Here is a 51,671-nt window from a genome sequence, read left to right as displayed (position 1 = left end):
GCTAGTTATTTTGAGGTGGGGCGCGAGACTTGACAATTCTGAAAAGGGTTTGCGGCTCCTTAAGTTTGTGAACCATCATGTTAGCGTAGTATGATCTCTTATCCAATTCACTCATTGTTGTGGCTTCGCCAACAAAAGCTCCTTATGTCGTAGTATAGTTAATATATTGACTTCCTGGCGATAATTTCAGAGCCTATAAGAACTTTACGATTTTTATACATCGGGTGGCGATTAGGGATGTAAATTTGAGAATTTCGGATCGAAGCGATGATAATTCATCTTAACTTAATCTTTAAAGCAGCGTTTCCCAACCTTTTTTGGTCGCGGACTATTTTCTCACCAGCAAAAACCTTTGAGGACTCAACGTGAGTTTATTGCAACCGTACTCTGTGTGAAGAAGTAATAAAACCAAACACTACAGAATTTTACCGAATTTCAAAATAGAAAATGCTACGCAATTACGCCTTTATCAGAAGGGCCACTTCCTTAGTGTATAAATGGCCTTTTCTGTCGCACAATATTCAATTATTGACAACGACAAGAATTTAAAATGTGTTCTTATTTTAATTTAATTGTGTTCATGGTCACTCGTTGTTGCGTTGACTTATGACAAGATGAAAACATTACTTCTTTTAAATGTCACAGCCATCTGCAAACATAATAATGTGAGAATATATTGTCCGGTTATATTTAGTTTTGATATAAATTATTTGCGATCCTGCGAATTTGTTATCGCCGTTGTACAAATTGATTTAGTACTTTTTAAAAATATATTTAGTATATTAGTGAAGAAAAATAAAAAATATTCATCGCCTTGATTTAATATTAATTTAATTGTGATCATTTTAATCTGCGGTTGTGTTGACGAAATAAAAGCAATACTATTCAGAAAATATCATGACAATCCGTGGACCCAAAAATGCGTGCAAAAGTGTTCGATTATATTTTGTTTTGATTCGTATTTTTGTGAATTCGACAAATATGAGCTGTTCGTACAACAGTAAAACCAGAAGTCGGCAACATTTTGTCACTCGCAGGCCAAAATTAAAGGTTGCAAGTCATTGGTGGGTCGCGCATATTTTTAGTAAGTTAAAAGCCGGGCATGGCCAATGAATCACATTTTTTCACACAGATCAGAAGTTAAATTTCTGCTATAAATTTCTAGAAAGTGCAACTTAATTTAGTACTTATTAAAAATATATTTAGTATATTAGTAAATCAAAAAAAATATTGATTGCCTTGCTTTAATATTAATTTAATTGTGAACATTTCAATCAGCAGTTGTGTTGACGAAATAAAAGCAATACTATTCAGAAAATATCATGACAATCCGTGGAAACAAAAATGCGTGGTGAAGTGTCCGATTATATTTTGTTTCGATTCGTATTTTTGCGAATTCGACAAATATGAGCTGTTCGTACAACAGCAAAGCCAGAAGTCGGCAACATTTTGTCGCTCGCAGGCCAAAATAAAGGTCGCAAGTCATTGGTTGGCCGCGCATATTTTTGGAAAGTTAAAAGCCGGACGTATGGCCAGGAATCAAATGTTTTCACACAGATCAGAAGTTAAATTTTAGGCAGCGCCCGAAGACTGACCCTTTAAATATTGAACCAATTGCACTTAGCGTTCTACTTTTCTGCGTTTTGTTGCCATTGATTGCCTGATTATAATTAATTTATAGGCTCATTCAACGAGTAATTGTGAATTATATACTTGTTCGGTTATGATATAATTTAGTCTAAACGTGCCGCAAAATAAATTCTGTCACTTAAAGAATATAATCGCAAAAACAGCTGTTTTGTCACTATAATTCAGAGAATCGTCTGCTCCGCGGGCCGTAGGTTGCGGACCCTGCAGTAAAGCAAAGAATTCAGAGGGAAATGCCCTGATACGAATACTACGGTGGCACCCGAAATTTTGCATTTGCAACATGTCCAAAAAAGCGTTTTAAGCGTTACTTATGGTGTTTTCAGTTTTATTTTCAGTATTTTGTATTGCCGCTTTTCAATTTAGAAAATTTAGGTTGCCACCATTGACACCTACCAGAAAAATTATTCCTCGAACAACAACGACTAAATTCAATCGTTTGATTAAACAACTCGCAAGTGACCTGTCGCGTCACCTGTTACCAAATTTTCGAATAATAGATTGCTATTCTAATAGTTGAATATTCGAATATATGCCAAGCCCTACTCATTCAGTATCCAGAAATTATTGACTCGATCAATGTTATATGAATAAACTTGCTTTTTATGTTATATTTAAATTCTAACGTAAATCGTGGCTCATGGTTAAGTTTCGCAAAAACGGCCCGCAGTGAATTTCTGGCTCCCTGCGGACTCATTCAAACGGACTCGGGTTAGGAAACACTGCTTTAAAGTCACTGAGATAATAACACAATTGATATTTTAATCATTAGTGAATAACTGCATACATTATCACCCACACACATTATGGCAGGAAAGGAAACCGATTGCTATTTTTACTAAAACTCTAACTTTAGCGTGGTATTCACTTATGAAAGGAGGACGATATATCATGCAATTATATTCAAAAATTCGTCAGTAGCACAACAGCAATATCTAAAAGTGCAAAACTTTGAGAAGTTGAGGATGATATTTTTTGTTGTTTTATTTTTGGTTATTTGTCAAGTAGGTGCAACTTTGAAGATTGACGCATATGGATTTGCCTACAAAGGTAAGACAAAAAATTAAATTAGTTTTGAAGTAAAATATAAAGATAAAGAGAGCATCATATATGCACGTCGCTCTTGAGCTTAAGTGCTTTCAAAAATCTACAAAATGTAAATGATAATTCACAAACCGATGTCACTTAAAGAATGCGTCTTTTTAATGCATTTGCCAACTTTCGAATTAGAGGGTCGCGCTAGAGTCTAAGTCGTGGAAAGTTTCATTTTTCTTTTGTCAACTAACTTATATATTCAATATTGACTTATAAAGAGTTTGTTTATCACAGATGCGGACGGGAATAGAACTGTCGAATTTTTCAGTTCTGAAGCAGAAGCCTTGAAAGCTATTTACAACTAGGCTTGCACGTAATTTACGGATTTACGGAATTACGGAATTATTTCGAGTTACGGAAGCGAAGTTACGAATTACGTAAATTCGTAATTATTGGTGGAGCGCTTTCGCGATTGAAACGAGCTCTCTTTGGAGCAGTCAATTCCGTCGATTGTAAAAAAGTTTAATAAGTAGAAGAAGTTAGAGTTCCGGTATTCGCAGCCGTTTTTCTCTCTCTTGTTACGCAGATGGAGAAGGCACAACGCGTTGCCCTATTATTAACCTATTATCAACTTATCTAGCATGGCAAATGTACATATTAAGCGCAGATATGGGATAGAATTGTGTTGAGACCGATGGACGCCAACACACCTAGTTTCAACTTCTTCGGGTGAAATGACTAAAGAATGTAAGAGATCAAACATACCTTACCAAACATGGTCTATTTGTAAATGCCCTGATAATTAATGTCGCGCTTATCAAACAGCAATATGACGACGGAAGAGAAATTGCGTAATGAACCAACGCAACTTTCGGCATCGGTAAAGCGATTCAGACGGCAGAGAAACAACAAAAAGACGGGATTTCCCATGTTTATTCTGCGCGAGATCCATTTTCTATTACAAAATCTTGAGGTTCTGTTACCGGTTTTATCGTTATATATCTGTCCGGACTGGGCCTTTTTTTCACAATGCCTCGCACTATTTCGACCAAATATGTCTTTACAATATCTTTAAGTCTTTACCAAATGCGGCAACTTATTTTGATTTATCGTCGACTCAAATACCACCGGCACTCGACCAAACTTGTGTCAATCTTAGCCGATAGGATTGTCGACTTGAGTTAGAAAAATTAATTAATATTTTCGTGAGTGCAAAATAAATGTCAACAAATGCATTGTTTTGCGATATAACTTTGTATTTTCGGAGAAGGCATGTCATATAAGTACGGTATTTAAATTATGCGCAAATAATTAATATTTGATATAAATTTATCGCAAATAATGTTATAACATTTAGGCCGCGAAATGATTTAGTGTAAAATGAAGTATGGTAATCGGAATATCGTCAATAAGTCGGCATCAATAATTATTATAAAATGCTAACTAGGTAGTAAAGTCGGATAATGTAAAAAAAACGGTACAATAACAAGTCTTCGTCGCGAGGCAAGCGCAAGTATAATCAAACGAGAGAATACGCTGGTCGTTGATTTATAAATTAGAAACCCGGAATTTTTATTTAATACGAAACTGGTAATACGATTTAAAAAAAGTCAACTATCGTTTCATAAATATATTACCACTTACCAGTGTTGGTAATGATAAAATTGATCGCATAAAATTGGGTGATAAAGTTGATAAAGGAAAATCAAAGCAAACACAAAAGATAAAAATCAGAATAAAATTAATTTGAATTCACTCCTTGATATTTTTCTTTAGCATCTGTCGCCGGCGTGTAGTACTGGCGGAAATATGAAAACCAAACTGTCCCAACTGTCGATGTCCCATTCGGAATAGAAGTGGATTAAATTGGTTGTTATGATAGGTTTAAAAGTGTGGAAAAAATATCGCAATTACGGGGTCATTACGTAATCGATTTGGCCGTAATTACGGAATTGATTTTTGTCAATTACGTGCAAGCCTATTTACAACATGACAAATGAGATGACAAATTATGAAATAAGTGGGTCTGGAGATACTGATGGACTCAATGCAATAGAAGGTAAAGTAATTTTAAAGTTACCTTTAAAATAGCATCTAAATTCAAAGAAAAAATTACCAACTATATTTAATAAGTCACCGTCCCATATATTTTCAAACTTTCGGAATAAATAAAAGTTACAAAAGTCCAATATCTCTCATTGAACGTCCTAGAATGATATTTGATTTGTGTTTAGTCTAACTTCTAACTAACTTTTGCCACCTTCTACGCAGTCAAAAACTCAACGGAAGCTTGCCTTGAAAAAGTGTGCGGGAATGATGCCAATTGTGTGCCATTGAATTCATCCGTTTTCATCTGCCGTTGCGGCACTGGATTTGACTCCGTTGCGAGCAATTCAACCTTTACATGCAAAGGTATGCTTTTGAATCCTCTTGACGTTATGCAATACTTTCGAATATTGATAGATGTATTCCTGTGCTTATTCCGAGTCCAATTTTGATGACACGAGAATTTACTATTTCCTTCTTTTAACTCTGGTTGGCAATTACTTTACTGAGTGGGCCAGTTACACATAAAAGACTTGGTTACTGGGCGGAGGCTCTAAACTCAATATGAAAAAGTGTGAATAAATTACATTTTATTAAAAGAAAATAAAGTTTATTTCAACAGCTAACAATATATAACGAGATAGCGAAATGAGACCGCCCACTTATCGATCTAGCGGCGTGTATCCTTAGCTTTGACTCAATAGCGACACCGCGTGTCCCATCACTAATTAATTAATAACTCGCTAATTATACGACATAATTAATCCAAAATCAATAGGCTTCTGGGGAGCCATACCCCAAACTTCTTTATCGTTTAACATGTTAGTAAAGTACCCACTTTCTCGTAAAAGGCAAAAATGGTATTCTCGAAGTATCGTTAAGGGCCGGATGAAACACTTTGTTGGGCCGTATCCGGCACTCGGGCCGTAATTTGCCTACCTCTGTAACGGGCAGTTTTTTTTTTCTTCTTGCGATTTGCTTGTGAAAAGCCGGAAACTTTACGCAGTGAAGCATCAACAATGAAATGGCAATCTTTATTCTGCGTCGTACAAATCATGCCTTGCTGGCATCGACAGAGACGAAACAGAAGTATATACAAACTTGACCTTATTAGTTTAAATATATATATATTAGGACTGGGAATTTTAGGGATAACACTTTAACCGGGTGAAATTAACCGGTTAATCGCAGCGTGACGTTTGACGTAATAATTTATAATGTCAGCTTGTTATGTCACAATTCTATAAAACAATTTCGCGTGTTCTTATCCCGGTATCGCTCAAAATTATTTACGATTCGAGATAGTTTCATGATTGCTCTGCTGCCAGAGATAGGCAGCGTGGTTCGGGCATATGGAAGTATTTGTGAAACCCCGATTCCGTTGTTAAACGTCATTTATGTGACAAATTTTCAGTGTTTGATTTGCAAGTATATTTCGAGATCTCGTAAAGAAAAACAGCATCAACCGCGCACTTGATGTATGACATTGAATATCCGATTTTGCAATTAAATCGTAAACAATATACAATATGTATTTTGAAATCGACCGAAAACTAATTCTGAATTCATCGTTGTCAAATTTCCATAATCAGCAATCTTGGTACTTCGGTTTATTTAGTCCTTACCCACACAGTTAGTAATATTCTTTTGAATTAAACGCCACAAAAGATAAATATGCGTTGACGTAGTCATATTTGAAGAAATTGTACGGTATAAAGATGATTTGTACCTGAGATGTCAGTTAACGGTTAAAATAAATCGTAACCGTTAACCATCTGAAATCGGTTCACCAGCCATTCCCAACCCTAATATATATATATATATGTGCGTGAGAACGAACTTTATGATAGCAAGTATCCGACTTTATTCATCGTTTCAATTAGTTCAACTGTAGAAACCTTTTTATTTTCTACAACTCCCGTTGTCCCGAAACCTAAAACCGCGCAATCTCATATACTTGATCTATTATTTTGTTCAATTTTATTTGTAATGAAATATGCATCATTGTACCACTGTCATTCAAACAATGTATAAAAGTACACAGTTGATTTTATTTCGAATTTTGCGTGTGTTTTGCATTCCGTCATTTTTAATTGCATCCGAAGTTTTAAATCGGAAACGTTTGTAAGATATATCTTACACAGGGTTCTTAATGTATTCAGTTTAGTAGCATATTTATAAGATAACATAGTTAACATAAACATTACATAAGTATCTTTGATAATATATATAATATTATACTTTGTTCCGTCTAAGATATGTCCATCTTGATGGCACATGTTTCTACTGATCAACGTGTATCATTTTACAAATACTTTTAGCTCGAATTTATTTTTAATTTATTTGTTTGGAAAATGCCTAATCTCTAAGCATGTATTTACAAGTTTCCTTCTATTTTATATTGGGCTCTTAGAGTAATAAAATACAGGCATGCACATGCATTCAATTATTATTATTGATCTTTCCATAGGTGTGCAACACCATGTATGATACGTCGAAATCTTTGAAAACCGATTATTCAAAATAAATTGAAAATTATGTTATCTTGAATACAGATATTAACGAGTGTCCTGATGGGGTCAATACCCATCTGTGTGCTCTAACCGGAACATGCGCAAACAAGCCAGGCGGATACGACTGTACCTGCAACATCGGGTACGAAAATGGAACATATGGTCCTTGCTCTAGTAAGTAATCAAAGTAATAATTGCATTAATACATTTCATTTTATAACATTTCTGTTAGTTAATAGCAATATGGTTTGAGCTTTAATTTAAATCATGACGAAAGTGCTCAAATATATGTACATATAGGTCGCGCATTGATAACGGTAGAACCAAAGCTGAGTGGCGAGTTTGCAGAAAATATCGGCGCACATGCGTGTCGAAGGCAGACAAGCGTGACAGAATAAAGTGAGCGACAGAAGAAATTAAGATTAACGGGAACTTTTAATGGATGAAATGGCAGGTTTTATAAACTCAGAGAAAAATTGAAAATTTGGAAACTTTTTAAAAAAAGGAAAAGTTGAAATCAGTTGGTTTATCGGTTGCGATATTTTTCCTGATAACACAATCTCCCCAAAAGAAACAACAACATAGAAAAACGATCCATATGTATACGCTTCGCGTCCAAAAGCTTCTCACCTGCATTGATTGTTGAAATAACCCATACCTAGTGGTGGAATTCAGCCGGTTCGCACCGGTTCTATAGAACCGTCTCACGGAATTTTATGAGATCAGCGAACCGGTTAGCATTACTGCTTACTGTCAATGTTCTGTTTGTAACAGAACCGGCTGAAAAAAAAAAGACTTTTGTGAAGGTACCGACTGACAAAAAAATTGAATCTCACCACTGCCCATACCAGATAAAAAAAAAAATTTGTGGTCAAAAGCGTTTTAATTAATTTTTAAGATATCAACGAATGCAGCAGAAATACGGATAATTGTGACACGAACGCAGATTGTGCAGATACAGTAGGAAGTTTCACTTGTGCATGCAAAACATTTTATACTGGAAATGGAACCACCTGCGTTGGTACGTTGAATTTGTGTTGTTTATAATATTTGATATAAATATAGCAAGGCTCAGCATTTTAAATTATTCTGGTTAGCTTGTTTAAAATGTTGGTTATTTGTACTATGCTAATTCTTGAAAACCAAAACGTTGGTGCTAAATTCATTTTCAAATTTTATGTTGTTTCAGATATTGACGAGTGTGCTATGGGAACTCACGCTTGTGGTGATACCGGCACTTGCGTCAATAAAGTTGGTGAATACAACTGTTGGTGTAATTCTGGGTACGAGGGTGGTATTGGTGGACCGTGTACAGGTATGCTTATTAATATCAGGTTTCTAACTTGTCTTTGACACATCTAATTTAGCAAAAACCCGAAAGAAATACTGTGACAAAACTTTTCTTTTCTAAAATTTGGCTTTTTTATAATCCGTAAATTGCAATATTATATTTTTTATGGGTTCATGTAAAGATATATTCTAAGTATTGTTACGTCATAGTATTTATTTTTATTTTTTTCTATAATCAGATATCAAAGAATGTAATTCACCAACTACGAATGCTTGTAGCGCTCAAGCTGACTGTACTGATACCATTGGAAGTTACTTATGTGTTTGTAAGACAGGTTACACAGGGGACGGAAGAACTTGTAACGGTAAAGCCATATTTTGGGGTAAAATAATTCATTGAAGTTGATTTTTCTAACTTTTCAACAATTTTTGTTGTCAGATATCAACGAATGTACAAGCAATACACACATCTGTCACGATAAAGCAGATTGTACTAACAACAACGGGAGTTTTACATGCACGTGCAAATCAGGATACATTGGGACTGGAACAACTTGTACAGGTGAAGTGATTTTATGAAATGATTTATTTCCCTCTATTTGCCAATTTTGCACCATTGAAAGAGTGAGTGTCTGTCAATACAAGGGTCAGGTCAAGGGTCAATGTCAGGTTGCAAATTTCACTCATTGCTGTGATTTTATATTGTATGTCATATAATTTTTATTTATTACTTTTGAAGATATCAATGAATGTGCAATTGATACAGACAATTGTCACAACAATGCAAAATGCACAAACAATGATGGAAGTTTCACTTGTGCTTGCGAAACCGGGTTTACGGGAGACGGATTCAACTGCGCAGGTGAAATTAGAAATGTACAGTTACAGTATGCTGCTTTGTATAATTGCAGTGAAACAAAAAACGAGAGAACAATACACAAATACACTTTCGACGTGAATTTCATTTCATCCGGAATGGGACAATTCGTACAAGCAGATTCAGATTTAAATGTTTTATTTCTATCATGCAAGATTCAATACAGAAATTAAAGCACAAAATACTGTCAAAAGTGTATAACGGCAATAAAAAATGTAATTATACACATAGGAGATTCATAGCAATCGATAAGGGGTCGCGGAAGACTGTGACGTCATCGAGTCAGCGACATAGCGTTATAGAAATATCCATTCTGTTAAATTCCAATTTCGCTAGTCCCACTTATGCGACAATCTTTTTTGAATAGTTATATGTATGCTTTTCTGTTTTATTTTGAGACAATGACGAGTGTACACTCAAGACGGACAATTGCCATTCGAATGCAACATGTGGAAACACTTTCGGTAGTTTCACTTGCACATGCAAGACTGGGTATACTGGAAATGGAATCGAGTGTACCGGTATGCTTTACTGTTAACCAGACTTTGATTATGAATTAGTCAAAGTATTAAGAAAATAATATATTGTTGAATTAAATTCAAAGATAAGACATCAAAAGGTGTTCACTTTAATTAATGTTCTAGACATGAAACAATGTTACATGAGCTCAACTGCATATAAAAGGATACTTCCGATTTAGCATATAACTTTGCAAACTTCTTTTTTTTTTTTTGGGCGCGGAGTTTGAATTTTGATCACTACTCTCATACGCCACCATGGAAAAGACGAACTTTCTCTAGCTACAAAATTTTGTAGATATTTATTGAAAACTAGAGAGAAAATATTGATATTAATGAATAAACCAAAACCGACAGATATTACGTAATATCCCATTGAACATTTTCATTTAAATATTTTTTTTTAAAATAGACAAACCATCAAGTATCGTTTTTTCATAATAATTGATAGAACATCCATCTATACATAACAAATGTGTTGATTTAATTTTTTATATGCAGATCAGAACGAGTGCGACACCAGCCCGTGCGACACGAATGCTGCTTGTTCCAACAACGATGGCTCATTCACTTGTGAATGCAATTCTGGCTTCACTGGAAACGGATTTACGTGCACGGGTAAATTTTAGTGTGGTTGATAAAAAAGGGGGGAATTGAGAATTGTGTAAAATGAGTGTGATAAAAAGCTGAAAACGGTATACCAAACATGTTTTGTATGAATTTACCATATTGTATTGACAAAATAGCCGATATTTCTTATATCGATACATCGCTGCATCTTTTTTTTCCATTTCAACACTTTATTCAGACGATGATGAATGCACATTGAAAACGGACAACTGCAATACAAGTGCTACATGCACGAATATTCTCGGAAGCTTCAGATGTGCTTGCAAAACCGGGTTTACCGGAGATGGAGTAACTTGTGAAGGTAAATATCCGTTGGATAATTGCTTTTAAACTTAGGTTCTTAATCAACAACATAATTTATATTTTAATCATCAGTGAATAACTGAATACATTATCACCCACACACATTATGGCAGGAAAGGAAACGGATTGTTATTTTTACTGAAACTCAAACTGTAACGTGGTATTCACTTATGAAAAGAGGACGACATATCATGCAAAATATTTCCGAAAACTCGTCAGTAGTATAACAGCAATATTTAAAAAAGCAAAACTTTGAGAAGTTGAGGATGATATTTCTTGTTGTTTTAATTTTGGTTATTTGTCAAGTAGGTTCAACGTTGAAGATTGACGCATATGGATTTGCCTACAAAGGTAAGACAAAAATTGAATTAGTTTTGAAATAAAATATAAAAGAAAAGAGAGCATTTTATATGCACGTCATTCTTGAGCTTAAGTGCTTTCAAAAATGTACAAAATGTTAATGATAATTCACAAACCGATGTCACTTGAAGAATGCGTCTTTGTATTGCCATTTGCTAACCTCTGAATTAGAGGGCCTCGCTAGAGTCTAAATCGTGGAAAGTTTCATATTCAATATTGACTTATAAATGGTTTGTTTATCACAGATGCAACCGGGAATGGAACTATCAAATATTTCAGTTCTGAAGCAGAAGCTTTGAAAGCTATTTACAACATGACAAATGAGATGACAAATTATGAAATAAGTGGATCCGGAGATACTGATGGACCCAATGCTACAGAGGGTAACTTTGAAATAACAATAAAATTGAAAAATAATCATTTTATCAACTTCAATTAAAAAGTATTCGTTCCTTATATTTTCAAACTCCAAAACTCCTTCAAACGAAATAAAATAAAATTTCCCCAAAGTCAAATTTCCCCTAATGCACCTCTAGATTGATGTTTGATATGTGTTTATTCTAACTTCTGATTTTTTTCATTTTTTGCCACATTTTGTACGCAGTAAAAAACTCAACGGAAGCTTGCCTCGAAAAAGTGTGCGGGAATGATGCCGATTGTGTACCCTTGAATTCATCCGTTTTTATCTGCCGCTGCGCTACTGGATTTGATTCCGTTTTGAGCAATTCAACCTTTGCATGTAAAGGTATGATTTTGAATCTATTGAAGTTTTGCAATACTGTACTTTATAACAGGGGTGTGCAACCTTTATTAGAGGAGGGCCATATACAAATAACTGGATGAAGCCGCGGGCCGCACCTTTATTTAAGACAGCATTTCTAGTAGCAAGCACAAAAAGAAATGTTTATATTTGCTATTGATCTTTTCGCATTATAAGGGGACCTGGAAGAAATTGTGAGGTGAAACGAATAAATTTGCACTTACCAGATAAACTAAACTAAAAACTCTTTTCTCGGGTACACCATCCAAAATTGGCAATTCCCCGCTGACCGCATAATTTTTTTTGCGGGCCACACATGGCCAGCGACCCGCTGTATGCACACCGCTGCTTTAGAATATTGTTAGATAAATTTTGATTACACCAGAATTTACTATTTCCTTCTTTTAACTCAGGTTGGCAATTACTTTACTGAGTGGGCCAGTTACACATAATAGACTTGATTACTGGGCCGGAGGATCTAAACTCAATATGAAAAAGTGTGAATAAAACACATTTTAATACATAAAGTTTATAATAGTTAATTTCAACAGCTGGGCTGAGCAACATAATAGTTTATTTCAACAGCTGGGCTAACGATTGTATAATAATAAGAAGCACAATGTAACAATCGGGATCTCTTGATTTTTATCGATCTTTAAACGTCAATTTATATCCATGCAAACTATAGTCCTAATTTAAGCAGGAATAAGCGGGCCGGATGAAACACTTTGGTGGGCCGGATCCGACCCGCGGGCCGTAATTTGCCCACCTCTGTAATCTAACGGCTAGTTTTTCACCTCTGATTGTGAAAAGCCGGAAACTTTACGCAGTGAGGCATCAACAAAGAAATAGCAATTTTTATTCTGCGTCGTAAACAGCATGCCTTGCTGGCATCGCCAGGGACGAAACTTAGAAGTATATAAAAACTTGACGTGCAATAAATATACAATATTTTTTTTAATCTTATTTCTGTAATAAAATATGCACCATTGTGTCATTTGAACAAAGTACAAAAGTGCACGGTTGACTTTATTTCAAATTACCTTGTAATTTCAAAACGTTTGTAAGATATATCTAACGCAGGGTTATTCAAGTATTCACTTTAGTAACATATTGAGAAGATAAGATAACATAAGTAACATAAACATAACATAATTATCTTTCATAATATTCAAATATACCTTGTTCGGTCTGAAATATGTCCATCTTGTTAGCACATGTTTCTAATGATCAATGTGTATCAGTTTACAAGTGCTTATAACTCGAATTTATTTTTAATATTTCCGAAGTTAATCGTCTGTTTCACATTTTTTGTATCAGAAAACGAATGCTTAAGAAGAACACATAATTGCAGTATCAATTCAGTTTGCAATAACACTGATGATGGATATGAATGTTCATGCAATGACGGTTTCATTGGTGACGGACACAATTGTAGCGATGTAGATGAATGCATGTCTGCTGATAAAAAATGCCACAGCAATGCTCTATGTTTCAACACCCCTGGAAATTACGAATGCAAGTGTAAATCGGGTTACACTGGGAATGGGATCAACTGCAATCTCATTAATGCATGTGAAAAATTAGGAAATTGTGATTTTTGTTGGAAAAATGCGGGCGGAGTAGAATGTATTTGCAATGAAGGATACTCGGGTTCGGTAGAGTATGGCGGGAATGATCAATATTTCACACAACACCACTATGGTTATAACAACATTACTTGTTTTCGGTTTCTTTACAACTGTTCATTTGAAAACGATCGCTGTCAGTGCAGTCAAACTCTCAGAGAAATAAATACTTATTGCTTCAAAGTTGACCAATGTACATCAGGGCAGCATGATTGTGACGAGAACGCAACCTGTATCGATTCTGCAAATGGGACATATACCTGTCAATGTAAAGAAGGATTCACAGGCAATGGCTTCAATTGTACTGATATTAATGAATGTTCAAGTGAGTTTCTTCCTTGCTCAAATTGCTCAAATACAGTTGGAGGATATTCATGTGGCTGTGAAAAAGGTTTTGACGGAGAAAATTGTACTGATATTGATGAATGCCAGACGGGGAGGCATAATTGTCATCCCAGGGCAAAATGCACCAACACTTATGGAAGCTATAACTGCACCTGTGATGCAGACTACTATGAGGAAGGGGATGATGGGACTTGGTGCTCAGGTAGCTATTTATCAAATGAGTATGCTTAACTTTGCTCACGCTGAAGAATTTTCAAAAAGCAATATTACTCGATGTTATATCTTCCGCAATAAAAACTTGTTATGAATGACAAAAATGATTTCATTTTTTAGTAAAAAAAAACTTGTTACTTGTGTGAATAATTTGTATTTCATCAATCAATTCTAAGATACTTTCAATTGAATTTTTGACATATTTTCTGGAATGAATCATTCAAGTTGATTCGTTAGTTGCCGTTGAAAATGACTGCTTCAGCATTGACATACTTTTGTAAGTTTATTCTTTTGTTCATTTATAGGATGCCCAGGAAATTCTTGGACAAAATGGATCGATGCTGATATTGGATATGAATACCGAGACAACAACAAGTTTTACTCCTATGCAATGGGTCGAGGGGATTTTGAGCTCCTTTCTCTTATAAAAAATCAATTGCACAGCACAAATATTTGTGCAAATCCAACTAATGCAATGGCACAAGTAACAAACGGAAAACATTATCTTGAAGGAGAAGACAAAGTACATATGAGTATCAATGGAATTTACTGTTTGAATTACGAGCAAAATGATGGAAACTGCGATAACTATAATGTGAAGTTTTGTTGTCCACCAGGTATGAATTACTGTTTCCTTTATCGCCACAAACCTACGCATTACTCAGTTTCTATTACTCAAATAATTTTAATATATATATGCAATCATCAAAATTCAGTGTATTTGTATTCAACTCTTAATCGATTGTAAATAGAATTAGATTTGACAATCTTCTGTGATAGTATCCATCTTTAAAAACAAATTTAGTTTAGTGAAATGTTTACTAACGCTAAAATTCCAATCCAATAAAATCAACAATTTTTTTTATATACGTCAGTTTTATATACATGGAAGATTTAATGATTGCAATAACCAGAACCTGGTCCTGGAATTTAAATTTTCTTTTTTAAACTCGGCGCTGTTTCTTAGGCGTGTTTCTACTAATAATAACGCATCCTTTTATTTAAACATTCTTATAACATAATATAATTTTATTTATCTCCAATAGCAAAATAACGATTCTCTTAATTTTGTTCAACAGAAAACAAATGTTCAAGTGGAAAACATAATTGCAGTGACAATGCACTTTGCAATAACACTGCTGAAGGATATACATGTTCATGCAATGACGGTTTCACTGGTGACGGATACAATTGTACTGACGTAGATGAATGCATGCCTGATAACAAATGCCACAGCAATGCTCAATGTATCAACACCATTGGAAGTTACGAATGTAAGTGTAAACCGGGTTACACTGGGAATGGGATCAACTGCAATCTCATTAATGAATGTGAAGAATTAGGAAAATGTGATTATTGTTGGAAAAATGCCGGCGGAGTAGAATGTATTTGCAATGAAGGATACTCGGGTTCGGTAGAGTATGGCGGGAATGATCAATATTTCACACAACACCACTATGGTTATAACAACATTACTTGTTTTCGGTTTCTTTACAACTGTTCATTTGAAAACGATCGCTGTCAGTGCAGTCAAACTCTCAGAGAAATAAATACTTATTGCTTCAAAGTTGACCAATGTACATCAGGGCAGCATGATTGTGACGAGAACGCAACCTGTATCGATTCTGCAAATGGGACATATACCTGTCAATGTGAAGAAGGATTCACAGGCAATGGCTTCAATTGTACTGATATTAATGAATGTTTAAGTGAGTTTCTTCCTTGCTCAAATTGCTCAAATACAGTTGGAGGATATTCATGTGGCTGTGAAAAAGGTTTTGACGGAGAAAATTGTACTGATATTGATGAATGCCAGACGGGGAGGCATAATTGTCATCCCAGGGCAAAATGCACCAACACTTATGGAAGCTATAACTGCACCTGTGATGCAGACTACTATGAGGAAGGGGATGATGGGACTTGGTGCTCAGGTAGCTATTTATCAAATGAGTATGCTTAACTTTGCTCACGCTGAAGAATTTTCAAAAAGCAATATTACTCGATGTTATATCTTCCGCAATAAAAACTTGTTATGAATGATAAAAATGATTTCATTTTTTAGTAAAAAAAAACTTGTTACTTGTGTGAATAATTTGTATTTCATCAATCAATTCTAAGATACTTTCAATTGAATTTTTGACATATTTTCTGGAATGAATCATTCAAGTTGATTCGTTAGTTGCCGTTGAAAATGACTGCTTCAGCATTGACATACTTTTGTAAGTTTATTCTTTTGTTCATTTATAGGATGCCCAGGAAATTCTTGGACAAAATGGATCGATGCTGATATTGGATATGAATACCGAGACAACAACAAGTTTTACTCCTATGCAATGGGTCGAGGGGATTTTGAGCTCCTTTCTCTTATAAAAAATCAATTGCACAGCACAAATATTTGTGCAAATCCAACTAATGCAATGGCACAAGTAACAAACGGAAAACATTATCTTGAAGGAGAAGACAAAGTACATATGAGTATCAATGGAATTTACTGTTTGAATTACGAGCAAAATGATGGAAACTGCAATAACTATAATGTGAAGTTTTGTTGTCCACCAGGTAAGAATTACTGTTTCCTTTATCGCCACAAACCTACGCATTACTCAGTTTCTATTACTCAAATAATTTTAATATATATATGCAATCATCAAAATTCACTGTATTTGTATTCAACTCTTAATCGATTGTAAATAGAATTAGATTTGACAATCTTCTGTGATAGTATCCATCTTTAAAAACAAATTTAGTTTAGTGAAATGTTTACTAACGCTAAAATTCCAATCCAATAAAATCAACAATTTTTTTTATATACGTCAGTTTTATATACATGGAAGATTTAATAATTGCAATAACCAGAACCTGGTCCTGGAATTTAAATTTTCTTTTTTAAACTCGGCGCTGTTTCTTAGGCGTGTTTCTACTAATAATAACGCATCCTTTTATTTAAACATTCTTATAACATAATATAATTTTATTTATCTCCAATAGCAAAATAACGATTCTCTTAATTTTGTTCAACAGAAAACAAATGTTCAAGTGGAAAACATAATTGCAGTGACAATGCACTTTGCAATAACACTGCTGAAGGATATACATGTTCATGCAATGACGGTTTCACTGGTGACGGATACAATTGTACTGACGTAGATGAATGCATGCCTGATAACAAATGCCAAAGCAATGCTCAATGTATCAACACCATTGGAAGTTACGAATGTAAGTGTAAACCGGGTTACACTGGGAATGGGATCAACTGCAATCTCATTAATGAATGTGAAGAATTAGGAAATTGTGATTATTGTTGGAAAAATGCCGGCGGAGTAGAATGTATTTGCAATGAAGGATACTCAGGTTCGGTAGAGTATGGCGGGAATGATCAATATTTCACACAACACCACTATGGTTATAACAACATTACTTGTTTTCGGTTTCTTTACAACTGTTCATTTGAAAACGATCGCTGTCAGTGCAGTCAAACTCTCAGAGAAATAAATACTTATTGCTTCAAAGTTGACCAATGTACATCAGGGCAGCATGATTGTGACGAGAACGCAACCTGTATCGATTCTGCAAATGGGACATATACCTGTCAATGTAAAGAAGGATTCACAGGCAATGGCTTCAATTGTACTGATATTAATGAATGTTCAAGTGAGTTTCTTCCTTGCTCAAATTGCTCAAATACAGTTGGAGGATATTCATGTGGCTGTGAAAAAGGTTTTGACGGAGAAAATTGTACTGATATTGATGAATGCCAGACGGGGAGGCATAATTGTCATCCCAGGGCAAAATGCACCAACACTTATGGAAGCTATAACTGCACCTGTGATGCAGACTACTATGAGGAAGGTGATGATGGGACTTGGTGCTCAGGTAGCTATTTATCAAATGAGTATGCTTAACTTTGCTCACGCTGAAGAATTTTCAAAAAGCAATATCACTCGATGTTATATCTTCCGCAATAAAAACTTGTTATGAATGACAAAAATGATTTCATTTTTTAGTAAAAAAAAACTTGTTACTTGTGTGAATAATTTGTATTTCATCAATCAATTCTAAGATACTTTCAATTGAATTTTTGACATATTTTCTGGAATGAATCATTCAAGTTGATTCGTTAGTTGCCGTTGAAAATGACTGCTTCAGCATTGACATACTTTTGTAAGTTTATTCTTTTGTTCATTTATAGGATGCCCAGGAAATTCTTGGACAAAATGGATCGATGCTGATATTGGATATGAATACCGAGACAACAACAAGTTTTACTCCTATGCAATGGGTCGAGGGGATTTTGAGCTCCTTTCTCTTATAAAAAATCAATTGCACAGCACAAATATTTGTGCAAATCCAACTAATGCAATGGCACAAGTAACAAACGGAAAACATTATCTTGAAGGAGAAGACAAAGTACATATGAGTATCAATGGAATTTACTGTTTGAATTACGAGCAAAATGATGGAAACTGCAATAACTATAATGTGAAGTTTTGTTGTCCACCAGGTAAGAATTACTGTTTCCTTTATCGCCATAAACCTACGCATTACTCAGTTTCTATTACTCAAATAATTTTAATATTTATATGCATTCATCAAAATTCACTGTATTTGTATTCAACACTTAATCGATTGTAAATAGAATTAGATTTGACAATCTTCTGTGATAGTATCCATCTTTAAAAACCAAATTTAGTTTAGTGAAATGTTTACTAACGCTAAAATTTCAATTCAATAAAATCAACAACTTTTTTTTTATATACGTCAGTTTTATATACATGGAAGATTTAATAATTGCAATAACCAGAACCTGGAATTTAAAAAAAAAATTTTAAAACTTGGCGCCGTTTTTTAGGCGTGTTTCCACTCATAACGCATCCTTTTATTTAAACATTCTTATAGCATAATATAATTTTATTTTTCTCCAATAGCAAAATAATGATTCTATTAATTTTGTTCAACAGAAAACAAATGTTCAAATGGAAAACATAATTGCAGTGGCAATGCACTTTGCAATAACACTGATGATGGCTATACATGTTCATGTATTGACGGTTTTACTGGTGACGGATACAATTGTACTGACGTAGATGAATGCATGACTGGTAACAAATGCCATAGCAATGCTCAATGTATTAACACCATTGGAAGTTACGAATGCAAGTGTGAGCCGGGTTACACTGGAAATGGAACCAATTGCAATAACATAAATGAGTGTGGAGGATTAGGCAATTGTGATTATTGTTCGAGTTATGGAAGTACATTTGAATGCTATTGCTCTGAAGGATTTTCCGGTTGGGCACAGTATGGCGGTAATGATCAATATATATCACAGATCTTCCACAATTATGACAACGTTACTTGTCTACGTATTCTTTACAATTGTTCGTTTGTAAACAACCGCTGCCAATGCTATCAAACTCTCAGAGAAATTAATACCTATTGCTTCAAAGTTGACCAATGTACATCAGGGCAGCACGATTGTGACGAAAACGCAACTTGTATCGATTCTGCAAATGGGACATATACCTGTCAATGTAACGAAGGATTTACGGGCAATGGCTTCAATTGTACTGATATTAATGAATGTTCAAATGAGTTTCTTCCTTGCTCAAATTGCTCAAACACAGTTGGAGGATATTCATGTGGCTGTGAAAAAGGTTTTGACGGAGAAAATTGTACTGATATTGATGAGTGCCAGACGGGAAGACATAATTGTCATCCCAGGGCAAAATGCACCAACACTTATGGAAGCTATAACTGCACCTGTGATGCAGATTACTATGAGGAAGATGATGATGGGACTTGGTGCACAGGTAGCTATTTAATAAATAGAAATGGTTGAATTTTTTTTCTTGCTGAAGGATTGTTTAAAATGCAATATTAGCCAATGCCATGCATTCTACAATTAGGACTTGTCAGGGTCATTTTAATTTCATTAAAAAAAATTCGTTGCTTGTGTTAAGCATTTGTATTTTGTCAATAATTTTACAATATTCAAATTTTTGCCAAATAGTTATTTCTGTAACTTAAATTTACTACTTACTCATTTCAGCAAGCATCGCGCACTAGTTTGTTGCCGCAGAGATACACCTAGTTTAGTAGAGACCTAATTTTGTACGTTGAATTTTCCATTTGTTCTTAGGATGTCCTGGAGATTCGTGGACAAAATGGATTGATGCTGATATCGGATACCAAAACTGGAACAGAGATAATTTTTATTCGGTTGCATTTGGCCGAGGAGATTTTGAGCTTTTCTCTCTCATAAAAGATCAATTGCACAGTACAAATATTTGTGCAAGTCCAACTAATGCAATGGCACAAGTAGCAAACGGAAAACATTACCTTGAAGGGGGAGACAAAGTACATATGAGCATCGATGGCATTTACTGTTTGCATTCTGAGCAAGAAGATGGACGTTGCAATAACTATAATGTGAAGTTTTGTTGTCCAGGTAATGAATGAGTAGGACCGTTCATTCTCGATGATCCTTTAATTTCGTAATTTTTGTTGCTTGTGAAATTTTACTTTTATACAGTTGTAACAATATGACTCACACTGCTTCATGTTCTTTGTATTCCTTATACTCTTTCTTTTGCAAATGTAATTGCAATCTGTAAACAATATTCAATGAAATCGCTTTGGATCCTAAACTCAAACGATATTATTTTGTTAATATTTGCGAAACTCGCTGTATAAAATAATGTAGGATATGATGAATGAACAACATTCTTATTAAGAACTTTATTTTTATGTTTAAGATAACACCTCGGCAATGAATTCCACCAAATCAAATAACATCACCGCAATGACTTCCACCGAACCAACAGAATCAATCTCATGGTTGGGGTCAATTACTGGAGGACAATCAGGTAATATTGTAGGACTTTGTTGGGGAAAACTCGGCAATCTCACACACCCCTAATATGAACGGATGATGAAAAGACTGACCATGAAATGTCAAAGACTTTTGAAGCCATAGTAAATTATTGTTACTTGAAAAAACTGACCTGCGGAAAACTAAATACAATTTGCTGCAATTTTAAAGTGTGTTGAAGAACGAGTATCATCGCTAACACTAAAATATCACATTAAGAGAAGATAATTTTTCTAATAGAACTTTTATTTTCAGTTTAAATGCATAATATCTGAGTGCACATTGTTGGAATAATAGCATTTATATTTAGAAATTATCACAACGTTTGTATGCATTGGGAGTCCAATTGACGTACAATGGACAAAATCACCTGCAGGGTCGACTTTCCTGTACAAATTGCAGAATAGAGTAAGTATGTGCATGTGTGCATAATATTTTCAACCAGGATGAGCCTGTCATTTTTATTAGAAACGAAATTGCCCTATGGATTGTTTTGTTATTATTAATATTGTTGTAGTTGGTGTTAGTATTTTTTGTCTTGTTGTTGTGAAAAAATTTTCTCCAATTATTGTAGTCGCTAGAAGTCTACTATTAATGTTTATTTATTCCTAAATGTTCTACTAATTCTATATGGGATCTGATTTTTCATTCAAAATTTCGATTCAATATTTTTTATTCATGGAACACGGTTTTTAATTCGGCAATGGTTACGACTGTCTTGCGTTTTGATTTTTCAAAATCTTGCGATGCGAAAAAGTTTTTCGATATACCGGTGACGCACTCCAGGTAAGTACGGTACGTTACTGTAAAATGTAAAGTACTGTTAATTATTCAATAATACAGATGTGAGTCGAATCATTTAGCATTTCATTTACTTTGGCACAAAATGATGAATTATTGTCACAGGACCCGACAAAGCCAGGGCATTTGCTGTACCGGTACACAATGGTATACTACACTCTGCAGCAGGGGTCGGCAACCTTTTGTCGCTCGGTCAAAATAAGGGTTGTAAGTCATTGGCGCGCCTATTTTTAATTTTTTTTTTTTTCAGAAAGATAAAAACCGAACGGATGATACTTTTTATAATAAAAATGAAGCAGTGATACATCTCCCGAATAGAAAATAAATTTATTTCCTCATTGCATTGCATTTTCGGCACCACTGAAATCTTTGCACTTCTCATCAACTTTTCTGCGTTTTGTTGCCATTTGTCTAATTATAATTAACTTATGGGCTCATTAAACGAGTAATTGTTAATTTTATACTTGTTATATTATAATATAATTTAGTCTACACGCGTCTCACAATGAATTGTGTAACGTGAAAAATATAATCGTCTAACTAAACAGTTGTTTTGTTACTATAATTCAGTAATCCGGACCGTAGGTTGCCGACCACTGCTCTACAGTTTCACCTTCGTCCAGAATATGGTTTTTGGGGTAATTGTGGTGTGCTCCATAGTATAGTATTGTATGTTTCTTTGGTATATGCGTGATGGTAATGAGGCGATGGATGAAATGGATATTCAGTAAGTTTATTTTTAATGCCTATAGTTCATCATCATTGTTATATTGACCAGCTTTGATTATCAGATTATATTCATATTGATTTTTAAGTATTTTGCTTCATATTGATTCTTTTGACAGGATCGTACAACCAACAAAATAAAACAAACAAGTGTGAAAATGCTGCTGCCTGGAGAGCAACTATTTAAGGTAACAAGGATGCTATCACCTTCCCCAGACTTTTGCGTTACGTCAACAAAGATATCTTCTGATAGGAATGACATCACTGTTGAACAGGTCGCCAGAATTGAGCAGAACCGAATGAATTCAGTTAGTAAAGTGATACACAAACTGCAGTCAAAAACCGTTAGATTGACTTTCGTTGATTTTGAATGAGAATTGCAGTCTCTGATAACTTTCCAAAGACTTGACTGGAAGTTATTTTATATGTTTGCGTAATTTACGCAAAAATTCAAAATCTATTATAGACAGTTTTTGAAAATCGAGAAACATGCAGTTCAGATCGCTCTGCTTCTTTCCATGTAGGCAATTACTTGCATTATTGACAATTTCTCAGTTTGTAAATTCTATGCTTATAGCTTTTTCTTTACATGGGCAGTAGCAGAAACATTAATCCAATCTATCGATCTGATAAATGTTTCCTTTTACTTCTCACCTTTCGGTGGTTGACCAGTGATGACCACAAACTATATATAACTGCGAGAACAAGAAGAAATCTCATTTCGATATTTTCAGATAAATATATCCTTATGCATTTATATTGATCCTTCTGTTTATAATGAATGTTTCTCTCACCCATGCATGACCCAGAAAATGTTTTCGCATATTTCATCAGGGTGAAATTGTATTATCACTCATCCCCTCCCCTTCCAAAATCTTTCTCCTAGTATGATCATAGTTTGCATGTTATTTATTGTATTTATATTATTGAATTGTTATTCAATCTGTTTGTGTCAGGTCGACTGTCTTTATAATTTGCCAGGGGTTATGCGTCACATAATTGTGTTTTAGGTCAACAAGACCTTGTATGCGCGCCCTGTCTCACAATATCTGATGCCTTTATTTATATAACTGAATTTTTATTGGGTCAAATAAACATAATTGATCATTTATTCAATGAAGAAAGAAAGTATGATGAATCAAGAAAGCAGCCTCGTGAGCATGACAGGTCGTGTCAGTATTTCTCGGCAATTTAACATGGCGCCTTATGAGAACTTCCAACACAATTATTGAAACATACCTATTATTTTCACCAATATTTTAGGTAGAAATATTTTGAAGGTCGCGTTTTGAAGTAGAATCTTAGCCGAACATGCTTATATCCTTTCATGTTGGCCAAATTACATTTATAGTACATTAAATTGTCTTTGAAGACGAGTATACCGGTTCCGAGTTGCTTCCAAAGTTTTCCAAAGTAAATTGGCCATTCTAATGGTCATAATCAACCATTTGACAATGGCGTTCCGTATGACGTCACAGATGAAAAGTTTTATTTATTCGTCGAAATTACCGGCCGACCCAACTTTGCTTCAATGGCCGTTTCTATTTTCTGGTTAACATTTTTCGTCTGTCAAGCTTCATAATGCCTTACTGCTCGGCTCCAAGCTAAACTAGAAGAGCAAATGAGGATTGTAGGATTGTTGCGGAGACATTTTACTGCCTCAAATTAGCGTATCACTATAAAATATTTGAAAAAATGGTTCTACGATGTGTCTGGGGTCGATTTTAACGCATTAGATAGTTTTTTATTCTTAATTGCGTTATATATTTAGATAGCATATATCTTAAAGTTCAAAATCCACCCTTCTGTTTCATTCTAGCCCTTATAACAGCGGACTTATTCGATTCGGTACAACAACACGACGAAAATTTCCCATAAGACTCCATTGTTTCGCGTTTCCCAAATATGGCGTCCATGAACTTGTTCATCATTAGGCAAGTTAGTTGCCGGCCGTAGGTGCAGCCCCCTATTTCATCTTGATTCCGAGATTGGATCCCACTGTCTCGACATAGCCTACTCAGTTTGGGTAGCATAGTTTAACCTCAAGAGTCGCAATAGAATTACACAATCTGTTATCGTACTAGCTCAAATCCATTACCAGAGTGTGATCTTTTTTTTATTGATTTAGTTATTAGTTTATGCTGTTTTGTCCTACTATAGTATATTGTTATTCCGACGATACTGTTAGCAATTTTAACGACGTTTATTTATTGGGTAGCCAGGTGCCAAAGGTATTCTCCAGAATATTCGATTTGTGAATATATTCTGTGTGGTTGTTTGTCAAACAGTGAGTATTGAATTTGAACTTTATCGACCGCCTCCTCGTTTAAAGTATAAAACTGATATACTTATCGCGTTAATGGTGATTCAAACCTTTTGACAGCGCTCTAGTCTATAAAATTCATTCGACGACTCAACACTTTGCATAGAACAAGCTTGCTGTCGAATATCATAATCTTTTTTGTTACGCAAAGTGAGAAGGTTCCACATTTTTCAATAATCTCACTTTGTGGTATTTCAAAACCGAAAATTTAACGATTACGCGACACAAAATATATTAGCAATGAAAGACGAATGATAATAAGACGAATAATGATTATAAAAGACCATGAATTCAAGTCACGTCTAAACTCAAGTATGCTAATATTTCAGATAAAACAACTCAAATGCATTGCTAGACACAAAAATATTAGCAATAAAAGACGAATGATATTTCCTCCCACGTCTAACTAAAATACGCTAATGTCTGAGATAAGACAACTCAAATGCATCGCTAGATTTTTCCAACAAACAATGTAATGAATATAATAGGCAGAAAATAATTAAAACTGAAGCTGCAAACATTATGCATAATTATAATAAAACATTGTAAGTTCAATATAAGACACACAAGGTATCAAAATTAAAGGAAGTATATGAGATAAAAACATGATAATATTCAGTACTCATAATTTATCTTTTTCGTCGTAATTACGTCACATTGGTGGACAGACACACTGACAAGGTGTCATTGTTTTTGGAAAGAGCAGAACCCAATAACAGCATCGAGAGTAGAAAAAATCATTTCGCTTTATAGTAGCAAAAATTGCTTTTTAGGAGAAAGCATACAGAAAAATCGTTTGCAATCGAGCTATATTGAAGAATGATAAAATCCCTGAATTTTTAATTAAAAACGAACCGAAGGACATTTTCATACCAAATATATTCAGAAATTGAAATCATTTAAACATACAGGATCGTCTTTATTTATTACATTTTTGTTGACGTTTTGAAATAGTAAAATTGAATGTATTAAACAAGGAATAATAACACATGAATAGATCTAAATTACATTGCATTAAAACAAGATGATAGTGCATTTTCATTGAAGTAAACACATGAAAAGCTAGTGAAGAGTATATAAAACGATTACGAAAAAGATATTATGTACTTGTTGTTTGTAAATCTTTTTTAGTACCCCATTCAACACGGAACAGTTAGAATTATTTTTTGTTTAACATGTGATAGTCGAATCGTTATTGTTGATATCGACAAATTTCATATGCCTGAGTTGAAATGTTCGTTTGGTCACGCATATTTCGGTAAGTGACTGCTGTCTACTCCACGAGTAACTTTTGTTTAAAATAGGCATCCATTCGTGCAATAGCATATTCCTAAAAAAAAAAATCAAGTACAACTGATAACTATCAACAGACTTCTACATCTACATGTAGCGAAATCCTCGCGTTTTGGCGCTATTGTAGAGCTGATATATATATATATATATACATATATGAATAGCTCTCAATCCAGGTGAGTATTTACACTGTGATACTCTGTGAGTAATCATTATGTTCAACGTGATTGTTAGTTGGGTGGTCTGAACTGGACTGGTTAACTGGGCAACAAGACGTAATTAACCATGCCGTGTCAACTTTTACTGCATGCAAATAAACCAAAGACAGAATTTCTTACTATCTCACAAAATATCGATGACAGTATATTCAAAAGTTGTATATGAGTAGTCCAGTATGTTACATTCTGACACAAATTTTTCAGTTAACAATATATTAAATTTAATAATTACATTGTTAATCAACTACGAATGATATTAATCAAGTGTTAGCCTAAGTTTTCAGCATTAAATTCCTACCATGTATCCAAATCCTATGTCTGACATCTTTGCCTGCATCACTGACCAGAGAGCCCAAAACAGATGAGAAAGAAGTGCAAATCTGCAAATTTTTTAGATAATGAATAATTGAAAATTAACTGATTTGTCTAATTATTAATGATTATACACTACTATAAGAATACTTTCATAGATAGACCAGTGTACATTTTTTAAAAAAAATTTGAAATTTTTCAAAATTGTTCTTATTAGTGAATTTTCATTTAGAATTTGCAAATTGAATCTATTTTGCAACCAAAACTGAGTAGAAATGCTCAAAAGTACACAAAATATCAAATCAATATTCATAAATTTACCTAAATTGCCAAAGCTGGCAACTTGTTTTGATACATTTACAAATTACATCCAACAGTATATTTTTATACAAATTGGCTCAAACGGATTTGATTCGAGAACTGATAAAAATATATCCTGAAACTAAATTTCAATGTTTATGAGACCAGCATTTTGGGTACATTACAAGTTGTAGTCTGTTTAAGAAATATCAAATGACATTTATTGTATCATATGCACTGATTGCGATTTATGAATAATTTCGATTTATGAATAATTTCACGGTCGAATGATTGCTTATTAGATAGTCAAAGTAAACTTGATCTATTTGAAATAAAAGTCACAATTTCCTTGTTTACCTATTAGCTTCTTTAATCATGAAAGCAACAGTCCATTTCTCGTCATGCGTGGTAGTGGATGAGGCTGTAAAATGCTCCTCAATATATGCCTTGATGAAATTCGTCTAAAAATATACAAAATATTTAAAATTGACATAAAACCATTTAATTTAAACTATTGAAATATATATGTTGTCCAATGAGTATTATATATTTTTTTTTCATTCTGTATTTTTTATTTCTTCAGCGCGACAGACCATGAATTCTCCAAAACGCAGTGTTACACACTCATCATTACACTTTAATAAAAGAAAAGCAAATACACTACCATATTTATTATGCGTTCTAAAAGTAAATATTTTTAAACAAGATTTACCATCGCGTGACTCATATTAGAGGAATTCCGAAATAGGCCAGTCAAACAATACAAATGCTCTCGAAATTGCCCGAGTTGTTTTTTTAAAATATAACGATATCACGAATGACCCATACAAAATTAACAATCCTTCAATGCTGGTTCAACCTTGATTATCTATAAATAATCTTAGTTATCTAAAATTTGACCTGTTCATTTCTGACTATACTTGGCTTATAGAAAACGCATTATTGTTTTTGCATGTGCTTTTGGTGGATTATTTATCAAACGGTTTCGACGAGCTTGCTATATCGATCAAAGTACAACTGATAACGGTCAATCTTTCCATGTTAAAAGACCGCTTAGTTGTCAACAAGTTGGTGGTTTCCTTCATCGAAGAAAACACTTATGGTTGCTCCATCAATATATAAAACTAATAAAAACTTAGATGAGATACCTGTTGATCTTTATTGGGATAGTTTTCAATCTTGTACACAAAGTGCGGCCATTCGTCGAAACTATAGTCATACATCCATTCACAGAAATGATTTCCAATGTCGAATCCTCTGTATATAAAATCACACGTAAAAACTCAGAGACAAAACCGTGTACCGTTGTAGTTTGATATATTATTCAATATTTCTAACATAGTCTTGATGAGACCGCAACAAAGGGTCAGAAAATTGTAAAACTATGCTTATGTATAAACTTGAATATCTAAAAATAACTTTGTTGAATAACTCAAAATAGGACTTTAAAGCATCTTTCGGCTTCAAGCTCGAGAAGATATTATTGTAAATCTTATCGGCTTTTCCACATGATAACCATAGAGTCTGATTTTTTACGGTGCCTTGGCTGTGACGAAAGCGATCCAGATTTTGTTAGTTACCATTTCTGGAATTAAACTCGGAAAGGTTGTGGAAAAATATCATGTCTGAAAAAACTAAATCAAATTTATTTTGAGAAAATGTGTGTTGTCAAATTCTGACCTGTGATTATAGCAACTGTATTCAAAATCTATCATTCGTATCGGGTTTGCATTTCTACCAGCTTCCTCCAGGTATAACAGGTTTCCTAAAAAGAAATTAAAGATTGGCAAATTCGTGAATTTCAGGTTTTTTTGTTTGTTATAAATTAAGTTTGAATGGCGGTATTTGCCAAAGTCAGAACAAAATAATTTTGGGCAGTATAATATATTGAATGGTCAGATTTAGGCGGTTCAAACCGGTTCTTTGAAACCCATTCTCGGAATGTCATGGTGATCAGCAAACCCGTTCTTGTTTTATTTTATATGTTAGATCACTGAAGCGACTGGCGTTACATTTGATGTTTCTAGAGTTATGCATTAGATTTATGTAAAGCGTGTCATGTTAATGAAGATTACATAGTAACATATATCCATTTTCTGAAATGAGGGAACCTGTTGATACTGAATTCGATGAAAGAGAGAACCCGTTTCCAAATTTCGAATCTCACCACTGGATATCATCTTACACAGTGGTTCTCAAACTTTTTAGAGTTGAGACTCACTATTCATTACCACGTCTTATGGTGACCTAGTTGACTTTGATAAATTAATAAAATCTTAAATTTCTGGGAAACAAAAAACTGCTATGCGTAAAAAAGCCACATGGTCATTCTTTGTGTAGCAAATTTTTGTTCCTTTGAGAAGATCGTAAAAAGAAAACTTCCACAGATTAGAATATAAATTTAATTTAATTTCTTTTTTGAAGATACATGTATTCGAGTCGCCACCGATCCCAATAACCAGTATAATTAATCAAAGCTTTCTACATCTTTTCACGACTCACTAAGATTCCTTTTTCAACCAGTGGATCGCGATACATCGTTTGGGAATCACTGATCTAACAACAATGTTATTCAAAAATTATGATGATTGTGTGTCTTGAAGGAAAAGTAGCGCATCCTACCCACCGCACCCGACCTTTTAAAATTGCATCTCTATGTTTTATACAACGTTCAATGCGCTTTTCACTTCGGACAAGGTTGTCTATTAGAATTAACTACTGAGTAATGAGCTGCTACTTCTGGAAATTGCTCGTTCAATTTATTACATCCTTTGAATCAAGTAATGAAGCAATCCAATAAAACATGGTGCCCATGTTACAATATTACTTGCCTTCTTGTACGTCATTGTGACTGAATACCACCGGTGAATCTGTGTCTTGTACCAAGTTTCTGAAATAAATAATAATTATCAAAATAGTGACATAGAACAACATAAATGATGTGAGAATCCGTATTTTGTATGAGGTTTCTGAAACAAACAATAAAACATAATTTACTGTGTAAAATAGGTATATGAAAATAGCCGCCCATGGCGAATAATATATTTATATATACATAATATAAAGCTATATAGCCTATAGACTTATGTTATGAAGCGCTAAACAGTTTCCATAGAGAAAATAGGGACAGTGACTTCTTTTTCCCATAAACTGACAAATATGATTAAATATACATACCTGATATAATTTATTTCAGAAGCAATATCAAATCTTAATATTTGTCTTAACATTTTTGTCTTTCTGCCATCTTCAAATTGGACGTGGACGAGATTTTCATGATATCTGTGGTTACAAAGCAAATAAGTTCTAATTTATACAGAATTCTCAGCATATATCTTTATCAGCAGTAATTAAAACAGATAAAATCAACTCACAACAGTAGTTTCTTCATCATGGTGGTCGGTTGTTTGTTAACTGGCATTGACATGGTGTGATAACATGACAATCTTTGAGCAATATATCTGGACATAATGGGTTTCTGGATATCATCGGTACATAATGCTCGACACTGTAAAATAATACGGGAGTAATACTATCCCTTTAACTACATGGAATATTAAGCGTGGTAGTTTGATGGAACTTAGACCTACAAATTAGAGTTTAAATTTTTTAGTAAAGAGTAATAATATACACCTACAGAGATGATAAATGATATCATATTTTTTCCAACACCCATACACAACATTTTGCAAGTCGACTTTTCGTCTGTTATCATTGGTAGGTAGGTAACATGTGAAACAAATTCTTGGAGAAAATATAATTCGCCGTCGCTCTAATGATCTATAAATATACTCGATATTTCCTATGAATTATTTATTTCCGAACTTGTATGAGGTAAGTCTAGAAGCAGAATAGTGATAAAACATATCATATTTTCGCATAAAATATCGGAGAAAAACTTTATTTATAAACACAAATCCAAATAAATATTATAATTGAAGTTTACCGGGATATATTCTTCAAGTCTGCCTCCAGGAAACACAGCATAAAGTTTAGGACCTAATTTTCGTTCCGCAAGAATGGAGAAAACGACGCTTTCTTGAATTTGTGCTGTAAAATCCTATAACCAAACAAAAATATTTAAATACCATAACATATTCGAATGTAAGAAATCTAAACATACAACGCAGAATTCGCACAAAATGATTTGATGATAATTATGTTTCATATTTCATGGGCGGGTATTTGACGACTTAGCTAAGAGATAGTCATAGCCAGAGATAGATAAATCGATTTAAATATTTGTTTGCGCCAAGGGCATTGCTATCGTTTAACCGAAAATAAGAATGTTTCGGTACAAGTAGCATGAAAATTAGGTAAGCTATATAGTTACAAAACGCAACAAGCTACCATATTTAGGCTATAATGGGATGCATTTGTACAAGTTTAGCAATATATCAGGCATATGTTCGTTTTCCCTTTATTTCTGTCAAATTTTTATTGGTGCAGTATATAGAATTAGTTTCAAACACATATCTGAAGTAAACTTATAGACTGATTTTATTCTTCCTGAGACAGATAGCGTAAAATATTGCGAATTACGACTGTCATAATTTCTGGAAAGTGTTAGATAAATTTGGGACAAAACACCTTTCGGACGCACACGATCTACCAATGACTCTAGTTGAACAAAGAAGAACTACAATTAAACAAAATACACAAACCTTTATTATTAAACCATATATCCTGAGAATGACTATACAAGGACATTGACTTCCCGAGTTTCCATATCGATCGGGAATTCGACAAATGTACAACTTATTGCTGAGACCACCCCTGCAGCATAAGATAAAAAATAGTTTCAGCCTTATTCAAATATTCAAGATTGAATTGTGTGACAGATCACACACACGCTTTGGTGGAATAAAGTCGCAAAAAGAAATTGGGTGGCGTGAAAGAAGCCAGCATCTTCATATTCTATGTTTGTGACGAGCTTCGACTTCCATGGCAAATAAAGATATCGCTTTGAAATAGTCTCAGTTAAAAATGACATAGCTGGGTTATCCAAGCCATGACTTATTAGCAACTTATTACACAGCAAGCTGTAATACCAAAATCAATAAAAACTATTATAATATTTTTTCCTAGTACAAGCATATTACGTACTGTAAAAGAGATATCCGGAATTCGTGTTTTGGCACAGATTCCCAAGGTCCTTTTAGATATTCTTTGCACAGTTGATAAGCTTCGTCATGGATTTCGAGCCTGGCATAGAAAGAAATAAAATAAGGGAAGGGAAGAAAATTGATTATCTACATGAGTCTGTAAACTAGTTTAAGTTTTTTTAGTTCAATAATATTTATTCAAAAGTAGTATTTATCAGTTACAAGTGATTTTGGTTAAAAATGAGGGTAATCCATCTCATTGACCTTATTTTCCCGCTATCAATCACCTGATTCACAAGCAAGGTAGATTTAATTACAGTAAATAAACTTAAACTGAAAATTGGAGCCGAACGCTATTTGATGGCAGCGTTATAAACATGATATAACAAGACTATGAACTATTGACACATCTTTGATAGCGTGAAATGTCTTGAATTGATTGGGAATTTTTTGCGAAACTCAACCGACTACAGGACTATACATTGAATGATTGATTTTTATAAAAATAACAATGTGTATACTTTAAATCAGCTTTCACCCCAAATTTAACACTACGTATTTACAAAATTATATCAAACTTACTTTGTCTGAAAAAGCTGGAACTTGTATCAGTCATCTTAGATTTTTGTCGTTCACAATCACCAACTATGAATAAGATTTATTTACAACTAGGAGCTAAGCTAACTAACTTTACATATTTAGCTTTGTCATTTTTAGATATCCTCAAGCTACTGTACTTGTAAGACATGATCTGCATATACACCAGCTATCGTTGTGCAAATTTTACACTTTACTACACATATCTTTTAAACTTCGAGTTTAGCAGTGATTAAGATTAGGCCTAATGCAAAGAATATGAAAACAAAACATATTGATATACTAAATATTATTGTCTATTGTCAACGTACATCGAATGACAACCCTAAATTCTACCCTATCAGCTTACCAGAATATATTAAGTAATATGAAAAACAATTTAAAACTCACCTTTCAGATAGAGCTTCAGCGCCTTTTACTGTCACCGGGGCAGGCTCAAAACATTCTGTTGATACACTTGGGATATCCACCGTAGCCATGAGATAAGGCGTTGAAGAGAATATACAACGAATTATATTTATATTGTATTTTCAATTCAATTATTCTATACTGGTAATCAAAAAAGAAACATTAATCCCTCTGTCTGACGGCCTGGTGATACCAGATCTAACTGTCTGAGATTAACCTTGAATACAAGGCCGATGTACGGATCTAGAAGGCATCCTTATCGTCTACCGCTACTGAACAAATAAGCTAATGTCGGCCACATGCCTTGTTATTCACCAGAAGCAATGGGGCGTTTCGTAGGCGTGTTTCTACATTTCGTAACTCAACTTCCACAACGCGAAAAAACAATATGCAGGAAATTGTAGAGGGAGATCTGAAACAAGCGAGTAGGCAAGGCGCACGTAGAAATATACATTTCCTTTTGTTTTTCATAAAATCTACGCTGTAAATAAAGACTCGTCCATTTTAATCTATATGTAGGGTTACCATATCGTGCTTATTTCTAAGATTTGTGCCTAATTTCCAAACCGATGTCTTTTAATGTAACGATGTGCTTATTTCTAAGAAAAGTGCTTATTTTTGAGTTGCGTGATTATATCTTTTTTTTTTGCACCACCCCATATGAGTTATTGTAATTGTCTGATTATATCGTCTTAGAAACATGACTGGCTCGATCATGTTTCGCGTACAAAGCTCCTGTGAAAACGAGGGACGATGTTTATTATTATAGGTAACGCTTTGCTGCGTTACTATTGTGAAACCACCCAAGCGAACAATCTTCAGTGCTCTAATACAAGTTAGGATAAAACTTGACTGAGATGCACAACCTGATTTCCAATGACTGGCCAAAGACTGCTGAAGCAAATCGTTGGTTGCGATGAATATAAATGATTTCACCTTTGTTTTGACTGAGTAAAACTAATTTTCAAAAGTAAGTGATTGTGTTATTTGATAATTTAACGTTACGCACATTTTGGTTTAGATCAGCGGTTCCCAACCTTTCTACCCTGGCGGACCGGTAAAATTGGATTAAGTGTAGCCTAGTCGCGGACCGGCAAAAAAATTAAAATGGCTGGAACAGAAAAGAATAACATATATTTGCGTAATATAATGCAATGTCGGGCACTCAATATGCTTCTAGACAAAAACAAGCACACTTAAAAACATTTCACACGGAGAAAAACTATCAAATAATGTGCCGACCAAAAATTAAAAATGGGTGAAACATAAAACAATACCTTATATTAGCGTAATGAAATGCAGTGCTGGGCACCCATTATGCGTAAGAAAGGCACGCATAAAATATCTCACATTAAAACCAGGTACATGCCAAATCATGTACAAACACAATTAACTCTTCTGAGAATTTTTCTGCAGTTTCGTTTCCAATATAAGATTGTAAACGAGGCCTCAAGGAATATTTTGCAACACGTAGCTCTGCAGTCGCGTGCAGCCGATTTCTTTGCTTCGTCCTAATTGAATCTAGTGATGGAAATGTTTTTTCGCATAACGCAATACCTGGCTGAAGAGACGGACAACAGTTTGATTGCTCGATTACTTGGCGATGGGTATTCGTTATCAAGAGATATCTAAAATTGTGATAAGTAAGTCTTTTTTAATCCGGACTGTAAAGTAGAATTCCATTTTAATCAAGCAGAACAGAAAAAGCACGCGTGCCGATTTTGAGGCTTCTCAATTTTGCGAGATTTGATGCGCATTCGCGATGAATCGGAGGCGAAAAGTGTGAATGCTCGGCGCCAAGATGTCGCGTAAGACGGCGTCAAGATGCCGCGAAAGACGTCGCAATATGACGGCGGATGAGAATTGCGTAATGAGCCAACGCAACTTTGTCTACGGTAAAGCGATTGAGACGTCATAAAAACATCAAAACAACAAAATTTCCCGCGGACCCGCTTCGCGGACCGACCGGTGGTTTAGAATTAGATGAGCTGCACCTTTCATTGAATAGGCGCAGACGCCCCTTTGAGTTATTGTTTTCTGTTCGAATGCTGGATGTTTATTGTGTGTATCGTTGTTATTACATACATAAATTCATTACGTACATCCTGCACTTTGATTTGGGGTTCGTTGTTATTACATACATAAATTCATTATGTACATCCTGCACTTTGATTTAAGGTTTATGAGGTATTTTTAACCAAACGATAGCGCAAAACACCTAAAGAGTTTTTAACTTTATTAAACTGCATGACAAACGTAACGTAATCTGACAAAAACTCAATGATCAATTAGATGTAACTTTTTTATTCGTCGGAAAAAAGCATTCTTCACATGTTGTTAGTAAAAATTGAAAATTTATGCCAATATGTACTTTTTTGAATAATTGTAGGCCATGGCGCCCACAGTTGCTTACAAAACATATTCTTGTACATTGCACTTGATTCGTCTAACTCGTCCACTTACAAGCGCTGAATTGACTTATTTTGGCAAAGTCAGACAAATTCACTGAAATCTAATTCGATTCTCAATCTTCTAAAATACTTGTCCCTGTGGAGACCACAAAACAAGTAATGTTAAAACACACTGTGTCTGGTCAACTGTCTTATGTATGTGGAGAATACATGACTGCAGATTAAGTTGTAAATCCTAAAAGGAAGGCCGATTGCACGATATACAACATCAACTGACAGTGTACAAATTGTGATGTGATCTGAACCCAATAGTTTTAAATCTGAATCAATAGATTTACATCATGAAAAGCTCTGGCAACAGGTAAGCGTAACGATGTGCGTCGGATCAATCATTATTTGAAAAAAGTTTTTGTCAATGTAGATATTACAGTACATTACGTTCGAAGATAAACTTAACTTTTATTCAAACCAAAACGCAAAATTAAAATTCGTAAACAAAAAATTTGTGATGTGAACTGGCGTCATGGGGTGTGTTTTACTCTTACCAAATGAAATATATTTTTAGCAGTAACCTGCATGACTTCACTAAAAATCTTGACCCAAAAATTTCAGACATATTGTGAAAAACAAATTGTTCAATTTTTATACATTTGAATCTTAAATGTATAGTATTTAAAAGTATGTGTTAAATGCATATAACTATTTCTATAATCTATATTTGGCAATTATTAATATCCACCTCTTCCCTTTAGGGCGTTTGGATGACTTGAAATCAATATGTAATTTTTATTGAAGGATCAAATATATTCATTTGATTTTTGTTACATAAATACACGGATTAATAACAAAAAATACATGGATATGAAGAAATCTTTCCAATACTTTGAGCAGAAATTGTAAAAACAATATTGTAGTTAAACTTTATTCAACGAATGAAAGAGAATAGAAGTCAAATTTTTACTTGGATAAACAATAATTCTAACAAACTTTTGCAGGCGCTCCCGTGTATGTTCTCCAAGATGGCGCACAACCTGAACCCTAACCCGGTACACACACTATGTTCAGGTTGTGTGCCATCTTGGAAAACATACTTCGGGAGCTCCCTTTTTCAAATAGGCAGACGAATATGTTTATGTACATTGTACGAGACAGTGTCATTTCCCTTCAAAATGTTTAGCAAAGTTGACAGGAAAGGGGACAGATTTCCTCCATGTCTTTTTTGAATTTCGGATTATAGCAAAGTCCAAGACTTTCCCAAGTATGACAGTTCTTTGGATCATGATCGATACATACTGAAATAAGAAATTTTTTACTGGTGAATCACTTTAGTAATCGTGCATTTTGACTTTTTGTGATAAATAAGCTTTCAGTTCACCTTTGGTGCGATTGAAATATATAGAATATTTTGATTTTACTAATCTTCTAACAATTGATAAAAAAAAACTGCACAATCAGTAGTATGATTTAATTATTCGATTAGGCCATTTTCATGGCGCATCAGCACAATATTTGAGAAATATTCGTCTAATAAGGCACGGCCAAATTGAGTCGTTAGAGTCAAATCTAATGTCAAACCATACGACATGAACACTAAATGTAAAAGGTATGTTGAATGCCAGAGAAAGCGTAGAAATAACCTACGTGGAGTTGGTGTAGGTTCAGTTGGCTCCGGTTCTGGCGTGGTTTCTTTTTCCACAGAAGATTCAGTAGTTTTTGGAGGTACGTATTCCGTGGTCGTAGGTTCTAAAATTGAAAGGGAAAACATACAATATTTGCACGGTATGTAGCAATACTAATAAGTTGGCGCTCCCGTGGATTGTGCACCAAGACGGCGGACACCGGAACGTAGTATGTGTGTCAGGTTAGGGTCAAGACATATGTTCATTCCAATTTTCCTTATTTTATTTCTATTACAAGGTCGGGGACTAGCCAAGTGACTCCCGTAGTACCTAATTTGTACCTAAAATTATGACCTAACCCTAATCTGGTACACATACTACTTTTCGTGTCCGTCATCTTGATTCACATTTTACATGAGCATCAATAAATTTATAATAATCAGAACATATCGATCATTATAACATGCGAAACATTCATTGAAGGTCAATTGCCAATTTTAAAAAATATAGATAAAATGAAGAAAAAAAATTAAACGATGATTTGATTGGTTTGATCCGGTTGTGGGGATGCTCAAGGTATACCAGTTGTAAAGCATCTGGCAATCAACTTCGTTGTCAACGTAGTGTTTGCTGTCATCGGGATTTCTGTCTGTGTGAAAGTTGTGGGAATCTGAGTTGAAGAAGTTGTGCTGTTTTGTTTTGTCGTCTTCGTGGTTGTCGCTGTCTGAAATAGTTGCATATGTCATTATACATGATAATTTGCCTCGAGTGTGAGATTGAGTGGCGGATTGATTGCCTGCCAATACTCACTAGTATCCTGATGTACGTAAGGCATTCATCAACATTTACATTAGAACACAACTAAGCAGGCTAATGCAAGGCAGAATAGAAGCACATTACATTTATTCTCGTCAGAAAATGTTTGTAGCGCTTACTTAAAACAGTGACCTACCCTAATATGGTCATTTATTGCAGGTTGGCAATGTTGTAATTACAGCATTGCCAATTTGTTGAGCGTCGGTCGAGTGTTAGTTTGTTGGGAATTAATTTCTGTACTTATCTATATGCTGAAAAAATTAAATTCTCAACCATTTGTACTAATTTACAGACGATCAGAGTTTATGAAAAGTATAGACTATGGTGTCCTAAAAAAATTTAAAATTGCAAATGGAATTTATCGATACCATATAATTGTTTTGTCCCTTACATTTGTATTAAATGAGGTAAAAATACTTAACAATTACTGATTAAAAAACAACAAACCTTGTTAAGATATATTGAGAACTGATTTCATAACAAAATTGAAAATGTGAAGAGACTTTATGGACACCCTGATGCAATACGTATCGTAGCATGACGTTATTCATAATATCTCACCTGATTGGTGCCACACACTCCGCAGAACTTTTGACATTCTTCTTTTATGATAGATATTTCACAATACCAATCAAAAAAGTCGTCACAATCGTCTCGCTGATTGTAGCAACCTGCTGTAATTTAACTCATTTTTCTGGTTACTGATAACCACAGCTTATAAGAATAGAGAAAATTGGCAATTGACCATCAATTCGTTATTTGCATTATCGAATATTTGGCGTAATGAGTTGTTGTTGTTGAGAAAACTCGGTAATGTAAATCATTTTCTCACGAATAAATAATTAGATGAGCAGCTTTTTAATTCAGTGAATATTTGCAACCACTGCTTTTATCAATTTAAATCGTATAAAGTAAAACAATGTTTGTGAACGGTTCCAGGAAAATTCGCCGCAGGAAATTTCGCCGCATAGGAAAAATCGTCTTATTTTAAAAAGAGTCGTTATTCAAGAGCATACTCTAACCTCATAAACCTAACTGTTTTGATCACAAATACTTGTTTTACAGCAAAATGCTCTTGCGATTTTTCCTAGGCGTCGAAATTTCCCGCGGCGAGATTTCCTACGGCAAATTTTACGGACACGTTATGGACGCTAGTTTGAATAACAAAATACTTTATTTTTAGATATTAGTTCATGGCTTCAGTTCCATATATCACGGCAAACAGTTGAAAATAAACAAAAAACTGAGTAAAAACTATCAAAAATGATTACCAGATGTGGTTTCTTCGGGTATGGTTGTGGGTTCTGGAGTTGTTGTGGTTGTTGTTGTTGTTGTTGTTGAGGGTGAATTTGTCTTAAAAATGAATAAATTGTTATTGATTTCACTATATTCATATTTTCATAGTAATTGGTGAACCAAAAGACAAAATGTGTCAATCCTAATATATCGAGAAAACGATTCCAGTACTTATAGCAGTGAAAGTACCGAAATATTCGGAATAATTTCTATATGTTTTCTTATAATCTTATATAATTCTTATATTTCTTAACGGACACGACCAAATGCACCTCTGATTACCTTTCTGTTTATCAAGTTCATTTATTGAATCCCGTAAGTTATTGAATTAATTTTTGTAACCAACGCCAGCCGTGTCATCATCATTCATAATCACAGTATACACGACCATCTGGCCGGATTTATTCTCGCGGTATAAAATCTTATTTACTTACTATTATTAACTGAAATATCGCAACTTACCGTAGTAGCTTCACATAAGCCACACGTCTTCTTGCATCCCATCTTGAACCAATATACTGCACACCTGAATGAGGTCGCGGTTTCACAGTTGAACATTATGTCTTTGCATTCTGTAAACGATAAGGTAAAGACGCTAAATGATTGCGTGGTGTTTTCTGATTAAAAACTTGACTAAGATGGGAAATTATTTTGAAGAAAGAATTAGTGCTGATAATAATGAACATAACGACAGAGCAATGTTTAAATATATGGATTCAAATATTACCAGTATAAGAAAGGCCCGATAGCACACAGTTTGCTAAAAAAAATCAATGGGTGTTCTTGACGAAGGCGTACAAGTGTGAGGGAATTAAATTTCCTCACATTTCTTACGAACATTGTCCAATTAAATAAGATAAAATAGAAAACATTTATTCAAATATGGGCTCAATAGGATTTGGTGGATATTTTAGAAGTCACAGCGCCTTCTAGCGGTTTCAAACATTTTTAAGTATCTTAGTCGAAGTGCATTATTTTAGGAGAAAATCGATTTTTCACAAAAGTAACAACGATCCCAGCATAAAACCTAACATCAACAACTATTAAGTCCAGTCCAATATAAAATTGTTCATTATTAGTTTTTCTCACCTTCTTCTGGTGTAGCAGTAGTCACCTGCAAAAAAGTATATTTTATAATTGCAAAATATTATGCTTTATTTATGCAATATTCATGAAATAAAAATATATTTAACATATGAACTCATTTGAATTCTATTTATAGTTTTCATATTGGGAAGATAATTCTGTTTAAAATAATCAAATACATATAAAATTAATAAAGTAATGAAGCAATCACCTCGACTGAACATAAATGACAAGATTTCTTGCAGCCATACGCGAAAAGGTAACTGGCGCAGCGGAATGGATTAGCCAAATAGCAATTGTAGCTGGTGTCCATGCATTCTGCAATGAATAAAAATATTTGATTATTAGAAAATATATTTGAAGCACAAATTCTTGATTAAATCTCCTTCGGGAACTCGAATGCTGGGATAAATGATGGCTTGAATATAGTTCAGAGTCTGATAATAGAACTAATTATATTTAATTAACAAATAATATAAATAAAATGCGTTAACTATAAGTGCCATATGTATAAAAATTTAACAATGATGATGCTAGTTCACAGTACAAGTTCTATTCACAAGGAAAGAAGTGATTCCATTTTGAATCATACCTAAAACTTGTTGTACGGTATAGGAATTTTAACTTATAGTCATATACATTTGCACATTGCTGCAATCTAGAGAAGTTCTTTTTTTATGAAAATTGATTACCATCTTGGCAAACTCCACAACTCTTCATGCAGTTTCTTCTGTTCCTCTTCTTGTGGCATTTCTTAGTACTGACGACCCATCCACAAAATCCTTCACTTTTCTTATCTTGGCACTCTTCTTTTCCTCCGTACCCACCGTAACCCCCATAGCCGCCATACGTACCATAACCATACTCGGGATGTCCTAGAGGCTAAACAGGATATATATATTTTGAATTATTATGAAAAAGTCTCGAAGTGAAAATTAAATTTCAAATTTATAAAAAAAAAAAAATTTTGAGCAGATATCGGAAATCAAATACTGATTTATTATTCTATTTATTGAAGTATATATTATTATATATTTCTAGAAATAAATAAAACACATCAATAGTAAGTGGTTTTCTGTAGGACCAATCATTTATCACTTTCTATTATGGGACACGAAATAGGCATATGAATCGTTTTGTTATTATGTTTTTTCTCTCATTCATTAATGGACCAATTGCTTTGAAATTTTCAGTGGTTGGTAATTGTTATGTTTCGCTAGAAGACTATTACTTTTATTTATTCCTAATTTTTTTGTGAGATCTGATATTTTATCTAAGATTTTTAATTATGGGAACACGCTTTTATGATATCGTGATGGCTGTCTTCCATGTTTTATGACATCTTGACGGCTGGTACCAATAGTCTGTTGTGACAGATTACTTAACCGTACTATGGCGGTTCGGATTTCGTGTCCATATATTTGACAATCTCTTTCTTTATTTTTTTACCCTGGTGATTCTGTATGGAAAGTAAGAATGATGCCGCAAGGGTAAAATATTCTATTCTATGATTCAAAGAGTCTTGTTGCACGGTAACACAGAATTTCTTCTGACTAAAGTCAGATTTCAACAGAGACACATAATTAGATCGTTGAACTCAGCTAGTTAGATAGTTGATTTATGTTTGTTTGGGAAAGTATGACTTGGGCCAAATGAAAATGTTATCGAAATATATTTGTTTTAGTTTATATCAAAACTCTCAAATCACCTAAAAATTGATAATTTAGTTTAAAAATGGCTGTTATTTGAATTTTATAAAAGTTAAGACTGTTGCAGAAAGTATGTTTTAATCATTTTGATGGTTTTTGAAGAGTCATTGGAAAGTTTTCGAATGGTTTATCTAAACCGTAACGTTTCATTTCCGTCGTTTATTGCTCATGCGTTATGCCGCAGCAGGGAATTTTTGTTAGGAGATTTGGCGTCTTTGTTTTTTAATTTAAAAGATAAATGATTCATGAAACACCGATATAAACACCAAAACACCGATATGCAAATCAGAGCAAAATGCACAAATAATCTCTATTTAAAACATACAAATGTGTTATTCCACTGCTTGCGAGTATTCCTTACAACAACTTTATGGGGAATTATATCTGCATCTTATATTGAAAAATAAACTCAAGTATGATAAAGCGAAGATCGAAAAATAAATTAAATCTTTAGATCCTGATCAAAAAATAATCTGATATATTAGAAGGGTCTCGATTAAAATAACCAATTTCAATAACGTTAATTAATGAAAGGTCGTATCAAACACCGTCATTCACACGCACTCGAAAATACAAATTTATCTTAAATATTTTAAGACATAAAATCTGAAAGAAGTCGAAACTTAATCGATTCGTGGAAAAATCAACATCAAGTCACATAAAAATGAATTACACTTAGTTATAATCTACAGGTTAAACCAAGTTTATATATATTTGATTGCAGTAAAACGAACGCAACACAGGTCACTAAGAATAATGAGATAGATAGTTTCGGATTCGTACATTTAAATACTCATCTTATCAAATCCTTAAATGTCTATACCGTCTTTTATTCAGAATGTAGTTTTATATCCAATTTTATTGTAATAGCACACTAATGTTCAAGTTCTAATAATTACCGTAATGTGGAAGTAAAATTCATCTGCTTGCAATAATTATTTGAAATGCATTATTTCATAACCGTTTTCGATATAGTTTTCACTGAAATGCACCTCAATCGTTTTCTCGGGAACTAATCTAAATCTCGCGTCATTAGGTATTTACTAACGCGCAATTCTACATTATTACTTATCGATTTTAATCGGTATGTTGATAGGTATTTATCGATTTTATTAAGTATGTTGATAGGTATATGCACGCGATATCTCACGAAAGCGAGATTGAATCTGTTCCAGATTTTGCATGTGCATTCATCATATGTCGGACCAGAAGCTTATTGATTTTGGATGAAATATGTCGTATAATTAGCGAGTTATTATTTAATTAGTGATAGGACACAAGGTGTCACTATGGAGTGAGAGCGCTGTTTTGGGGTTTCCCCTAACTTCCGATCGATAAGTCTTCGGTCTCTGACCGATATTCTCGTAATTCTATATTATTGATTATTTATATTATATATATATATATATTATTGACTCTCTGATTTATAGCCTTGGTAGCTCTTGGCACATTCACCGGTTACTTCGCTCGTAGATCAATCGGTCTCACTTTGGTATGTGATCTCAATGATTTTAGTACCTACCTAACCCTAACTCGAAGATTACAGAGTTAGGGTTAAAAACTGATTTCTATGAGAATGTCCTTATGCGATTTAGACCACGCTAAGCAAGTGAGACCAAAAGTAGTTTTATGAAGCTGAGATCGTAATCCTAAATTGCGCCGACCAATCTCCTATATTTCAGAGTTAGTGCAACTGATCTTGCTTTAGACAAATTCCCTATGAAAAATATTGAAAATCTGGTGTCTATTTTCTGAGAACACATATATGTAGAAAATGTATGCACCCACAACTCTTGTTATGTTTGACTTTTCATGAATTTAAATTACATACCTCGTTGGGCTCGTGATGTATTTCTGCTTCAGGAAGAAGAATGTCTGGGCCTGCATCCAAAACTATTTCTTCGGGAGAGCCAATAGGAACATGTATTCCTAGAATAATTTAATAAATATTTATTTATTTATATGCTATTTGCTGATTTATGTTTTAATATATTGCAACTGATTGTATGAGGTCAAATAAAAAAAACATAGAATTAAAATTTTTGGGCGCACCTGAAGTGCGTGTACCAATATGAAAGTAACTAATTTTGTTCGCCTACTTTACATCAAGTTGTGTGAAAGGACGGAAGCCTATGGGCAGGGGGAATATTCACTTAGCTAACACAGACAGTCCCAAAACTGGTAATAGAACTGACATAAGGAAAATCGGAATAAAAGTATGATCTAACCCTAACCTGGTATACAGACTACGGGAGTACCATTTTTTGTATTTTTCATTACAGAAAAAAAGTAACGACTATTCTAATCTTTAATGTATCTAATAACAAAGGTTTCATGAAAAAAGTAGAAAATATTAAAATATTGCTTAGATATGACCATCGATTATATTTGTTGTTGTTTCACTTGAAAATAAAAAAAAAATTAAAATTTTGTAAACATCACATCTATGCAAATAATTTGGAATGCCATGAAAAGACGTTTTTACAATGAAAGGTTAATCTTGTTCACGAAATGGGGGAGTTGTAAAATTCATGGAAAACTGATCATTTGAAAACACTAGAGCTTGGTTGAGGAACTTCTCGAACCAGTTGGTTTTTTCGGTGTTTGGTTTTGCAACAGAAAATTTAAACTTACCTTTCACATTTATCACCGCGAAGAACAAGCTGCAACTCAAAACGAAAAGTATTCTCATCTTGTAGTTTCGTATAATTTGATTTCTATATTTATAAGAACTGTGAAATAAATAAAATTTACAAGTAACTCGAATCTTTAGGCAAACAAAAGTAAAGCAAATGCTATAGAGCTTTTACACAAAAGGTAAAATCTTTTAGTTTATTATGCTGGGTGATTAATTAGTATCAATAGAATAAAACTATGAGAAGGATCCTCCGCTAATTATTTGGTAGGGTACGTCATGATTCACGTGACATCTGATTTTACTAAACAAAAATTTGCGGCGTTTACGATAGAGTTCGATAAACACCAATGAATGTAAAAATTTTATAAAATTACCAAAATTAAAAAAATGATAATCCAACGCCAACTAACATAAAATTTCAACTCTTTCAACCACAAATTTGATAAATTGAAGCTACATTATATATAGTAATCATTTAAATATGATTTGTGCTTCATCCTAATATGGAAGAAACTTATATTCCCTTATACGGGTAACCTACGAATTTCAACGCAAATAATATACACGTCAATCATGATCATAACATATAATATCACAATACCAAGTCTAAACAACGCGTGAACAACCTGCCTTTAGATTCTGGTATACACAACAAGAAATTGCCCATATGTCTGTATCACACTGATTTGAAAAAGAATAATTAACAAATACGTTCAAAACAGATAAGCGTTTATGCTGAGGTCCAAACTAATCCAAGTTCTAGTCACTGCATGCTTCGCTCGAATACCTTTATTAATTTTAAAACATTTATAGAATTCATCAAAATATATATAGCCCAACTACGCTGTCAACAATAACGTAAAATATTTATATTTGAATGACACAACATGCTGTTGAAGAATATGCGTCATATCATGACGGATTCCGATATATAAAAGGAAAAACTTAAGTTCATAACTCTTAATGTAGTATAGTTATAGATGAATATTCGATAACTTGTTCATTTTAAAAATGCCGACGGGCATTTCATAGTTGAAAACAAAATGAGTTGCGTCATAACCACATCATTTTCAATCCCACTTCGCTTCTGGATTCCCGAGTCGTAGTATATTCACATAAACAAGCATATTCAGAATTCTTTGCTTCACGGATTTTTCTTTTTCTTTCATTACTAACTAGTACTATATCCTCGCCAATTGAATTTATTTTGAATGGACATATACATTGAATATTATTGATTGCAACGTGGGCCTATTCTATATGAGTGGTATTATATCGATATAAGATTGTAGATTCCATAGAAGATTGTACAAAATTCAAAAACATTCAAATTCAGATTTAAAATTCAGTAAATTGAGTAAATAAATGAGAATTTCTGAAAATTTGCAAATATTATTGCTTTTTTAAATTTTACTTCATACTATTCTATAAATCAAACACAGGTTATTTTTTTATCGTAAAGCCTATTTTATATATATAGCGCCAAGACTGGTCAACAAATTGAAAAAATCAAAATAAATTGAATGAGATACGCTTGAATTTCCACAGCGTTGCAATTTTTCATGAATGTTCAAAACGGGCACATACTACACACCAACTTTTTTTTAAATGAAATTTAACCACATAATTTTTAATGCAATTTTCTATTACGTCATTTTTCAAATTATTGGGTAACTTAATCATTGGTGTCACATTACGACATCCTCTTTTATAGCATATCCTGAACGGTATCGATTACGTTGTAATCCTCTATAAACATACTACAAACGCTGTGATGTCAACGTCACGGTTGCGTATATTACTTTATATTAATAGTTCAGGTGGTTAACCTCAACTTTCACCTCTGGCGATAGAAATTTTACTGTGATTTCGACTATACAACAGCAGTTGGCCTATTTTTGGAAATGAAATTCATATTCGTTAAATTTAATCTGTACAAAAGTACAAAATTTGTTTGATTGTACATATTTACCAAAGATTGAAAAGATACATCAAATCCAACTCAGTATAAGCGGTCAAGCGATGACTAATCATGTGCATATCTGATGTAAGCCAAATAAATTTGCATCTTAATTAGTTGTGAATAATATTTCAAAAAAAAAATATTAAAAATTAGTAACATTTAGCAAATTGTATAAATACTATTAGTTTTTTTATGTGATTATTAGTCACAACTCTCTTAATAACCTGATGCCTCCTAACCTGATATCACTCGATTACGTATTTTTTAGTTATTTTCCAGAATCTAAGATGCAATTAATTATAATGAGAAACATACTTATTTAGCAGCTTTTTCAGTATTACGTGCAAGTACGAGTGTTCTAGATCAAACAAACAAAAAATAAAACTGAAACCAGACTTTTGTGACGTAAACCTGCTTTTTGACCTGAGAAAAGCACAGTCATCAACATTTGCGACTTGAAAACAAACTAGTGTGTTTTGTCACAAATATAGCGCCTTGCAATCCATGCCATTTGTCAACAATGCTATCAATTGTCACCAGGTTTATGCCAACGGCTATGCATTTTGGCCACTTCATATCATAGGTATTTGACAATTGATCAGAGAAACCACAATAAAACGTATAAGAAATTAAGAATAGGTATATTATAAGATCGGATTAGCAAAATCTCTTAGTCAACATATCTTGATATTTAATCCAGCCTTTATCTATTTTTGAATTTATTCATTTTTATTGATAATTCAAAAAGAACAAAAAACAAATAGAAAATAAATCGCACACCGCGAACCCACGCATGGGAAAATTTCTTGCTTTAGCATCATCGTTGCCCACGTAACTCATACAGCTGAGTCATATCTTTGCATAATCCCGCCAAAATACGTTTCCTTTGATGACAAGTCACATTCCCATTCAAAAAATCTATGACTTATGTCTAAATATAGAGATGCAATGTCCGGTATAAGTATTGCTTCTTAGTTTGTACGTTACTCAAAGGTATTTCCGGTATGCTCCGGCTATTTTTGCTAATTTACATACGGCTTTTTGGTTCAACAACGAATTTTTTATATTTGAACAAATATACCTCTGAAGAAATGAGTAATCCATAGCCAATGAAAGAGGTGAAACGTGCTCAATGCGTCTCTTATCCAGGTTTTAAAGCAAGAAGCAGTAGTATGCCATGATGCTGTGCTCATCATACTCTTACATTTTATTTATCTCTCAACATCAGCATTTTCTAATAAAATTTGTCTAATATAATAACTGGCACAAATCCTCATTGTTTGCATATAGCTATATCGCCATATTTCGCAACTTAAGGCCAAAAAACTTTCACATTTATATATGATGGCAAAAATACTTTCTAAACATAATATATACGAATAAGTTCACTCACTTATTGGTCCTACCATGTGTGAAATGACAATAATTTACCTTTGATCAACTAGACGCCCATGAATTCCGTTTTATATATACCTTTTGCTAATCTGCAGTATTCAAATAAACTTTCACATCGGTGTACTTGCACCGCTGAGACATGCATGCAGTTTCCTGAACATAAACATTGCAACGTCTCAAGAAACTGAAACCGAAACAAAAAAATTGATCCAACTCCCTAATTTTAACAAAACGCAGCTTGTTTCACTGTTATTTCATAGTTACTTACCAGTGCAAAATGATCGCACAAATGCACTTAAAAGACTACTTACTATTTGGGTAACGGCCGTTCATGCTATATTTACTTCGGGTTTGACTTATACAAAAACCTATTTGCTGAGTTCTGATACATATGCTTGAATACCGTGGGCATTAGTAAAGTTTTTAAGCATTTAACGACGCTTCGAAGTGTACGTACCAATATGTAGGTAACTAATTTTGTTCGCCTACTTTACATCAAGTTGTGTAAAGGGACTGGGAATAGGGTATATTCATTGGCTAACACAGACAGTCGCCGAACTCCGCAATAGAACTAAAATAGGAAAAATCGAAATAAACTTATGGCCTAACTCTAACCTGCTACATATACTACGGATTACTGTGAATAAAAATATTGGAATGTTATGGAAGAGAATACCGTGACATTATTTATAATGATAACGTTAAAATGCATCTCCTGTCAATGTGACCTACTAGTACGAAATTGCATTCGGTGGACTACTATTCAAGTAAGAGAGTGTATGTTAAGTGCAGTTATAGCCACATTTATTTCAGGTTTTGTCTGATCTGATATGAATCTGTGCTGATAATCATTCGGGAATTAGTAAATTTGATAAACTTTTCCCTTCGTCCTGAGACAATTGGGTATGAGACAACGCGCCGTGTCAGAAATATACTTATATTTTTGAAATTTAAAATTGCTCGGATTTGAAAGAAATGTATATACATTTATTTGGAAACACATTAATAAATTTAAAATCAAAATAAATCTAGTTTCAGACTATTTTATACTCTTTCATAAATGCCTAAGTTACGTCAACACTTGAGTCAGGTCATATACGTATATTTCAGATCGTACAGTCAAAATCTATTCCAGTCTAGCACGAATAAAGGTTTCTGTCGAACAAGTTTGCTCAAATCAAACTCACGAGTCTTCTACAATTAAATCGCAAAAATAGCATTTAATCACCAAGTTTGCCACATAAAACAAAAAGGAAAGTGCCAACTTTACCATACGGTTTTATGTTTTGCTGACTATTACATTAGCAATTGCAAGTATTGCGAGTCATCGATGCTTTGATTGTTTAATTGATTAATAATTGTTAATGTTATATTTATCTTAATAATGATGTTATAAAAAGTAAGATAATGACGTCGATCTTTGATAATCAAATGAGTTTGAAAGGCACAAGGGAACAATCGTGTTAAATTGATATTATCTTCGGCTTTCAGTCGATCGTTCAAAACAAGAAATTAGAATTTCTCATGAAATTGTATCAATGTACAATTTACCAATGAACCTACGACAGGCATTACTGTCAATCAATCCGTACTTTGCGTGGTTGCTCACACAATTTCACTGTCAATTTTGACCAGAAGTGCTTCAGTCAAAGTAGTCTTTACATCTCTAGCAGTTAGTTTTTACGCCGTGTGCCTTTGCAGCACAGTATATCTGGTTGAATAACATTCATCACCTACATTTCAAACAATCAAGCTGAACTAACAAGATAATTTGCAATCTTATATCAAACTCAACCTCGAAACACACAACAAAACAAAAACAATTTGATTTGAAAAATACAATGCCACTTATACAAGAGCTGACACAAATATATATCAGATATTAGACAACGACCATCAAGGCAACAGCAGCAACCTGATCTTTATATAATTTTTACCAATCGTAGAAAGGCCAATATACATCTGTATATGAATGCCTATGTTACATTCAAGAATATATATTTGTTTCTGTATGGTGCATATGTCGTGCAAGGAAACATTTAACATTTGACAACGAATATAAATTGATGTGGGGGCGCCGTTTATGTGAATTTACGCTATTATCGAGATCTAAGAAACTTGCTACGTAGGCGTTTTCAAGCTGAACGTCCCCTTTATATTTATATTTAGTAGACTAACAATGAAGTCATATTCTGAATTAAAAACAAACAGAAGAAACCAAAATGACTATTTTTGAAAGAAAAAGCAGGGATTTCTAGGTATATCCAATATTCGAAAATGATGTAAATTTTGTTCATTTCATTTTTTCGGATTTTCAATTCGCCGAATCGTTAGGACCGTACAAAAATATTAAAAACAACATAGTCAATTTTGAATATTTGTATTTTAAATCAAGACAAAATTGAAAAAGATTGTGGTTATGGGTCAAGAGTTTTGTTGGAAGTTGTAAAATAGCACACGGTGTGGGGTTAAACAGTCATTTTGATCTAGTTTATGCGTTGAATAAAATATTTAGATGATCAATTGTTGAATGTTCGACGATTTATCGGCCATTTTTTTATTGACCGGTCTCAGGTATTTTGAGATCGGGAGATTGAGGAAATAACAAGCAGTAGTAGCAGTTAGTCTTGTGTGCCTGATGAGTTTGTAATTAATTATATTTGACAAGACGCATCGAAGACAGTCGCGTTTGTATCTGAAAGTCGCTTCATTAAAAGTTAACTTTGTTTGTGTAATTATATTTTTCAAATTTGGTCGATGATACACTAAAGATTCATAATTACCTTATCAATTTTATATATATAGTTTTTTTTTTTATGACAGTATTGCTTGCTTGAGATCACACGCGTCTACAAGAAATTTAGGTTTCGTATACTGACAATATAATATGTGAGTTAACATGAATGAAGGAACATAATGTGTCGACGGGGTAATTTTAACAAAAGATCCTTGTCGGAGCCGAATTACTTTTTGTTTTAAAAGTTCATAATCATTACAAATCATTAAATTTCGATTATATCGGTCATAATCGATATAGGCCCTGGGGATATTTAATTGAACTTATCATACTATTTTAAAGCAGACTATATCCTTGAACGTAAAATCGCATGAATTTTTATTTTTATTTGAGGACATTCGAACAATATTTATTGTGGTAGTGTGTTTAAAATATTAGGAGCTGTTAGCCTATATACCTGATACATTTGTCTGTTTATTTTTTTGCACTGTCAGCTGAAAATAAAATGGATAAATGGATACTTTATCCTATTGTTTTATTGATCGTGGTATTGAACAGGTGAGAATCAAATTTTTAATTTTTTTTGTTTTAAAACTGTCAGAATTAGATCAAGAGAATTTATTTACATCTTCAGATATAAATCTTATCATATTTATCAAAACTTTATTTGTATTCGATACATTTACCAAATTTATTAGTGAATAATTCGCTTATTCATCTTGTGTATTTTTAGACATTACGTCCACTCACAAAGTTCAAAAAATTTCGGTGAGTTTTAGTTCAATATAATATTGTTCGCTTATAGATAAGATTTGTTTATATTGACAACGTCGTTTTATTTTAATATGTCACATTTTTCATTTTAATTGAAAAGAAGAAGTG

The 51,671-nt window shown here is 33.6% G+C and overlaps 4 protein-coding genes across 7 annotated transcripts in view; 2 read left to right on the top strand and 2 right to left on the bottom strand.

Annotated features, from left to right (window-relative positions):
- The first annotated feature begins 2,532 nt into the window (after positions 1 to 2,532).
- LOC144420858 (uncharacterized) lies at positions 2,533 to 23,633 on the top strand. 3 transcript variants are annotated; one of them, XM_078110578.1, is made up of 26 exons: positions 2,533 to 2,697; positions 2,977 to 4,741; positions 4,954 to 5,094; positions 7,284 to 7,415; positions 8,140 to 8,262; positions 8,431 to 8,556; positions 8,771 to 8,896; positions 8,971 to 9,093; positions 9,271 to 9,393; positions 9,807 to 9,929; positions 10,428 to 10,544; positions 10,735 to 10,857; positions 11,169 to 11,210; positions 11,465 to 11,602; positions 11,824 to 11,964; positions 13,300 to 14,154; positions 14,471 to 14,782; positions 15,245 to 16,096; positions 16,413 to 16,724; positions 17,187 to 18,038; positions 18,355 to 18,666; positions 19,124 to 19,975; positions 20,305 to 20,613; positions 20,921 to 21,031; positions 21,347 to 21,444; positions 22,683 to 23,633. In XM_078110578.1, exons 2-26 carry the CDS (start codon positions 4,672 to 4,674, stop codon positions 22,935 to 22,937), a joined length of 6,768 nt encoding a protein of 2,255 aa, XP_077966704.1. In that variant the 5' UTR covers positions 2,533 to 2,697; positions 2,977 to 4,671; the 3' UTR covers positions 22,938 to 23,633. The 3 variants fall into 3 exon arrangements, with proteins under 3 accessions (XP_077966704.1, XP_077966703.1, XP_077966705.1); XM_078110577.1 differs by having other exon boundaries at positions 11,166 to 11,210; XM_078110579.1 differs by lacking the exons at positions 9,271 to 9,393; positions 9,807 to 9,929 and having other exon boundaries at positions 11,166 to 11,210.
- Positions 23,634 to 25,329: 1,696 nt separating this feature from the next.
- LOC120342014 (choline kinase alpha-like) lies at positions 25,330 to 33,286 on the bottom strand. Its single transcript, XM_039410662.2, has 12 exons — positions 33,102 to 33,286; positions 32,116 to 32,214; positions 31,674 to 31,785; positions 30,956 to 31,069; positions 30,384 to 30,517; positions 30,187 to 30,291; positions 29,841 to 29,899; positions 28,690 to 28,774; positions 28,158 to 28,266; positions 27,367 to 27,470; positions 26,696 to 26,777; positions 25,330 to 26,216 (listed from the first exon to the last, which is right to left on the bottom strand). The coding sequence occupies exons 1-12, from the start codon at positions 33,188 to 33,190 to the stop codon at positions 26,160 to 26,162; spliced, it is 1,149 nt and encodes a 382-aa protein (XP_039266596.2). The 5' UTR covers positions 33,191 to 33,286; the 3' UTR covers positions 25,330 to 26,159.
- A 2,683-nt stretch (positions 33,287 to 35,969) lies between these two features.
- LOC120342016 (uncharacterized) lies at positions 35,970 to 44,784 on the bottom strand. Of its 2 annotated transcripts, XM_039410664.2 has the most exons (11): positions 44,691 to 44,784; positions 43,888 to 43,985; positions 41,040 to 41,229; positions 40,559 to 40,665; positions 40,351 to 40,375; positions 39,724 to 39,833; positions 39,237 to 39,318; positions 38,527 to 38,639; positions 37,732 to 37,873; positions 37,172 to 37,273; positions 35,970 to 36,822 (listed from the first exon to the last, which is right to left on the bottom strand). In XM_039410664.2, exons 1-11 carry the CDS (start codon positions 44,746 to 44,748, stop codon positions 36,704 to 36,706), a joined length of 1,146 nt encoding a protein of 381 aa, XP_039266598.2. In that variant the 5' UTR covers positions 44,749 to 44,784; the 3' UTR covers positions 35,970 to 36,703. The 2 variants fall into 2 exon arrangements, with proteins under 2 accessions (XP_039266598.2, XP_039266599.2); XM_039410665.2 differs by lacking the exons at positions 37,732 to 37,873; positions 38,527 to 38,639.
- Positions 44,785 to 51,163: 6,379 nt separating this feature from the next.
- LOC120342018 (chymotrypsin-like elastase family member 2A) overlaps positions 51,164 to 51,671 on the top strand; it is a 5,154-nt gene continuing 4,646 nt past the window's right edge. The window contains exons 1-2 of the mRNA XM_039410667.2: positions 51,164 to 51,347; positions 51,523 to 51,557. Of these exons, the coding sequence (XP_039266601.2) occupies positions 51,295 to 51,347; positions 51,523 to 51,557 (88 nt within the window). The 5' untranslated portion in view covers positions 51,164 to 51,294. The remainder of the gene's footprint in view (positions 51,348 to 51,522; positions 51,558 to 51,671) is intronic.

Source organism: Styela clava, chromosome 3, assembly GCF_964204865.1.
Source record: "Styela clava chromosome 3, kaStyClav1.hap1.2, whole genome shotgun sequence".
In the NCBI taxonomy this organism is placed as follows: Eukaryota; Metazoa; Chordata; class Ascidiacea; order Stolidobranchia; family Styelidae; genus Styela; species Styela clava.
This window is presented reverse-complemented; position numbering and strand designations above follow the sequence as displayed.

Coding starts and splice junctions, on each gene's coding strand:
- LOC120342014 (XM_039410662.2), bottom strand. CDS start 33,190: ATGGCTACGGTGGATATCCCAAGTGTATCAACAGAATGTTTTGAGCCT. Junction 32,215..33,101: donor GCTGAAGCTCTATCTGAAAG/GTGAGTTTTAAA, acceptor TTTCTATGCCAG/GCTCGAAATCCATGACGAAG. Junction 31,786..32,115: donor TTCCGGATATCTCTTTTACA/GTACGTAATATG, acceptor CTTATGCTGCAG/GGGTGGTCTCAGCAATAAGT.
- LOC144420858 (XM_078110577.1), top strand. CDS start 4,672: ATGACAAATGAGATGACAAATTATGAAATAAGTGGGTCTGGAGATACT. Junction 4,742..4,953: donor TGGACTCAATGCAATAGAAG/GTAAAGTAATTT, acceptor CCTTCTACGCAG/TCAAAAACTCAACGGAAGCT. Junction 8,897..8,970: donor GGACGGAAGAACTTGTAACG/GTAAAGCCATAT, acceptor TTTTGTTGTCAG/ATATCAACGAATGTACAAGC.
- LOC120342016 (XM_039410664.2), bottom strand. CDS start 44,748: ATGAGAATACTTTTCGTTTTGAGTTGCAGCTTGTTCTTCGCGGTGATA. Junction 40,666..41,039: donor TTGTGGAGTTTGCCAAGATG/GTAATCAATTTT, acceptor TATTCATTGCAG/AATGCATGGACACCAGCTAC. Junction 40,376..40,558: donor GTCATTTATGTTCAGTCGAG/GTGATTGCTTCA, acceptor ACTTTTTTGCAG/GTGACTACTGCTACACCAGA.